General features: G+C 41.1%; 3 protein-coding genes across 7 annotated transcripts in view; 1 reads left to right on the forward strand and 2 right to left on the reverse strand.

Moving 5' to 3' along the window:
• Positions 1–6,518: 6,518 nt before the first annotated feature.
• On the forward strand, positions 6,519–25,956 carry acanb (aggrecan b). The gene is made up of 19 exons (XM_037768668.1): positions 6,519–6,607; positions 12,931–13,015; positions 14,147–14,530; positions 14,995–15,169; positions 15,725–15,852; positions 15,973–16,266; positions 16,446–16,646; positions 17,375–17,549; positions 18,148–18,275; positions 18,374–18,667; positions 18,803–18,931; positions 19,016–19,123; positions 19,217–20,329; positions 20,508–20,621; positions 20,767–20,925; positions 22,213–22,295; positions 22,377–22,521; positions 22,697–22,879; positions 23,742–25,956. Exons 2-19 carry the CDS (start codon positions 12,937–12,939, stop codon positions 23,831–23,833), a joined length of 3,984 nt encoding a protein of 1,327 aa, XP_037624596.1. The 5' UTR covers positions 6,519–6,607; positions 12,931–12,936; the 3' UTR covers positions 23,834–25,956.
• Positions 25,957–30,658: 4,702 nt separating this feature from the next.
• On the reverse strand, positions 30,659–38,009 carry hapln3 (hyaluronan and proteoglycan link protein 3). Of its 2 annotated transcripts, XM_037768658.1 has the most exons (6): positions 37,545–38,009; positions 36,586–36,802; positions 34,603–35,001; positions 33,472–33,774; positions 33,173–33,390; positions 30,659–31,277 (listed from the first exon to the last, which is right to left on the reverse strand). In XM_037768658.1, exons 2-6 carry the CDS (start codon positions 36,725–36,727, stop codon positions 31,236–31,238), a joined length of 1,104 nt encoding a protein of 367 aa, XP_037624586.1. In that variant the 5' UTR covers positions 36,728–36,802; positions 37,545–38,009; the 3' UTR covers positions 30,659–31,235. The 2 variants fall into 2 exon arrangements, with proteins under 2 accessions (XP_037624586.1, XP_037624585.1); XM_037768657.1 differs by lacking the exon at positions 30,659–31,277 and having other exon boundaries at positions 32,688–33,390; positions 37,545–37,998.
• Positions 38,010–49,254: 11,245 nt separating this feature from the next.
• mfge8b (milk fat globule EGF and factor V/VIII domain containing b) overlaps positions 49,255–72,089 on the reverse strand; it is a 30,959-nt gene continuing 8,124 nt past the window's right edge. Inside the window, exons 2-11 of one of the 4 annotated variants that reach the window (XM_037766744.1) lie at positions 67,569–67,691; positions 66,432–66,563; positions 65,299–65,331; positions 55,583–55,696; positions 54,660–54,841; positions 53,896–54,051; positions 53,285–53,429; positions 51,679–51,881; positions 51,431–51,586; positions 49,255–50,000 (exon numbers count right to left, since the gene is read on the reverse strand). In XM_037766744.1, the coding sequence (XP_037622672.1) occupies positions 49,857–50,000; positions 51,431–51,586; positions 51,679–51,881; positions 53,285–53,429; positions 53,896–54,051; positions 54,660–54,841; positions 55,583–55,696; positions 65,299–65,331; positions 66,432–66,563; positions 67,569–67,691 (1,388 nt within the window). In that variant the 3' untranslated portion in view covers positions 49,255–49,856. The remainder of the gene's footprint in view (positions 50,001–51,430; positions 51,587–51,678; positions 51,882–53,284; positions 53,430–53,895; positions 54,052–54,659; positions 54,842–55,582; positions 55,697–65,298; positions 65,332–66,431; positions 66,564–67,568; positions 67,692–72,089) is intronic. The other 3 variants (XM_037766745.1, XM_037766747.1, XM_037766746.1) reach the window with 3 other exon arrangements.

The raw sequence follows: 72,089 nt of genomic DNA on the forward strand, positions 1-72,089 counted from the left end.
TTGTATAAACGGGTGAGCAACAGGATATCACGGTCATTTGCTATTAAATATTATTGATTTTGTGAGTCAGCTCAACAACGCAGTCATGCACACAATTTCTTTACGACCCAGACTGTGAAAACAGATTACATGTCTGTTTATAGAGACTCGTTGTGTGCCTTAATATATCGTTAGCCCAACACATAAAGCCCAAACACTCAACACTTTTAACAACCTCGGTGCAATTTCAGGCCGATGACACTATAACTATACTGAATGGGTTTTTCCTGCTGCCACAGACAGAGTGGTTCAGTTCTCCTCTCTATCGTTCTGACTTTGAGTGACAGTATCAAACCACCAAACTGGAGGAAAACTTGATACTCTTAATAATATATTTCTAAATAAATCAACAGTTCAGCATTAAGATATCCATCTAAAACCAGAATTTAGGTTTTATAGCATTTGTTCACAAATAGTTCAGTCCGTAGGGGCCATAGACTGTATATAAGAAGTGGACGTAGTCACCGTGACGTCATCCATTGCTTTGTGGACTGACGTGTTTAAGCCTCAAGTTCTTGTTTTTTTGAGAACCAGAAGTGACACGAGAGGGTGGAGCTGAGTACAACCGAACGCTGAATAAGACATTTTTAGGCGACCAAAATGTTACAATTAACTTTCACGAACTGAAAACACACTGTGAAAGGCTTAAAGTCTGAGGATGAAAACACGGACAACTCCCAGACCGAACATCGCCGTGATAGCGACCTGTCAATCACATGGTAGCCCCGCCCTAAAGCATCCCCTGCTTTATGGTCTATTTGACTCTAAATGGGACCATAATTTACTAAATGAACATCATGCTGTATTAAAGAAGACTTGAAACTAGCGACTAGGGATGCACTGATACCTGATACCAGCACCGTGGCACGACGCGGTTTGGGCGCACTGAGGATAGTCCGCCCCAGTTGACAGTCGCACCGGGAGCAGGGAGCCTCGTCACAGTGCGGCGAGGTCCGGACGGGGAGCACTGTAAAGCTGCGGCCGCGAGCCTCCTTCGCCCCGAGCCTTTCCAAGCCGACCTAGAGCTGGTCGTGGCTCTAGGCTCGTATGCGGTACTCCCCAGCCTGCCGTGTGTCGCTCACACCCTCCAGCTGGCTGTTAACGAGGGTCTTTTGGCACAGAGAAGTACTTGTATCGGTACTCGGTATCGGCGAGTACCCAAATGTAAGTACTTGTACTTGTACTCGCCCTGAAAAAAGTGGTATCGGTGCATCCCTACTAGCGACTGAGACCAAAAAACTCATGTTTACAATGTTTACTGAGGTAATAAATCAAGTGAGAAGTAGGCTCATTTTCTCATAGACTTCTATACAATCAGACTTCTTTTTGCAACCAGAGGAGTCGCCTCCTGCTGGCTGTTAGAAAGAATGCAAGTTTAAGACACTTCAGCATTGGTTGAATTGGCTTTTCAGAACCGGAGGTTGCCGCCTGGCCACAAATAATTCAACGTGTAAACTGTCAACACCTCAGGTCTAAATTTCTTCTGCCAGTTGCTGCCAAATTTGACAGCAAGTTGATCCACTATTAAAAAGTCAAGCGTTCTGTTGGATTGAGCACATTTAGTGACGTGATTTTTGTTTTTGTCACTTCATGTGCAGTGAGATGATTTCCCACTGGGGGCAGGAAAAGTTAATAGTTAAGCCGAGGCTCGAGAGTAAGGGTTGATATGTCATTGTTGGCATTCATGGTTTATCTGTGTCACATTATTAGTCACAACCTACTGTAATTGCTGTGATTTAAAAAAATGATTCAATACGTGAGAGGATGAATAACTCTCCCTATTTCAGAGAAATGTGACACAGTAGTTCTTATACTGTGCGTAGTATACAGTGGAAAAAGTGGCTATGGTCTTGTAGTAGACTCAGCCTAGATACTGTTCCTTTGTCTGACATTTAATTTTTCTTTCATTGCTACGGAGCGACTGTACTGTAAGGGTTTGGCTCATCAACAGTCTTGGCTGTCTTCACCTTGAGCGAAACAAACACACACTCAATATCAAGACAGTCACAGCAGTAGCATTTCCGTGAGTCACTTCTGTGGTTATTAGGGTGATTTTCCATATAATAAAACTATGAATGTCAGAGAGCGGTTTGCTAAGTACTTGGAGTTTTAACCCTTGACAATCTTTTGTATCATCTACAGCAAAATTTTGGGGCTTTTAGCCAAAAGATTATGGACGCTGTCTCCATGGAATCCCCTGTTGGCTTGGACAGTGGGAAACACTTCTTCCTCTTCAGCATCTCCTGTCAAAGGTTTGCTCAACAGCTTTCCAGTGAAGCTTGTCAGCTGCCAACATTAGTAATCTGTGGTTATACAGGCCATAGAACCATGAATGTGCATGCAAATATCAAGCATGTGTCAAAACGTTCGCAAACGTCCCCTGTATTTAAAAAAAACAGCCTTAAACTAGATGTCTGGAGGTGGCGAGGTAAAAACGTTCTGGTGCCTGACTTTCTGTGCTGCTCTTTCAGATATGTTACCATTCAACAGCTGATTGACATGAATGATGGTGAGTAAACCTGATGTTTCTATTTCATCTGCTGCTGAATAAACACAGAGTCTGCAAACAAGCACGAAATTAGAGCAAATCGGCTGCTAATACTTTTCCCTTTGAAGATGCAGACGGTAAAAGTGCGTCAGTGAGTGCAGGGAGCACACAGCCAGTATTTACACCTCTGAATAGAGTTTGGTGGGAGACGAACGGGAGACACGCCTTTCCTCAACCTCAGGCCAACATTAGCATGTTTAACTTTCAACTGAATGCACACAGACACCAGCGGCAGACACATGCGGCAGTATACGTATATGGATACTGAAACGGGCGCACACATGCACGCAAACACAAGCATAACTCATGCTCATTTTCACCTTTCTAATCAGCTACTTAATATTTCACATTCTCTAACAATATTAGACAGTTTTGTAATTTGCTACTACAGCAAGTAGGCTACTTTACTTAAAGGTACAGTGTTTAGGATCTGGCGACATCTAGCGATGAGGTTGCAGATTTCAACCAACTGAAACTTCTACCGTGTGCAAAGAGTGTAGGAGAACTACAGTGGCCGACGTGAAAACGCAAATGACCCTCTCTAGAGCCAGTGTTTGGTTTGTCCATTCTGGGCTACTGTAGAAACATGGCAGCCGGCTCCTCGAAGAGGACCTGCTCCGTATGTAGATATAAACGGCTCATTGTAAGGTAACAAAAACACAACGATTGTTATTTTCAGGTGATCATACGCTAGAGAAAACATACTTATTAATATTATATTACATTTCTGCCAATAGATCCCCCTAAATGTTACACACTCTTCTAGGGATGCACCGATACCGATACCAGTATCGGGTCCGATACTGTGCTCATGTACTCATACTCGTACTCGCAAAACGGCTCCGATACCACTTTTCGTCAGCGTGACGTTAACCTCCTGTCAGCATACCTCGCAGACCCCTAGCGCCTTTTACGTGGGCCGAGCCCCGCCCTGGGGGCACGACGCGGTTGAGGCGCACTGAGGACAGTCCGCCCCGGTCGACAGTCCCACCGGGAGCAGGGGGCCCCATCTCTCCCCGGCGGGGAGAGAGGGCGCAACGAGCACTTTGTCCACAGCCCCAGGAAGCACCTTCGCCCCGAGCCTTTCCAAGCCGAACTATAGCCGGTTGCGGCGCAATGCCTTGTATGCGTTACTCCCCAGCCTGCCGTGTGTCGCTCACACCCTCCAGCTGGCTGTTAACGAGGGTCTTTTGGCACAGAGAAGTACTCGTATTGGTACTCGGTATCGGCGAGTACCCAAATGTAGGTACTTGTACTTGTACTCAGTCTGAAAAATAGTGGTATCAGTGCATCCCTACACTGTTCCTTTAAGGATGGGGTCAGCAACATTGGAAAAACTATCAAGAGTACTCTAGATATTTAAAGTATCCACCCGACAAACCCATCCCAGTGCTGCCAACTCTTTTCCAATTAAAGTAGCTAGCAGCACGAGCCAACACTGACAGTCTGTCCCTACAGGCCGCCCTCCAAAGCCACTCCCCCAAAATGATCATTACAAACATAAACATATGACATGAACGGCGAACATGACTATTGTTAGTATTCACAGCTGTCAAGCTGGCAGCTTTTGGAAGACTTAGCAATCAATGCGTGCACAGATAGAGTGCACGCAGGTAGACAGGCAGGTAGACCATCCCATCATTTCATTCGGGCTGGGAAATTCAAGAAATTAAAAACATGTAAATTGATACACTACACGCATCTCAATCAATAAAGCATATCAGGATGTGTAGATCTACCACCACTGCCACAGGCTGTAAGTGCTGCTGTACTGTAGCAACAGACGAGCCATGGATAGATTTGAAAGCTGTCTGAAAGACTAGAGAGCGAGCCAATCTGCAAATTCACTTATATTTAAGATCAAAAGACAGCAAGTTGAGATGTATTGGTTTAGATTATGCATGTACTGTAAGTGCAACAGGTTAGATCTAAGAAAAAAACTACACCATATGTGTGGATGTGTGTTTAGGAGAAATTTGGGGTCACAAGCATCTCTAACATGTAGTTTTTCCCCTAACTGTATACTTTATTTAATGGTTTTACTGATACTAATTCATAAATAGATTATATTTGACAAGATGCATATCTACCTACGAAAGTCTTGGAACATTTGTCCATTGCCTTTATAGTTTATATTCTGTATTTTGTGTGTACAGCTACAGAAGAGTATTAGGGCCATGGCCATAAGAGAAGAACAAATAATTATTTTCCATTTCCAAAATAAAGTAAAAATGTCAAGAATAAAAGTTGAAATGCAGAGAACGAGGTACATTTTTTTTTTTTTAAGATTATTTTGGGTTTTTTTTTTGCCTTTAATTGACAGTGACAGAGTTCTGAAAGGGGGAGAGAGGGGATGACATACAGCAAAGGACCACAGGCCGGATTCGAACCGCAGGATGCTGCGGTAAGGACTGAGCCTTGGTACATGGAACACCCACTTTACAGGTGAGCTACCTGGGCACTCCTAAGGTCAAATTTTCAGTATTAGTGCCAGGCATAAGAAAACAAAATATCAGAGGAGGTTTTTTTTGCAAATTGAATATAAAGTCAAATTGTTGAGAACTTGGACTGTATAAAATATAAAGACATTGTCTCCGTGACGTCACCCAGAGGTTTCTGAAGAGCCGTTGTGAAGCTCAAAGTGGGTGGCTCCGGTTGTCGCCATCTCGGCAGTGAAAACTCCGCTTGACTCCCGGCTAATCCAAAAATGGGCAAAGAGGCTTTAAAAAGTCTAGCCCGTGACGGGAGACTTTGACCAATCACAGGTCATTTTATTGAAAGAGCGTTCCTATTGGCTGTGCTCCGGTCATGTGACCAGAACATGGCGTTCCTTCACCAGATTTTACAATGGCGGCGGCGTCACAAACTTTCTCATTTTACAGCTGAACCGTGCACTACAAGATGATTCTGAAAACATCTGAGGAGAGAAATAGGCATTAACGTAACAGAATATTGATTCATATTCGCCTAGTTTGACCGTTTAGTCGGAGTTCACGAGTGATTGACAGCCGGCTCTCATAGACGGCAGCTGGACAACAGATCTCAGATCAGCTCTGATTGCTTGTTTTCCTCCGGTCTGTGAAATCTTGCAGATGCCGTTAGGAGGAACACGATTTTTTCCGGGTCACCTGTTTCATGTACTACTGTCACAATATAGCGACCATTCAATAAAAATAACTTTTTTTAATCATATTTGCTCCAATCTCGCCTACTTCAGCTTTAATGTTATTTAAATGGTTGAGTTTTATAAAAATCCCTCCCCCCACCTCCCGTACAGTTGTCATGAACAGAGATATTAGCTATAAGAGACCAAAAACGTTTTTTGTACCAGGACATTAACATGTTTCTGCTGTAAAGTCGGGCGTTTTTAACATGGAGGTCTGTGGGGATTGACTCGCTTTTGGAGCCTCAAGTGGCCATTTGAGGAACTGCAGTTTTTGGTACGTTTGCCTTGGCTTCATTTTTCCGCACCGAAGGTTACCACTTGGTTGAGAATAAAGTTGAAATGTTTAGAATAAAGTTGAAATACCATTTAGGGAATAAAGATGAAATGTTGTGAATAAACGTTGAACTTCTGAGAATAAATCAATCTATTAGCGTTAGCGCCTATACTGAAATTTTGACTTCCTCATTTTTTCCTTATGCCGAATACTCTTCCATAGTATAGCAGCATCAATCTCCATTCAAACCAATTTGACAAATAACTGCAGAAAGACTGATATAATCTGACATTGTCCAGGAGCAGCAGGAATCCTTTTCTTCTGCTATTTTTAAAGATTTTGTCTGATTCTGTGCTTCAGCTTTGATATTCAAGCCTGTTTGTATGACCTCACCAACTGGCAGGAGAGGATCACATCTCTCTCTCTCTCTCTCTCTCTCTCTCTCCTCTCCCTCCCTCTCTCTCTGTCCAACATCTAAATGTGTGGAGGAGTTTGAATAAAGCTTCTTTCTGCTCTCCTACTCAGGCAGGAGTGAGAGGCCCCTGGAGTCGCTGCCACTAGGAGCTTTGGAGCATCAACGGTACGTTTACAACTCACCACTGGAGTCCCTAACAAGGAATATTGTGAAAGGGGTTTTAGGGGATATACTTTGACACTTCATCCTCTGACTGGGGAGACAGGTATTGGTTGAGGTGTTGTACTCACATGTCAAAGCAAAGGTTTGAAGTTTCTTTTTCCATATCAAGCAGTTGTGATCTCTGGGAATTTAATCATAGCTAATGCAAAGTACGTTTGACATAACACAAAACTTCAAGTCAGTTTTTGTGCTTGTGGGAGTTGTGATTTGTTTGCTGGAAGTCTGGTTTGGTTTCTGCATTTTGCTGAGTTGACTTTAGTGAGGTGTTAATGGAGTCGGCTTCTCTTTACAACTAACTGATTGTTGATGTTTGATTTGTTGGTTTAATTTCACTGCACATCATTTTGTGCTGTGTGTGATTCCACAGAGTATAATGTGGCTGAAAGAAGAGTTTTAAGAGAAGGAAAAATGATATGTGGAATATAGACATTAATCATATTTATATGTTAGTCTATTTGTATTCTGGTTGGCTTCCCTGGATGGAGAGTGACATGTATGAAATTGCATCACACAGCTTAATTACTCAGTGTCTAAATTGATTACATCTTAGTATGCCGGTACTCAGTGATTTGTGGTCTAAACCGTCATGGCTTGTAATTCCTTAAAACGAAGCGACGTCTACTTGTGACCGCTCGTCCAATTTTAACCACTTTAATCAAAGAGCAATTTCTTTTTTTTATTTTTGAAATAATCTTTAGAGGCCTGAAAAGGTAAAATTATGTAGTAATTCACAAGCAAATATTAGAGGAAATCATTGTATGTAGCAGAAATATGTTTTTCTGCTTTCCTATCGTGTTATCATCTTTGCAAACTCTCAGATTTATTTATTTATTTATTTATTTATTTATTTTAACGCAAACCCTAGTGGGGGTCTGACGTCCAGGTTGGGAACCGCTGATGGCATGTATGTGAAATAAGATACCAAAAAGTGCAATGACGCACACAAATCTTGATATATATCAGACACTGCAGCCTCCCTGCTGATTGGTAAGAATGAAAACGTATACAATCAGTTTCCAAGCTGGTGCCAGACCTCAAGTCTTAAATGAAAATGTTTCTTTTTTAATTCAAATTCAAGCATCTGAGCAGTGGAAAACTGTGTTTTATTATTGGGAAAACTATCTTGCAATATAGGAAACTACTGTCAAGAGTGACATCCCGTTACCATGGTAACATCAGGGCGGTTTGAGCGCACAGCATGAATTGTAATTTTCAGATGTTGGATGTGAAGAAAACAATAGACAAAGGGGTCAGTTGAAGCAAATATCTTCAAACTTTTTATATGTATGATAAGTTAGTCTCAGACCGTGTGTGTGTACTTGTGTGTATAATGTTTAAACTAATGTGTGCATGCTGCTCAAGCATGTCTTTGTATGCAGGCATGTACGCATGCACCCATAAGCACCTGTGAATATGATTTTTTCCCCCTCCACCCGTTTAACTGTACAAGAGTCTGTGTGTGTTCTCAAACACAGCCCTTACAGTACCTGTCTATAGCGACGTATGTACACACACACACACACACACACTCCCGTGCGTTTTCTTTACCAGGGGCATCGGACGTGCGCTCCCACACATCCCCGTGGTAATCTATGAGTGTTGGTCTGTTTCTACTCGTATCAATGTCAACTCTGTTCTTCTGCTGAGGGACTCTGGAGGGTTGGAGGGAGAGTGGGAGGTGGTGAGCCTCCCCTGGATGCCCGCCTTGTGTTTACCTTGGCAGGGTCGCACCCCCCACGGCCCTGCCCCTGTCCGTTGCTGGAACAGACCGAGGCCTTATTGGCCTCCACCCCAACTGGGAGCGGAACATACCACAGCGGCCGAACAGGGGAGCAAGCAGCCACCCCACCGACTCAATGGGCACACTGTGGCCGGCCGGTTGGCTCGACCTGGCCTTCTGTGGCTTTGCTCACGAATGCTGGGGCACGTTATGAAGTGGCCACAGTTTAAATGATGCATTTAAAGAGAGCCGAGGGTCCGCTCAATGATCGGATAGTGAGCCATGAAGGGGTCGAGGTTTTGGTTGGCTCGCTAAGAGAAATGGGGCGAGGTTTTTTTGCTGGCGTTTTCTGTGTTCATTCATAGTGAGAGTGCAGGTTTGCTTGCTGTTTGGGAGGCTCACCTTGACTGTGACATATGGTATTGTAACTGCAAAAAAAGCAAAACTCTTATCAAGTATATTTGTCTAAATACTAGTCAAATAACACTTAATTTAAGACACAATCACCTAGCAGGTAACATTTCAGTGAGATAAAGGGACTTGTTTTTAGACAACGCAGCTTGAGATGAATATCTCGTTAAGTGAAAAAATACTACTTTTGAGCATTACAGTCTTATTATAACACACAACACTTAATAATGCCAGTCAAATATAGCTCAAAATGAGTTTTCCCAGCTAATTTCAAGATCTCTTTTTATCTTGAAAGGTATAAATATTACATCTTATTTCAAGAAATCTTACCAAGCGAATTTTCACTTGTTACATTGGCAGATGTAGAAGTGGCCTTTTTAGGCAAAAGCACAACCAGAAAGAACACTAATGAATTAACTTTTATATGTAGATATGCTATATATCTACCTATTAACACTAACTCGCAAGAAAATAGGCAACAAAACGTTTTGACATTTTTTTAACAAGTAGTTGAAGAATAACATATCATTCCAATTCACATCAGACAACTAAACACTTATAGATCTGTCAGTAACCAATTAAAAAAATGAATGATTAATACCTACACGTCAGCACTACACTCTCGTTTTGCTGCTGCTATCTATATGTCCTGCTTGTTTGCAATGTCGTTCTATATGTATTGTTTATAGGTCACTACATCTACTGCTTTTAACAACTGTGTGTCCTTTTCCAACCGTTAAACTGCTTGCCCCTGTTTTGTTTTTGCTCTGATGTGTTTTAGGAAAACTTTACCAAGTTGAAACAGATGAAAAATAGTCTTTTAAATAATTCTGGCATTATTTATACCATGTATATTTATTAATTTATACTCTCCTTTCTCTCAAATAAACTAAACTTAATACCAGACTGAATAGCTGTGTGTTTAAATGCACTCCCTGGTTGAGTTTCACCAATGAAGTTCAGTTTTACCATCACTGATGGGTGTGATTGGATGTGGCCATGAAGTGTGCGTGGTTGACTGTAACCACACCACCCAACAGTGAAGTCACGTTGTACTGACACACCCTGGAGTACTTTTCTACATCGCTGCAGCAGGGTGAGAAGTTAAACCACTGGGGGTCAGCAAAAACAAGATTTTCAGCTGCTATTATTTGGAAATATATTTTATGCATTGCTTTTGATCTTTTGATCTTATGGCAAGCCGCAATACAATTTAATTTTTCCATGAAAAAAATGAAAAAAAAAGTCAATGATAAGCAGGTTTGGGTGTATAACCCTTAAAGTCATAGAGCTGAGACTTAAACAATCAAGAAGAAATGCACCGTTGAAGATGGAGAGTTACCAAGAACCAGCAATAGTCTCAAAAGGCCACTTAAAGGTGCTAAATCCCAGGCTGGGAGCATATCTATTGCCTCCGCATGGCTCTCAACATGGCGACGGCTGACATTCTTCCTCTATATCTTTACATAGCATACAGTTGTTTTCTGCTACATTAATGCTCTGAATATCGTATAGAGCACCTTTAAAATGCATGGTATACTAACTCACTTTTATTCTTGCAGCACATGCATAAGCAACATTTTAAAAGGAGATATTCAGGGAAGGTTGTTGTTGGAAAGTAATTTCGGAAAAATAGAAACGTCATAATAATCCAAAAAGTTGATTATGAGTACAACAATGTCATATAATTGCAGAAAAAGCCCAAAACAACAAGTCAATGAGCTACAATACGTCACCGCAAAGAGGTTGTGGGGGTGGACTGAACATCACATCCTGATAATAAAACAGAGTGTGATTATTCCAGGGTGGATTAGTCCATCTGTCTACATACGCTGTGTGGTATTTTGTGTTTCCTCCCAAACTAAGCAAACATTGACTCTCAGACAGATCTTAGACAGCACGGCAAATATTAGTCCTACTGTAGGCTACTCTACGTCCTGGATCTGTGGAACTCGGAGAATGCTAGCAGCGCCCACAAACACACACTCATTCATGCAGTTTGTAGTACACACACAGACTATATACAGTCTTTACAGTGTGATACAGTGAATATACATGATTGTGTGTGTTTTCTATGCTGAGTCACTTGATCTTAAAAGGTCATAGTGGGCTGCCAGCCTCAGGTCAGCCACTGCCAACGCTTTGTGAGAGTGAGCTCCTGCCGGTTTATTGGTTGTAAAAGTCTCTGTGTGGCTGTTTGGAATGAACTGCAGCCCGACCCGGGGTGTGTGAACGCAGCACAATGAGGGTTCAGTTAAGACTCTCAATGGTTTCGTACGTCTGGACTGCGCTGCACGTCACAGCAGTGGAAAGCTGAGAGAAAATAAGCAATGTGGTAATCAGTGTTTGACAGATGTGGGTTTGTGATAGCGGAGCTGATGTTTTTTAGACTGAAGTTGCCAGTTGGTGATATTTAATGATATTTATGGTCAAATTTGACTTTTTTGACTCTCAAAAGTAACATTTAGATTGTAGAAGATTTACCTTTTGTGAGTATTAGCAACTCTTTATGGATCATTGGCCTTTAAATGAAAATTTACTGAAAACAGAAAAAAGCAGAACTTAAAGGAGCAGTGTTTAGGATCTGGTGGTATCTAGCAGTGAGGTTGCAGATTGCAACCAAGTGAAGCCTCTCCCGTGTGCCAAGCGTGTAGAACAATGGTGGCCGACGCGAAAACGCAAATGGCCCTATCTAGATCCAATTGTTGTAATGGCAGCGTATAGGTCATTTGTAGCAGAGCCCGTGCTTGTGTGTACTTGGGAAGTGAGAGGTGAAGCAAGAGAGAGAGAGTGGCGGCGACAGGAGCCAGTAACATAATAGACTCCGGCCTAAGCAGGAAAAGTGAAAAGTAGAAACATGGCAGCCGGTCTCGTGAAGAGGAAGAATTTTGCTATTTTTCAGTAAATACTACGTACAGCTAAGGCTAATAGTAATGTTATTAGTTTTGCGGGAATTTGGTCTTAATCTAAAGTATTGGACACATCAAAATTTTGACCCGATGGTAGAACTAGAGGAAAAGTCTGAGGATCAACAAAATCATTAGGCTTCGTCCCCTGGGCACCGTGGATATTTGTACAAGATTTCATGGAAATCGATCAAATATATTTTCGCTAAAAGCCAAAATGTCAACCTCATGGTGGCACTAGAGGAAAAGTCAGGGGATCACCAAAATCAGTAGGCTCCCATACATTTTGGTACAAAATGGAAATTCAAATAGTTTTGAAAGAAGACCAAAGTGGTGGGCCACCCAACTTTGCCCTTCCTAGAGCCATGCCGCTAACGTAGTCAATTAAGAACTCAATTAAATAAAAGCACAAATAAATTTAAACTTCATAGCAATTTTCACTTGGGGAAATTTGTCTTATAGCATGGCAAACACACCCACACACATATAGATGTACTCTTCCTCTAGTTGTAAACAAAAACACTTGAGATACTGAGAACAATTTGACAGCAGCAGATTGTATTTTCATACAAGCACAGACTCTATAAATATACTGTGAGCACACAAACAAAGAGACAAAGAAAGAACCGTTAGTAAGATGGAAAAAAAGCCTCATCTCAACCATCATTTCTTCATTAGTTTTTTAACAAACGGAAAAGCATTTGTAATGAATGAATCATACTTCTCCCTCTCAGCCCTGAACTTAATTTTAGCACTAAAGACATTTCCTGTTCCCAGAGACAGAGCGGCTTTCATTCCTCAGCGAACATGTAAGGTATTTCCAAAGTGATACTAGAGACTCTTTGACGTCTGCTTTCCATTTTAGCCAACGAGGATGACGTAATAACCGAATGCTATCCTGGATAACATGGAATATGAACGTAAGCGTACAGGAGTTAGGAAAGAAAACACAGTGGCATTCAGAGGCAGAGGAAATGACAATAAACCCACTTATTCATTCTAACAGTTACTTCACTGTTCATTCAGTGCAGTATTTCTGGTAAAGAGAAGTTACCTTCCCTCTCTATATACATATATATACACACTTCTGATCAGTAAGTGATGAACAAAAGGCCCCATATCACGTTAAACATTAAAATGACTTTCAGTAACCTGCCCCTCCGTCCTGTCATTAATTATCTCGTCCACACAACTTTGATTCCAGTGTCGTCAATTTGTGTATTTTTCAGGTAACGATGACCCCCCTGCTTCTGCTGTGTGTGTCCTTGCCCTTCATCTCGGCAACAGTATTATTTGAACTTGAAAACCATGAAGGTAAGTGTGGTTTTATCAGATGGATTCTTATCTTCATCGTCATTATGTAAAAATCAAATACCTGTCTCCAGAACCTTTGGAGACCTGACTATTTGAAAACGATAAGAAATTTATATTAAGCTTTTATTATAAAGGTATTTGTCAGTTCTTTTGTGTAATCTACTGATTAGAGCTTAATTAAATATGCTGCTGAGATTTCTTTTTGTATATTTTAGTCTGTTTTTAACCAATTTCTTCTCAAACTATTATCAGAGTCATTTCCAGAGAGCAGTATAAGAACAAAGTAGTCCAAACTCCAAAGTAGTCTTTGGACAATTGATTATATTTTTTGGTAGAGCAAGTTAATTTTATGTAGGGTTGGTGGATCGATCCCTGGCTCCTCTTGTCCACATTTCAAAGTGTCCTTGAGCAAGAACCCAAAATTGCTACTGCCTTGTATGGTAGTTCTTAGGGTTGGGGTAAAAAAAATCAATACAGCATAGTATCACGATATCTTGCGTGGCAATATTGTATCGATACACGGATGTCAAGTATTGATCTTTTATTATATAAACTATTAACCGTTGCTGCTATTCTGTCTTTCAGAGGTTGTAGCGAGCTCAGTCTTAACACTAGAGTGAAGATAATGGTAACGTAGAATCTAGCAAACCTGAGGAATCCATTGGTACCAACCATGTCATGATAGCTTGTCGGGAAGAATGCTAAATAATGCTACGAAGTTACGCTAAATTTTGGTGAGAAAAGGGGGTCAAAGGGGTCCCTTGACCTCTGACCTCAAGATATGTGAATGAAATCACAGATGAACGGAGTGAAAACTGTATCTTATTAGATAAAACAGATGTTGACAAACTGCATAATTTGCAGTTTAAAAAAAGTAATAAACTGCAATATATCACAATATATCTTATCGCAATACTCAGCATATCGCAAAATGTTTAAAATCGCAATAAGATCGTATCGTGACTAAAGTATCATGATAATATTGTATCGTGGGGCCTATGGGGATTCCTACCCCTAGTACTTTGTCTGCCATCGGTGTGTGAAAATATGTGTATCTGCACTATATTAGTTTGTATCCTCATTAACAAATAAAAAGACTAATGACTTAACCTTGTCCCATCTTTACCGTAGACATGGATGGCACATTGCGTGTCAGCATCCCCATGGAGATGCCTCTCCGTCCTCTGCTGGGCAGCAAGGTAGTGGTACCCTGTTACTTCCAGGACAACACCGTTAACGACCCCGGAGCCCCGACCGTCGCCCCGCTCTCCCACCGCATCAAATGGACCTACGTCACCAAGGAGAAAATCACCACGATTCTGGTGGCGACTGAGGGAAAAGTTCACGTGGAGACAGAGTATTTGGACAGAGTGACGATGATCAACTACCCGCTGGTGCCCACTGACGCCACCATGGAGATAACAGAGCTGAGGTCCAAAGATTCTGGCACCTACCGCTGCGAGGTGATGCACGGCATTGAGGACAACTATGACTCTGTGGACATCCAGGTTCAGGGTACGCCACAGCAACATTAAGCTTCATTCAAGCCAGTTAACTACGATATTCAAGTCACCACATGGTAGTCAAACTTCCACTAGTACAAAGAACAACTTGTCCCCTGCAATTCTATCTTCTTGCAAACATGTTTTGCAGCAAAATACAAGTGTTCCAAAACTTTATTCTATACTTTTCTCACCAACAATGCTCTTACACTGGGAGAAAAATGTAAGTAAGTTTATCAAGACCTTTTGAAATTCTGCGCCAGTCAGTTGGCTGAAGGTTTAAACCCAATGTCTCTAGACACATCATTTCTGTTTTGATGGGTACAAACCAGTATCCATTGCATAAATGAATTAGTATGAGTTACTGTCTCATCAAGCTCATAGAGATCTGGCGAAGTTCAAGCACAAATGTTGTCACAAGAGTTTATTGAAATTGGCATAATCGTCTGTCTTCCGCTCACTTTCCGTATCTCACAGGTATTGTGTTCCACTACCGAGCCATCTCCACCCGCTACACCCTGACGTTTGAGAAGGCGAAGGCCGCCTGCATCCAGAACAGTGCCAGCATCGCCACTCCAGCCCAGCTGCAGGCTGCTTACGATGACGGATACCACCAGTGTGATGCTGGATGGCTCTCTGATCAGACTGTCAGGTAGAGTTCATCCACCCATCCTTCATTTCTTAACTGTCTCACTATGGACAGGTCGCCATCAAACTAATTTACAGTCACATCTACGGAGTCATTTAAAGTCTCTAATTCATCAAACTAGCATGTCTTTAGAAGTCAGAGCACTGAGCACACAGAGAAAAGCCACACAGACACAAGAAGAAAATGCAAATTCCTTCTAGATTCAAACCCAATGGCTTGAGAGAGAAGGTCAAATCCATCCAATACTGCACACCTGGCCAATTGCTGCATTAAGTGGGCATGGTTGATGGATTGTTGGTCATAGAAAATTTATGAGAGCCAACTCCCCAATGATTACATCAATTGGACTGTTCCATCAGGCGACCTGATGGGACAGTCCAATTGATGTGTTTTGGGTCTTGGTGTCTTTTCTAACTTTGACAGCAATAATATAAAACAAACAAATGTCTTTAACATACTAACAGACTTGCAATAAATAACACAGTAAAAGAACTGATATTGTTGCTGACTTTTCATATAAGTCTATCTGATGACCGACGTCTCTCTTGACCTCTCAAGGTACCCCATCCGTGAGCCGCGGGAGCGTTGCTTTGGAGACAAGGAGGACTTCCCCGGTGTAAGGACCTATGGCGTGAGAGATGTCAACGAGACCTACGACGTGTACTGTTTTGCCGAGAAGCTGTCAGGTACACTCATCTAACAAGGGTAGCAACAAAAGCTACCTGACCCACATGAGAACTCTATAGTGGACCAGACTGTAGACTGTCATATCAATGTCTCCCTTCCTCTCTCCTCTCTCCTCCCAGGCAGGGTCTTCTACTCCATGTCTGTAGAGAAGTTTAGCTTCTATGAAGCAGGAGATCAGTGTGCCAAACTCGGTGCTCGGCTCGCCACCACCGGCGAGCTTTACCTCGCCTGGAAGGCTGGCATGGATGTGTGTAACGCTGGCTGGCTGGCAGACAGGAGTGTACGCTACCCCATCAACATCGCCAGGCCTCAGTGTGGAGGGGGGCTCCTGGGAGTAAGAACTGTCTACCTGAACCCCAACCAGACAGGATACCCCTACCCAGACTCTCGCTACGATGCTGTCTGCTTCCAAGGTAAATCCTTCCTGGAGATTTGAGGAAAAATCTACCTGGCGATAAATGTTCAGTGCATTCTGGGAGCTTCTCTGTTGACATAACTCATAACGCAGTTTTGTAATAATTCTATTTTAGGGTGGATTTCTTTCCTAAAACTGTCAGCTCTATCAAGCAATTATGCAATCTTGTCTTCTCAGCTGGTGAGGATGCCGGTGCCGTGCCCATGAGGACCACCCCTTTCCCAGACATCATCCGCATGACACCCGCCCCTGGGATGTACCCGAGCCTCACCCCCTCACCTGGGGGAGAGGAGATCAAACGTGGAGAAGTCGACATCTTCGCCCCACTGCCCATCCCGCCCAGTGTGACAGACGTATACGCTGCCATGGCTCCCACCGGCAAGTTGTTTTATGTACTTGATCAATAACAAAATCCATTTGAATATTTCTTTAAACTGTGACAATACATTTCTACAAAAGGTGTAGCCCTCTGAGGACTGAAATCTAGAGGGCTGAACCTTCAACTCTTCCCCAAATGAGACAGAGTATTCCCCTTAGCATCTGTGCAAGTTCCTATCTTTGATGATATTAAAGATAAAAGTCGTCTGCATTTTGACCACATTTAAAAGAGTCTTTTAACAACAGCTATGTTGACACATCACCTATTTGGAGATGCTTAAGTCAAAAATTACATTTCTGTTAGCTATTCGGGTGGCAATAGCAGGAAATATCCGTAAAAAAACACAAGTATTCGAGCAGCAGAATCCAAGTATCAGCACTGTTATGTTCAGTACGCACGACACCTACTGTCGTGTCCAGCCAGTGGCTTCTTCTCCAAATCAGCAGCTGGTTACTGTTGTCCAAGACCAACCGCAAATAACCAACACAACATTTAGCCGGCGCAAAATTGACGCAACACAACAGATAAACATTGGCCACTGCCATCGGCAAATGTCATCGTATTTACCGATAAGACGATGGCAGTTAACAAGGCGAATATTGGCTGATACCGATGGACTGAACAAAGAAGGCTAAGCTTGAAGAAAAATAAATAACAGAAAATGAGACTCTTTAACTTGCCTCTGTCTTATTGTGTTTCTTTTCTTGCCTCCCTCTCCATTTCCCAGGTGTGGTGTTCCACTACCGACCCATCACCGGTCGGTACACTCTGACCTTTGTGGAAGCTCAGCAGGCCTGCCAGAGCGTTGGGGCGGTCATCGCCAGCTCCCAGCAGCTGCAAGCAGCCTTTGAGAAAGGCCTGCACCAATGTGACGCTGGCTGGCTCCGCGACCAGACTGTCAGGTAAGCTTGAGGCATGTGTAGGATAGAGATATACCAATATATCATGATTCCTGGAGGGATAGTACAGCCAAGTTGTCAGGAAAAATGCTGGCATTGAACGTTTCTGCAAAACCATGGATACGTTGAATGTGGACGTTTTTGCAATAAGTCAGAGCAAGTGACGTGTTATGTGGTATGAAAGTTGTGTTGTATAATAGCGTAAGAAAGTCCACAAAGGGCCGGTGGAAAGGGTTATAGATGGGTCAAACAAACACAGGACTTTCACCCGGGAGACTGCTGTTTGTGCCCCGTGTGAAACCAAAAGTAAAACATTGAGTTCCTGTTTTTTAAGTAACGTTTTATGCAACGTGATTATTTTATCACAAACCATGATGTTTTTTCTAACCTTAGCACTTTTGTTGCCTAAACCTAACGATTTTGCAAGCGTGAGGACTGCTATGTAACGTATTTATGAACCTTTTTTGTTCAGATACGTTGACATTGTATCTCATGGTTTGCAGAAACATACAATACCAACATTTTTTCTGACAACTGGGGCGAATAATTATGGCAAAGCAAAGCTTTAAAATATTGTACCATTATTCTCTTCCATGCTCAGGTATCCCATCGTGTCACCCAGAGATAACTGTGCTGGTAATCTGCCACACATCCCAGGAGTCAGATCCTACGGCCTGAGACCAGCTAGCGAGCATTACGATGTATTTTGTTATGTGGAACGTCTGCGAGGTGAGGAGTCCACTCACTTTAATATCTATCTACCAAGCTATATCTACTGTATCTGCCATGTTTGAGCTCTTCTGAGTGTTTGTGAATGCTTCTTCCAGGTGAGGTCTTCTTCACCAGTGACTACGACAGCTTCTCCTATGAGGAGGCCGTGCAGCACTGTCAGAAACTCAACACCACCTTGGCCACCACTGGGGAGCTGTTTGCTGCATGGAACCAAGGGCTTGACAAGTGCCGTCCAGGCTGGTTGATGGACCGCAGCGTCCGCTACCCCATCACAACCCCCAGGTCTCACTGTGGAGGCGGTCAGGTTGGGGTCCACATGATCTACGCCTACCCCAACCAGACAGGATTTCCTGATGAGCACTCACGCTACGACGCCTATTGTTTTAAAGGTAGGAAAGGGTTAGGTGTGGGGGTTTAGCTCACCTAAATAAATAAAGTCTCCTAAACAGCACTTCTTCCAGCCACACATTCACAATCCATTTGATTTATTGCTATTTCTTAACTAATCTGTGATCTCATTTTAGCTTTTTCAGCTGAAATTCCTGAAATTCCTGTTGTTCACGTTGAAAATGAAACCAGTGTGGATCTGACATTGGAGACGGTGGTTGTTATCAACAAGACAACAGTCGCAGTTGATCACTTTGCTCCCCCTGGTGAGTAAGGTTCATGTAATCTCTTCTCCAATCATCAGTGATATTTCTATGCATCTTCATCATTTCTTGTTTGTTTGTTTTTAGTTGAAACTACTGTACACTACAATGAAACTGAAACCAGTGTAACTATTACTGAAATAGAGGAGTTTATCAACCAGACAACCATCACAACTCACCAAGTTGCTCCCCCTGGTAATACAACTATGAATGAAAAATGTATTTTTTCAATAAAGCTAAACACAATGTTTCTGATGTATTCTTGATTCTTAATATTTCCCCCCCCAGTGAAACCCATTTTACCTCCAGTCCACCCTGTTGATGTGTCCGGTTCTGGTTCAGCTGATCATTCAGCCAGCGGAGAGATCTCAGGGGAGTCCGGCGTCTCTGGTACCAGTGGCGACGCCTCAGGTTCAGGACAGAACGTCATCTTCAGCGGACGCACTGACGTCTTCTCCGGAGAGGAGTCTGGTTCTGGAGGTCCGCAGGAGGCAGAAGGGGGAAGTGCTGTCATCGTCACATCTGGAGAACTGGGTAGTGCATCTGGATCTGGGGAGGGTTTAGACAGACAACACTCTGGCTTCAGTGTATCGGGATCAGGTTTTACCAGTGGAAGTGGGGACATCAGTGGTAGCGGCGGAGACTCGATGATCATCATGGTGGATGAGAAGATGGAGGAGGTGTCACAAACTCACCAAAAGCCCACTGAGCAAGAGTTAGGCCAGGGGGGCGTTGATACCAGTGGAGGTTTCTTTGAATCAAGTATGTCCGGATCTGGAAGTATGTCCGGGTCAGGCTCCGGTGGATTTTCTGGCATCTCATTTGTCGACCACAGTGGCGTTGACCTGACAGTCCAGACGTCTGGTGAGCAGGAGGTGTCTGGATATCGCCCCTTTGAATCCGGGTTCAACAGCGGCTTTCCAAGTGGTTTTCCATCTGGCGTCTCAAGCAGCGGTTCAGCCTCTGGGGACTTTATCGTGCATCGTGGTGATGTCATCTACCTAACAGACAATGACATGTTGGAAGTGACCGTGCCGCCACAGGTACGCCACCCTGAACAGGGCCGTGGGGTGGTGGAGGTAAGCGGGGAAGGAAGTGGCTCGGGGATCCATCATGAATTCAGTGGCACTTTGGACCAAAGCTTGCATTTCTCAGGAGGCGGAGCCCCTAAAGAAGCACCGCACATTGGGGAGCTTTCTGTCGCCTTACCGCCTGGAATGACTTACACTGAGTATGTTGCCAATCTCGGCCAATCAGGACTTGGGGAGGAGAGTCAGGAAAGCCGTGCAGGACCTACAGATTATGTAGTGACTCCAGACGCAGCCTACACCAGCCCAACCACAGCACCGTCAGTGTCATTCGTGACCCCTGCTGTAGTGGAGCAGCCTGAAGTAGTGGAAGGTATGTGGTTTAGGTGTTTACTTTACTGATATACACTGTTTCATAAGGCCAAAAATATGGGAAATACACTTATTTATCCGCCAAAGTATTGTAGTAATTTTTCTTGTGATGCAACACCACTGATAAACTGTAATCAGTCATAATGCTCAAAGTAAAGTCTCTTTCTCTCTGCTGTCAGCCTCTGAAGACCCCTGTGATCCAAACCCCTGCGGTTCAGGATCCTGCTCTGTGCAGGAAGAGCTCGCTGTGTGTCAGTGTCCTACTGGTTTCACTGGTGTAGACTGCTCGACACGTGAGTCACCAAACTACCATAACAAACACCACATTATTGTTTTTAAATGCCTTTTGGCTTAAAAATACTGGAAGAACTTTGATACCAATACAGATGCTTTATACTTTTTTCCAAATGTGTTGATGTGTGATGTTTGTGTGTGTAGCTGTGCAGGGCTGTGCAGAGGGCTGGTTGGAGTTCATGGGCAGCTGTTACCTCCACTTTGCGGAGAGAGACACCTGGTCTGAGGCTGAGCAACGCTGTCAGGAGCTCAACGCCCACCTGGTCAGCATCGGCTCCCAGGAGGAGCAGCAGTTTGTCAATTGTGAGTAGCTGTGTGTGTGTGTGTGTGTGTGTGTGTGTGTGTGTGTGTGTGTGTGTGTGTTTGTGTGTGTGTGTCTAGCTGGTCATTTGAGTGTGTGCAAATAGAGCGCTACAGGAATGAGTCCTGAAACACGGAAATGAGTTAGCATTTAAGCACTTTCGGTTCCCTTGTCTGGAAGTCAATGTTTTTTTTTAATGGGTCTTTAGTTTGATGCTTGAAACAAGCTTAAGAGATTTTAAAGTTTTGTTCTACGACATAAAATACATCAATTAATACCCCACTTGTGAATTTTGAAGCCTTTTTGTGTCTTCAAAAAGACAATTTCTAACGAGTGGTTAAATGAAACTACTAAACGTCATCACGCCGACCGTAGTGTAGTTCATCAATAGCCTAACGTTAGCTTTTTACTTTCTGCCGATTGCTTTTACTTTTCAAATATTATGAAAGTGGTGTTCATTTGTGAAGACTATCTTAGTAAACAAAACGTATAAGTATCATAAACGTTTGTTTGCCACAGAGTTTATTTTCTGCAATAATACAAATTCCAATGGAACAATCCCATCGGCTTTTTGTCGAGGGAACCAGGGCGATGCTAACTTCCTGGTTGGCCTACAAAAATACATCATCCCTGGAGCTCTCTATTCACAAGCATGCAAGCGTATGTATCTGTAAACACATCGCAGTAGTCATTATATAAAATATATCTAAAAGTATCTAACAAAATATGTTAGTAACAGGTGGGACAGTATAAATAAAGGGGATAATGTATAACTTTTGAAGGCTGTAAATTCTACATTACTGGTCAGGTATTGATGAATTAACAGTTGAAAGTGCTCACGAGTGGGAAGCCGGTGAGGGATCATGTCCCTTTCACTGCACAGACTGGAATCTCGGGGGGTACGACGATAATCTCTATGTAGCGAGGACTGCAGTTCAGAAGAACTAGGCTTTCAAATTTGGGGAGAAAAGGGTAAAAAAAAAGACTCTTCACACTACTTCAAAAAGGAAATTAAAAGGATATTTTCTAGTTGAACGTCAAAACTCATCAATGCCTTCATCTGTTTCTACACATTCTAACCCTATTTGGGTCTATCTCCACCTCACATGTTGGGTGAGAGGCAGGGTGCGCCCTGGATAGCCAACCCAGGACCTTATATCACTGAGCTCCGGTGCCTCAGGGAGGGATGATACATCTTGTTACTACTGTGGCCCTTTGACATTTGCAAACATACTATGAGGAAGAGCATGTAAAAGTAAAAGCAAAAATCTATTTTCTTTGCAATACAGCAAATGGCCAGGACTACCAGTGGATTGGACTTAATGACAAAGATGTGCAGAATGAGTTCCGCTGGACAGACAGCAGTCCTCTGGTGAGTTTGGTTGCTATAACAACCATCTACATGATTTCTCTTTTATATATATTCATTGATCGTCTTTGTAACTTCCTTTAGACCTTTGAGAACTGGAGGCCCAACCAGCCTGATAACTACTTTAACTCAGAGGAGGATTGTGTGGTGATGATCTGGCACGAGGGCGGACAGTGGAATGACGTCCCCTGCAACTACCACCTTCCCTTCACCTGCAAGACTGGACCTGGTAGGTCTACTGGGTGGGGATATGTATCTGGCCAAGAAGTGATTCTGGGAATTCTTTCTAGATGGAAAATTTGCTTGGGATGTGGAAAAGTTGGATTACTAAAAAGTTAACCTCGACCAAGACGAGCTTCGTAACTACCAACTGCCACTTAATGTTGCTGTTTGTTCTTTTTCAGCCATGTGCGGAGCTCCCCCTGAGGTGGAACACGGCCGGCCGATGGGCAGCGGCAGACAGCGCTACCCCGTCGACTCTATAGTCCGTTACCAGTGTGACGCAGGCTACACACAGCGCCACCTGCCGGTCATACGCTGCATGCCGGACGGACAGTGGGAGGAGCCACAAGTGGAATGTACAGAAGGTGAGTTAACATATGGATCTGCCATCCATACTGTAAAAATGTTTGTCTTAAAATTAAGAAAGACTCAGGAGTCTTCTCCTTTAAAGTAACAAAGTAAGCCATTTCCACTGCAAACCTGCTCACCAATCTCCATGCCCATCTCCTACTAAGTACTGAGCCCACTCTCACTCTACTGTATATCACTAAGTATGTGATACACATGCAACAAAGGTCCCTGGTCGAACTCAAATCGGGGACGTTGCAGTTCATTGTTGATGCCTTAGGCCCCGATCAGACAGAGCGTGTTCTGCAGGTTGAAAATGCGAGGCGCACCGCACTGCCTTTTGTTTGTTTGTTGAAGACGCCCAATCTGATTTTTTAGGACTGTTTTTTGCAGTTTGCTGCGACGAAAACAACTCACCTGAAATCTCAAGCACCGCACTAATTTGCCTCCAGGTCTGCTGTTTTCTGTTCAGATCATGTAAAGTCTTAAAGGTAAAGTCATATAGCTCCGGATATCCAGCAACAGTCACCAATTTCAAAAAGCCGCCCCAGACTGCTAAAACATCTGATTGGGGCCTTAAACCCCCAGGCTACCTGGGCGCCCCAAGTGCATGTTTTTAATCCACTTCATTCATAAAGAAGAAATGTAGACGAGATGGACGACCCAGACTAATTGAGGGAGATTTAAACCTCGCAAACAAACGGGGCATAAATTATAAAGCGTGTGAAACACACCTCCTGCAGAGCTAACATTTCAGCATCACGCCGATGAAGAAATGGATCCTTTTAGCCACGCCACTCGCTTCAGGGTAATTTATACGTCTATCGGCAGCTCATGTTTACATGATGTCATCAGTATGCGTACCTTTTCTCCCCTCAGCCGGCGCCAACAGTAACAGGCTACACAAAAGATCCCTCAGGAGGAGAAGTAAAGGGGTCAGCAGCCAACGGCAACAGAGGAAGCTGCTCTGAGCAGGAATGAAAGGACATACAACAGAGAGCCACAAAGGACCCCCCTCTTGTAAAGAAGCATGGACACCAATGCAAATGCCCGACCAAAAAGATAACAATCCCCAACATGTATATACACACACACGCACACACATACACACACATACTAAAGCACATCTAGACAGTGATAGCGTAATTGACTGATGTTTTGGATCTTTGAGTGTCACCCTGCAGCTTCTGAAGGCAGTTCTCTCTATGTATTTATACTGTCTAATTCATAGCTGTGATCTAGTATTTGGAAGCATTATCTCAATGCACAAGATGAAATTTTCTGCAATCGGTTGCCAGCACTGCACACAAAGTAAGGTAGATAAAATGGTGATATAAGAGTGACACACAAAGTCCAAAACGGCCCAATAAAATAAAAGTGTTTTCGATTGCAGCTGGATTCTCTGAAGTCAAACACATAGACTTTTGCTATATGTTTAGGGTACTTTTCTAGATCTGTGTTTCTTAGTAGTTTTTTATTTCTTTTATTTGGTCTCTAAGGACTACAATTGTGTGCTTCAGACTGGTGAAACAATACAGTTTCTTACATTATAGGCAAAGAGAGTGATTCTCAAACCTTTTTGGTTGTAACCCCTTAAAATACAGCAGTGAGCACATGTTACCCCTCTTAACCTACAATATGGAGAACGGGGAAGATTGCATAAAATCCCAAATATGAGTAAAAGCAAGGGGGAAAGGACAGGCCGATAGACCCCGAACGATCTTGTCACAACCTCAAGCTCGAGAGCCACTGTGCAACACCACCACAGTATCAGATATACTGAAATGATTGTGCTGTTCCAATTGATGATGAATATAGAAATCCAAGTTCAAGACGTGATTAAAGTCGCTGCAACGGACCTGGATTGAAATAATCAGCACTCATGCACTTTTGGCAGTCACTTCTGTGCTAATCATTTGAATCCAGCGCACCTTAAATATGCAAAAATAAACAATACTCATCCGTAGCTGACACATAGCAAAGAAAACTATAACTGAATAATAAGAGAGATCTACAGTGTGACACTGAATTGGCTGGCTTCTCTGCCAGGACGCGGTTGCAAAAGATGCACACACACAGTTTTGCAGGTCGGGGTTTATGTTTGTGACTTCTGTTCTGTCGGCACTGTCTGATGAAGAATCATGCTTTTTATGAGATTTTGCTGAATGAATGAAGTTTCTCACTGTAAATATTCTCTCTACATCACTCTGAACAGCAGGATCTGTCGATAACTTACACAGAGCAGACAATTTAATTGTTTGATTAATTCATCATCAAACCCGTTTGTTGATTTGTTAGTTTAATTAGCTGGTAAGTTGCAGTTACTTATCAAGTGGGCACGACTTTTGATTTTGACAGTCAGCTGAACATAAAGTCTTTGTGGACGTTTTCTGGCTGTGTTTTATGTGACAGGGTCTTTAAAACAGAAATGTACTTCTTAAAACTTGAGAAATTACACAATTTTAGGGAAATAAGCTGTGAAAGCAGTAGAAATTATTATAAAGAATGACGAGAAAGAAGATAGAAGGTGGAGGTGGAAGTTATAAAATGTTGACCATGACCTTTTAAAAAGGTCAAGATTTGCTTTTCAACTTTGAGAGCAGATACTTGTGTCTGTATCTGACTTCTCACACAACAACTCAAACACTAAAAACAGCAACACACAGTCAAACTGGTACTCTCATGGACACGCACACAGTTCAGCAAATACAGAATATGAAAGTGGATGAGTGAGCGTGGTGACGCCACAAAGTGAAACAGCTAGCTCGCTCAAAGTGTTGTACTATTTGTACAAGTAAATAAACGAATGAAGTCGATCTGGATGCTCCTGGTGTGTTTTACTATTACATTACAGAGTGTGCTCAACGTGAAGCCAACATTTGAGTGATTATGTGGAGGACGGTTTAAGAAAATCAGTGAATCTGTGTCAGTGTTTTGAGTCTTCAACAAACCGATTTAGCTTTTGACAAGTAAACCAAAACATGTGTAGCGTTGCACACGGACACGTCTGTTGTGACTTCGTTCAGATCCTGAATCCTGATGTGAACATGCAGTATGCTGTACTGTGCTGTACCAAATAAAACTTGGAATCATCTGTCTCTGTGAAATGATTGTCCTATAGTGTGCAAAACTATCACGCCAATAATCAAGCCGAAGCAGAAGTGCCTTAAAGGTCCCATATCGTGCTCATTTTCAGGTTCATACTTGTATTTTGTGTTTCTACTAGAACATGTTTACATGCTGTACAGTTAAAAAAAAACTTTATTTTCCTCGTACTGTCTGCCTAAATATACCTGTATTTACCCTCTGTCTGAAACGCTCCGTTTTAGTGCATTTCAACAGAATTGCAATGGAATTACGTTGCTAGGCAACAATTTGGGTCCATGTTTACTTCCTGTCAGCTGATGTTATTATAGGAAATAAACTGGGACACATTTTAGAATATTTACGTTTAAAACCGTGCAATGATCTAAATATTGTATATTTGTGACATCACAAATGGACAGATATCCTGACGGCTTGTTTCAAAAGCACAATTTCTGAATACGGGCTGTGTGTATTTCTCCGTATATTGAGCGTTTCGATAGTTTAACAGTATTTATATAGCACTTAAACCTGCTTTATAATATAAAAGACATGAAAATCTTACTTTTTACAATAAGGGACCTTTAAACATGCATTCTTTCTAACAGCCAGCAGGGGGCGACTCCTCTGGTTGCAAAAAGAAGTCTGATTATATAGAAGTCTATGAGAAAATGAGCCTACTTCTCATTTGATTTATTACCTCAGTGAACATTGTAAACATGAGTTTATGGTCTCAATCGCTAGTTTCAAGTCTTCTTCAACACAGCATGATGTTCATTTAGTAAATTATGGTCCCATTTAGAGTCAAATAGACCATAAAGCAGGGGATGCTTTAGGGCGTAGCTATCTTGTGATTGACAGGTCGCTACCACGGCGTTCTGGGAGTTGTCCATGTTTTCGTATTTTCAACTTTAACCCTTTCAAAGTGTGTTTACGGTTCATGAAACATTTTGGTTCTGGTTGCAAAAAAACAACACGGCGACGGCCAAACTGTCAAACTCGAGGCTTCAAAACGGCAGTCCACAAACCAGTGGTTGCCGTCACAGTGACTACGTCCACTTCTTATATATACATTATATATGATTTTTACCCAGGAGACACTTTATATTAAGGAACCGTGCTACATCTAACTCTATGAATAAATCACACACTGGAGATTTTCTGGAAGCATCATCTTTTCCCCTGGAGCTGTTAAATTTGAGGTGAACTCTCCGAGCCAGAGGAACAAACCTGGCATTTAGTTTGTTTTTACCTTCCTGTGGAACCCAACCATGAGTAAATAGCTCCTTCATCGGCCTCGACAGTGACTACCTTCATCACTACAGTCACCGCAAAACAGATCTGCTCTGTGTGTGTATAGCCTTGTATGTATATAACGTGCAACCTCACGTGTATATGCATCTATGTGGTGTGTTTGCGCAATCACACTGTACATATGTGTACATGAATCTAATGTGGGTGTGTAGGCATGTAATCCTAACGTGTGTGTTTGCACTCATGTTTGGCCAACAGGTGTAAATAGGACGTGTTTATAAAAACTTGCTGGCTGTATAATCACTGGGACTTCTGTGCACACCCGGATGCAGGAGGGCGTAGCAAACGTGTTCGACCCCACTCATCTAAAAGTGCATCGTGCACCCAGACAGAGTGACGCTGTTTACATACAGTGGCTGTTTTGTACGGGTCAGTAACCCATTTCACCTCTCTACCCTGGCATTCCTGTTTGGACTGCAAGTGAAACTGCGTCGCACCTCGAGAGCAACACCAACCAGTGGTGGTTTATGAAAGTCACTGAAAACATATGAGTGTTTCATAGATATAAACCCAGCATTAAAGGCAACATGTTATTCATTTGATAACTATCAATCAATTTTTAGCCACATGTCTGTCAGTCAACATATATTTCCATAGACAAATATCTCAAGATTTGGTACAGACACTTATGGATCCCAGAAGATAAATCGTAATTACTAGGGCTGTCCTCAGCCAAATCAATTCTTAGTAAAAGCTGAGTTTCTCCACAAAGAATCACACAAAAGTATCACTTTAAATTCAGCATGAAAAAAGCAGAAAAAAACCGACTAATCAGCTAAAGAAATCTTAGTCAAAACGACTGATTAGTCGACTAAGAGGGGTCAGTCCTACTAATTACTTTAGTGAGATCCTGACTTACCTTGTAGGATGAATTAGCCTAATGTGGGAAATTTTTTGCATTTCAGATTTCTGGATTATATTGTGATATGAAGCCAATACATGAAATCCAAACCCAGTACCACTCCAAAATCCCCAAGGATGTGTCCTAATCAAACCAAAAAAAGAAAATTCTGATATCACACTCAGTGATATCAGTACTCTAATGCCAAGTTTTCTCAGGCAAATCTTGATTTTCTAATGTGGGACATTGAAAAGTCTGATACAAGGCCTAAAATCACCTTAATTAATGAAGCACTTAAGGCTAAATGTGCAATCCCAATGTTCAGTCATTTTACCACTTACAATGTTATTGCTGTGACAAAACCCATAGGCTTACAGGTGTGGATGTTACATGGAGAATCGAAGAACATCAAACAAACAATAAAACTATAAATAATAAATAAATAAAGACTAAAATAGTTTAGTTTTACATTAAATATCAATAGTGTTATTGTCTTTTATTTGTTTGAGGAAGACCTACACCCACTGGAGCTTATAGATGCCCCACTTTATGGCAACTCACCGTACAGCACCACCGACAGGTCAACATTTATACTTTCTTACACTTCACTTTCTACACCTCCAAATCACCACTCACATCTCAAATTTGTACATCAAAACAAATGTCAATTCAGTCATCAGGGTATTTCAATTCATGACAGGACGCCTCAAAAACCTATATAGATGCTGAATTCCTGCCAGCCTCATGTGTATTTATTTATTTAACATAGATCATAATATCCTCATGTTTGCATGTCAACATGTTAAATATTATGTTAAATGTTAGCATCTTACCATGCCAACTACTGTATGTGCTGACATGCACACTAACATTAGCATACAGCTCAAAGCAGAGCTGTTTAGAGGGATGAAACTTGAGCTAAGATTGGTTTAAAATGTCTCAAAATGGCCCCTGCTCAAAGTAATTTGAACTTTGAAGCTCATGTTTCTGCTGTGTTACATGCTAGCAGTCTCACTGGAGCACTATAGCATGGCTGTGGAGTTGAAATAGTTAAGTGTTGCCTGCTCTCAGTTAAAAGGCCAGCTGGTTAGACTCACCTGAAGCAGCAGGACTAGACTCTGTTTCACCATGCAAAGCACCGTTCCCGAGGCTGGTGGTGATTGTAGTTAGTTGTTTGCAGAACTTGCTCTTCTCTTTCCAAAGTTACATAGTCCAAAACAACAATAATAATAAAAAATCATCTGCATATTGCACAGTCTGACATCTCCAGCTGGTATTATGGTGTCGCCAGGTGTGTAGCATTAGTGGCTAATAATGTGTGAGACCAGAGAGCTTCAAGTATGGCATTTTGTCTGTTGCCATATTGGTTTTGGCTGTCACCATATTGTATGGGTTTTTTTTAACCAGAAGTGACAAGAGAGGGTGGAACTAAGTACAACCGAACACCGAATAAGACATTTTTAGTCGAATAAAATGTTACAATTAAAGCTGAAGTAGGCGAGATTGGAGCAAATATGATTAAAAAAAAGTTATTTTTATAAATCGGTCGCTATATCGTGACAGTAGTACATGAAACAGGTAACCTGAAAAAAATCGTGTTCCTCTGTGTCCTCCAGTGCTCCTAACGGCATCTGCAAGATTTGACAGACCGGAGGAAAACAAGCAGTCAGAGCTGATCTGAGGTCTGCTGTCCAGCTGCTGTCTATGAGAGCCGGCTGTCAATCACAAGCGAACTCCGACCAAACGGTCAAACTAGGCAGCGCTGATCAAATATGAATCAATATTATGTTACGTTGATGCCTATTTCTCGCCTAAAATGTTTTTCAGAATCATCTTGTAGTGCACACTTTAGCTGTAAAATTAGAAAGTTTGTGACGCCGCCGCCATTGTGAAATATGGTGAAGTGAACCGGAGCACAGCCAATAGGAACTCTCTCTCAATGAAATGACCTGTGATTGGTCAAAGTCTCCCGTCACGGACTAGATTTTTTAAAGCCTGAAAACAGAGCCATGAGGAGGAGCAGAAGTCTAGTTATCTCTCAGAACACTTGAATTACAATATGCTGAAAGGTTATTATGGAATTTTTGCACAATGATGCCAAAAATATTCTGCCTACTGCCACTTTAAAGTTGTTAGACAAAAACACGGTCAACTCCCAGACCGGACAACGCCGTGGTAGCAACCTGTCAATCACAAGGTAGCCCCGCCCTAAAGCATTCCCTGCTTTATGGTCTATTTGACTCTAAATAGGACCATAATTTACTAAATGAACATCATGCTGTTTTGAAGAAGACTTGAAACTAGCGATTGAGACCATAAACTCACGTTTACAATATTTACTGAGGTAATAAATCAAGTGAGAAGTAGGCTCATTTTCTCACAGACTTCTATACAATCAGACTTCTTTTTGCAACCAGAGGAGTCGCCCCCTGCTGGCTGTTAGAAAGAATGGCATACAGTTGGTTTTCTAACTGCCTGATTACAGGAACTTTGAAGTTTAAATCATAGTTTTCTTAAATCATCTAATTTCCTTCTAACAAATTTACCTCATCAAAAATTCTTTACAGTAATGTTTTATTAATTTGTAGAAAATAGTACAAATGTGTAGACATATATATAATGAAAAAACAAATACATGTATGTAATGAAAACACAGTTTCTTCTTCCACAACGGATGTAAACAAAGGTAGTTTAAATATCACAACAATACACTCATAATAACTTCTGCTTTCTCCATCACAGAGCACTACTCTTAATCAACCAGAAAAATGAAAAAGAGATGCATAATATTTGATAAAACAGGATGCACAGACATTTCAGGAGACAAAAAAAAAAAATATTTCACAGTGTTAGAGAGACAGAAAGAGTAACCTACAGATAGTGAGAGTACAATCGTGGACCAGCTGGAAAGATCTGACAGGAAAATAATGAGAAACACTCTCCACTCCCTCAACCATCAAGGTGCCCTTTAGCAAGGCACTTAACTCAATAGTTTGCGGTTATAGTGAAGATTGAATGTCTAAATGTTTGTTTAAATGTCCTGGAGGGCACTGCTGACAACAGATAATGGAAATATTGTGTTGAATAAATACAGGGTAGATGAAGGACTGAGGTATGGTTGGAGAGCAGTGATATCATTTGAATATGAAGATTTTTCTGAGTCTGAAATGAATCATCTGTGAATTCAAAAAGTTGCAAAGAATTTGAAGCACAATTAGCTTGATTTGATCTGTGAGGAAAACTTGCAGCAAAAATAACTGAATCAACAAACAAACTATGGGAAGATGTTCTCTTTTTCTGCAGGATGACGTTGTCGTTGGGACGTTATACACTATATGGCCAATAATATGTGGACATATTCCATATCATTTTGATCTTGGGTTGTTTTTCATGGTCAGGGTTACAGCTAAAGCAAAATATATATATTTTAAACAACGGTGTGCTTCCAACAGTTTGGGTATAAAAGGTATTTTCCTATTTCAACATGACAATGCCCCCGTGTACAAATTCACAGTTTGGAGTGGAGAACTTGACTGGCCTGCACAGAGCCCTGACCTCAACAGATTTATGACAAACTAAAACTATTACGCAGCCAGGCCTAATCACCCAACATGTGGCGGCCGTCCTCACTAACGCTGTTGTGACTGAATGAGAGCAGACGGGTTCAAAATCTTGTAACAAGCCTCCATAGAAGAGTGGAGGCTGTTATAGCAGCATTTTAAAGGGATAGTTTGGATGTTTTGAAGTGGGGTTGTATGAGGTACTTATCCATAGTCAGTGCATTACCTACAGTAGACGACGGTCGGCACGGCCCCCAGCTTGGCAAAAAAGACAGGAGTACCGACACCCACAATACAGTGCTGTGGACGGGGGCGGTTAAACAAAGACTGCACTGGAAAAAAATAAATATCCGTTTAAGTGTACGTTATATTTAGAATATTTTCACCGCTCTACCTTGCTGTCAGACAGCCCTTTCTTTCTCCTTTCCGACGGGGAACTGAACTGAAAGTGAAACTTATTTATGCTCTCTCCAAAACCAACAGATGACAAAAACAGTATAAACAAGTTTCACTTTCAGTTCAGTTCACTATAGCATACACTTAAACGGATATCATTTCTTTAGGTGAGCCTTTCTTTTAGCCGTTATCTCTGCTTTCTTCAAAGCCACCAGACTCCTTTGACAAAAACAGTAATTTTACCTCGCAGAACACCAGGGAGTTGCTAGTCCACCGCTGACTCGATCTCTTAGTTTGTTTGTGTTATTGTGTGACTGTGGTGAATTTTAAATAACCATTTAAAACACCAAAGTCACACAATAACACAAACAAACTATCCAATCGAGGCAGCAGTAGACCAGCGATTCCTGTGTTTGGCGAGGTAAAATTACTGTTTTTGTCAATGGAGTCTGGTGGCTTTAAAGACAGCATAGATGGATATAACGGCTTCAGTTCCCCGTTGGAAAGGGCTGTCTGACGGCAAGGTAAAGCAGTGAAAATATTCTAAATATAGCGTACACTTAAACTGATATTGATTTCTTTTAGGTGGCTAAAATACATAGTACGTTGCTTTGCTCCTGTGTCGGTACTTCTGTCTGTTTCTTGATACTGGGGGCGTGCTGACCGTCATCTACTGTACTGTAGGTAATACACTGACTCTGGATATGTACATCATACAACCCCACTTCAAAACACCAAAACTATCCCTTTAATGTCGGTGGTTTTGAGACGTGGGTGTAATGTTCATGTGTCCACATACTTCTGGCCATATAATGTAGTCTGAGTACATGTGGCAGCACATGATGGATGTACATAGTTAGCATGTTGACTGGTAGTTAAGTTCAATCCTGATCAGTTACAGTCTGATGGAGATGGAGAGCGATTAACCCAAAAGGCCTCAAAATAGCTCAGAAATGAACAAACTGCTAATTTGCTCCCAGGCTACAGCTAACGCTAACCTCTCGAGCAGAGCCAGTGCGCTGTTAGAACGGTTTGTTTGTGTTGAGCCGAAGCGTCTACCGATAACAGTAGACGCCAAACTTCAGGTATGGAGGGGGGAACCCAAAACTACGCACCCCGGGTTCTGGCGGGCCGCAGTTAGCGCGGGCCTTCGTGATAGCATAACGGACACTCCCATCAGCCAACCATCCGGCGTCACAGCGGTCCAATCCCATCAGCCTCCAGGCGGCGTACATCTGGCCCACTTTGGCGATTTGACTCCCATCGCTGGCACAAGCCTGCACCCCTTCTGTGAAGTTGAGCTTGGTCTGGTGCTTCAGGAAGTACACGGTCCCTAAACGCAGGAGAGGATCATAAGTGAAGAGACTGTCATGTAGCGATGTATTTATTTTATAAAACATTCACTCATACTGACCCTTGACAGAGGCGGAGAAGCAGAAAGCATCATAGCGGTAGAGGAGGCGATGGCGTTGTCCGTAGCTGCGCAGACCAGGAGCTAAGTCCACGCCTCCGCAGCCGTCACGTGAGACTGTGATTGGGTACTGCACCGTGCCGTCAGCCAACCAGCCGGCGTTACACCAGTCCAGCCCCTCCTCCCACGCCGTGAAGAGCTGCTCGAACGTAGCCAGAGTGGCCTCCTGATCCAGGCACGCTTGTTGGGCCCCGAAGAAGTTGAAATGGTAGCGTCCTTTCTGAGAGTAGTAGGGGAACACCACGCCTACATAGAGAGGAGAGTCTGGTTTTTATGGTCATACATAGCAATATATAGGCAGGCGACGTGGTGGTTAGAGAGACTGCCCTGTTGGCTAATTTAAACTTTATTTTGATCGTCACATACAGGTGCATACATGAAATTTGACCTCTGCATTTATAACCCATCCTAAGCATTTAGGAGCAGTGAGCTGCTGTGAAGCGCCCGGGGAGCAACCTGTGGTTCAGTGTCTCGCTCAAGGACACTTCGACATGCAGGTAGGACAAGCCGCCAACCATGTGATTAAAGGACGACCCGCTATAGCCCCTGAGCCACAGCCGCCCACAAAGGGTCTCGTCCAGATGCATATGCGTCTTGCATCTGAATGCATCTGTAATGAGCACTACTAAAGCAGAACTGATATTTTTGGGGCTTTATGTTTTTTGAGGAGACTTTAGGAAGAGTTCAAAGCTCTGATAAAAAATGTTGTAACTGGAGAGTGAGATTGGTATTCTTTAAAGTGGCAGGAGGCAGAAGCTTTAATCCAGGCATATATTGATCTACTTCACGAGTCAATACCTGCCACATTTTCTGTAAACATGAAAGTTCAAGATGCAAGTCAAAAAAAAAAATTGCAGCACCATCATGAGAGTTTTCAGTTGACATCTCTCTCATCTTCAAAAGGATTTGAAATGACAGGACAGTAATTACCAATTTCACTGCCCAGAAACTGACTCATGAGTTGAGTGTCCTAGATTCCTCACATAACATCTCACCCTCGTCAATACACTTGACACCTGACACACACACACACACACACACACACACACACACACACACACACACACTCCTCACCCCGCATCTCCAGGTCCACCGTCACACTCTCGTCCTCCAGGCCATCGATCACCTCACATCGGTATCTGCCGGTGTCGTTGAGCTGCAGCTCATTGATCACCAGGGACATGTCCCCCGGTGCCGAGCGTCGCAGACGCACGCGGCCCTGGAAGCTGCCGTAGCTGCGGTGACGGTTGCCCATGGCGACCATGACCTCGGTCTCCCTGGCGACGGCTTCTGGGGAAACAGGTGCACCGATGGTGTTGGCGGGCAGCCAGGACCACTTGACCCGGGTCCTGCGTGGCGTGGTGGGTTCAGGCTCGTAGTGGTAGAGACACGGGAGGGTGACGCTGCTCCCCCTGGAGGCCGACACTGACTCCTGTGGGGACTCCACGAGGAGACGAACCCCGTTGAAATAGACTAGAAACAAAGACACCAGAATGTTTTAAACACATGTTAAGCAGTTAGGAAATAAACTGGGACACATTTAGAATGTTTATGTTTAAAACCATGTAATGGTCTAAATATTGTATATTTGTGACATCACAAATGGACAGAAATCCTGACGGCTTTTTTCAAATGCACAATTTCTGAATAGGGGCTGTGTGTGTTTCTCCATGGGTTGTTTTGATAATTTAACAGTATTTATAAAGCACTTAAACCTGCTTTATAATATAAAAGACAAAATCTCACTTTTTACAATATGGGACCTTTAAGCAGAATCCTAACTTTGTTTTCTGTATTCGATATTGATGAGATTATTAAAGCTCAATCTCTCTGGTCTGTGCCTTTAATCCCTGCTGCTGTGTGGAAAGGTATAGTACCGAACTGGTCAGGAAATGGAGAACTTGCATGGGATGTGGATGGTGTATTGGGTCATAAATCTTCCATCCCACAATGCACCTTTTTAACAGCAGCCATTTTAAATTATAATAGCAGGGGAAGCATATCTGTAACTAATAACATTAATGATGTTTCCATTTAGGTTTCCCAGTACACTATGCCAGTGATGCAGGACCCTGAAACTAATGCATATATGGATGTATATGGATACTAATGCATCCTGTATGGATGGATGGATGGATGGACTCACAGTGGTTCCAAATGTCCAATATTTTTCCTATTATTTCCTATACAGTACATTACGCTGCAGCTAATTTCAACTACTTTATTTATTGCTGGTAGCGTAATCTATAACAACACTTCATGATTTATTTGTTGATTATATTTTGTTGGCCTATTATCAATAAGAATCTGCAAAGTTATGGAGGACAGAACCTGCCAAAATAAAAAAATAAATGAATAAATAAAAAATTCAATGCAAACATAAATACATAAATAAAAAATAAATACAAAAATAAATAAAGAAATAAAGAAATAAATTCATAAAAAATAAATAGATTAATTAATTAATTAATACAAGTGGAAATTAAACAGAAGAGTAAATAAATAAGGGATTTGATATAAAGCTAAATAAATAAAAAAAGCAAATTAAAACAGAAATATCAATGTATGTGACATTTTATCAATTAATGACTACACATATTTTTTATATTATTTTTGCTTCTTTTAATCGCACATTTATATATTTATCTATTAATTTATTCATTTATTTATTTATTCATTTATGTTTTTATTTTTTTTATTTTGGCAGGTTCTGTCCTCCATACAGGTAGCCCAACTAGTAATCAAATCAAGTAGTAATGAAAAAGATATAGTGGAGTAAAAGGTTGGCAGATAATATTTTCCTCTGAATTGTTGCAGTAGAGTAAAAGTTGAAGTAGTATAAAGTGGAAATATCTAAGGAAAATACAAGTACCTGAAAATTGAGTAAATGTACTTGGTTACATTCCATCACTGCTCACATGCAGCAAACACACTTCCAGATCTCTCTTTCAGACAACCAGAGCACAAACAGCGCACCAACAGGGGACCAACAGAGCACCAACAGAGGACCAACAGAGGACCAACAGAGCACCAACAGAGCACCAACAGAGGACCTACTCTCTCCGTTTCCGTCTCCGTTGCTGATGTCCTGGTAGTGGAAGCCGTTGTTGTACTTGTTGTATCCGGAGATCCTGCTCTGTCCGCCGGGCAGCAGCAGGTAGAGGCAGGCGGCCAGTAGGGGGCGCTGCAGACTGAGCATGATGCTGTCCTCTGATGAACCAGGATCGGCTATAAATACTCAGCTATATTTAATCTATTCAGCTGGAGCAGGACGCTGAGAAATCACAGAATATAAAGTAAATTAAACAATTAAATTAAAGCTCTAAATTATTTGCTATTATACCAATTGGAAAAAGAAATAAATTAAATTAGCCTCTTCCTAAAATAACTACAATAACTCCAAATTGCTCACATGGGGAAGTGATGATAATCCAATTTCAGAATTTTACTTTTTATTATTATTTTTATCCTCAAACAAAAAAAAAACATTTTTAAGGCATTTGTTGTTATTTTTTTGTGATTTTATTTCTACACATTATTTCATGTTAAATACAAATTATTTTTTTTTTTTTCACAGCCAAAATCTATGAAAATCTTAAAAAAAAATTCAATGCACTGTGATGACTTATGCTGATACATGACAGACTTACAGATCATATATAGAACTGTGTCTTGTAGAAACAGAAGAAACTTCATTGACACAAGTCAGAAATGTACATTTATACATTTTCTTCAGTTATTTTCTTCTCTGTTTCCTCTCCCATTCTGAGACATATTCAGCCCATTAAATGTTTCAATGAAGCTGTGATTATAATTAACCTGTTTATTTAGGCGTTATTTGCATTTTTTAACGCGGTTTGAGTCGTTTTTAAGTCACCATACCTTCCCTCTAAAACTCAACCTTCTCATCCATCTTAAACACATGCAATAATCGACCTGTCTCTGGTGAAAGTCCACCGTGTGAACGTCTCTTTAGTATGAAACAAACATAGTAAAGTGTTTATAAAGTGACTCACAGATGAAGCGGTGGTGCAGCAGCAGCGTGTGTTCAGCTCATCTCCTCCTCATCCTCTGATGCCTTTCTGCTGCTCAACACACCGCTCAGAGGAGCGCACCGTGACGTCACCAGACCACTCCAGAGGAGCGACACCGTGACGTCACGGGACGAGGCATCCCCTGTGAAGTGAACAGTGACCTCATCATCATACACCAGCCCATACAGCAGAGATATATTAGTACTAAATAGCAGTAATAATGTCAGTATATAGGCAGAGGTGGAATGTAACTAAGTACATTTACTCAAGTAGCCTACTGTACTTAAATACACTTGAGGTACTTGTACTTGTACTTCTTTTCTTCATGCCATTTTCTGATGCTTTGTTATAGATCACATTATTTTTATTATTATACAAGTACAGCTGAATTGATTAGTTGATTAAACGATTAGTCAATGAAAATTAATTGGCAACTATTTTGATTGTCGAAGTATTTGTTCATGCAAAAATGCAAAAAGATTTCATGGTTCCAGCTTCACAAATATAATAATAATAATAATAATACAAATGATAATAATAATAATAATAATAATAATAATAATAATAATAATAATAATACATAAATAAATAAATAATAATTATTGGACTATTGGTTGGACAAAACAAACATTATGAAGGTGTCACTTTGTGGTAACTGTGATGGCATTTATCACTATTTTCAGTAGTTTTACAAAAAAAAACGATCAATCAATTAATGGAGAAAATAATCAGACAGATGAATCCATGATAAAAATAATAAATAGTTGCAGTCCGATAAAAAATATCTAAAAATTAGCTCCACCTCAACTAACTACAAATCATATAATCTAATGATATAATATATAATAGTATAACAGTCACAGGAGACATTTTTCTGCATTGAATACATTTACTTTTAAAGGTGCTAAAAGTGAGATTGGGACCATTTCTATTGCCTCCGCACGGCTCTCAACATGGCGACGGCTGAGCTGGCGGCTTGCAGCTAACGGTGCTTATAGTGAAAACAACAGCGATAGTGCTGACAGAGCGGCAGCTGTGAGCTAGCCTAATGAAAATACCTGTACAGATACTAATACCACCGCACCACATCTTGCACACAGATGGATTCTATTAGCATCACTGTTTAAAAATAATGGGGGTCAGGTCAAACCAGTTGACCCTTTCCTTGACCTCGTCTCATACCACCAAAAATGTGGTCAAACCCAACTGCTGTTCTCCTTCTCAACCTTTTTTTCAACCAATTTTGGGTGTGATAATAACAAGACATAAGCAGCCACATTTTGTTTATCCAAAGTGTAAATGTAAAGAAGCCAACAATAATACCTGCTAACTTTACCAGTTTTAAATCCATTTAACAACAGAGGAAAATCGCCATTAACGGTTAACAATGCAGGTGTATTTTACTGCATTTTCTCTGGATGATGCAACCCGGAATGGCCCGACTCTGAACCCTGGAGTTGTAAAATATAAATGAGGGATATCAAGTGTTTTTCCACTGGATAGAAACTTAATCTAAATCCTTAAAATGTCATGCATGCAATGGAGAAACAAAAAAAATACAAATAACTGGGATTTATGGCAGGTTATTTGCAAGTGTAAAAGTTGCCTTTGTTAAGCATCAAAGGCTGCCAACGTCTGTATTCCTGGTATGTCGAGGCTGACACACGCAGCCTGGTATGCCATGCCCCGGACTGTTTGGCCATGGCCTCAAGTAACACAGTAAATATTGTCACGTGAACTCATATTTCACTCATTAGTTGAAATAATAGCCACCGTGGTGGAAACAAGCAATTCCAGTTGTCCGCTGGGGCCGGAGAGAATGTGCTGCTGCCGCTGAAGGCTTCTTATCACGCTGCAGATGGACGCTGCCCTCCTGACACGAGCACACGGTGAATCCTGAAGCTCGACCACATTATTATTGTCTGCCGTCCCCCAGAAGAGCCACAACACTCAGAGTCCCCCAAACTGAAAGTCTTGAACCTCTCAGAGTCCTGCACGCAATGCTTTCCTCTGTGGTCAGCCCTCCTCATGTTTTTTTCTCGTGACTTGACTGACACCCAGCTGACATAACAAAAACCCTCGACCGCCACTATGTCAGCACATCACTGCTGTGGTCACTAATCAAGGATACAATTTGTTTAGTTACCACATTCCCATATTCTTCCTTTTTGAAACATGACGTTGCATCAAACACTAAAGTACACAATTCTCTGACTGCTACACTCAAAAGACACTTCAGTTTGAGTTTATGCTTAAAGGTGCTGAACAAGCCTCCAGGAAGAGCGCCGGGATTTGAAGCAAATTTTATATAGTGGGTCAAACTGTGGTACCACAACTTCCGTGTCCTTCACGTGTTGCCATTGGGCCCAAAAAGATTTTTCCCATAGACTTACATTGGGAAAGAGACGTCTGAAAATCAGCAGATCTTTTTATTTTTTGAGGTAAGTCAACATCCCAGCATGAACACTTAATAGCCCTCATTTAAATCATTAAGTCCTAAAAGGTTTGAAAATGCACTAATGGCATTGATCTTGAATAGTTAAAGTTAGGCATTGACTTCGAATGGTTAAGGTTAGTATAGGTCGTCAGGCAGCGAGTCTCATGAGAGTTTTTGCAGATCTCAGATCAGATTTTGTTGTTTGCGGGCTCCCTTCTTGACACGACGACAACAGTGCTGACAGAGCTAACAGTGTTAACTGGGCGGGACCAGAGGGTAGATGCTACGCCGGCGCTATCGGTCGGGACGGTGTTATCAGCTGTAACCGCCGTCTGAGAGCAGTGCAGAGCGGCGGCCGTGAGCTAGCCAGGGGGGCACGCTCGCATGCACGGACATGCACTAAAAGGCACGCACGGCGGGCCGGCTATGTCAACAAAGCACAGAGAAGCTCCGATTACAACACACACAGAGGGAGATAGACTTCATTCTCTGCTTAGGTAGACATTACTCTATATCTTTACATAGACAATAGTTGTTTGCTGCTATATTAATGCTCTGGATATCGTATAGAGAACCTCTAATGTTTCAGTAACGGCTAAAAAACGATAATCACCTATTGGCCCAGAATCCCAAATCCAGATCACCACCAACCATCTCATCAGTTGTGGTTTGCCTTAAGCAGTATCCATGTTGTTCTCCTCCTCCTGAATTCAGTCTTGCTTTCTTTTCTTTCCATCCACAAACCCACAACTACTGTCTGTCTGCTACTCCTCCTCCTCCTCCTCGTACAACCAACAGCAAATTTTACTGTGTTCTTCCCAACAAACTTAGACATGGTGTGCAAATTCAGACGATAATGTGATGATTCGTGTTACGTTCACATAATCAGACGCAGACATGTACTAAATTAAACCATCTCTGGTTAAGGTTTGGGTAAAGGTTCTGAATATTTGCTCCTTCACTCATCATCACTGATGCAGAACAGCCTGAATTACAGCTTTGTTTCAGTAAACCGCTCACGCTCACTCCTTCTTCTCCACTTTCCTGAACTGCTTTTATTACAATCTGTTTTACCAATATTACATTACCAAATATGTGCTTTGAAAGAAAATAGCTATGGGTTCATAAAAGAGCTTACTTCCTTGCCTGGGATTTCCTGTTTAGCCACAATGCATCGGACGGCAAATTTTTGGTCAGACGGCCCACCACTTTCAGTCCAGACTGAAATATTTCAACAACTATGGACCGCCAAGAAACTGTGTACAGTAATTTATGGTTCCAAGAGGATCAATCCTACTGACTTTGATAATCCCCCGACTATTCCTCCGGCGCACGAGGTTGACATGTGTTGTTTTTAGTGAAATATCTCCACAGCTATTACATGGATTGCCATTAAATTTGATAAAAAAAAACATTCATGGTGCAGAAGGGATGAATCCTTCTGAGACTTCTAGCACAGCTCAGTCTCATTCCGAGCGTGTCAAATATTGATGCTTTGTCACGCGCCCTTTAGCGTCTGTAAGAGACGCACCGGGCTTTCGAGTAACTATAATATTAACCCATCCGCCTCATTATTAGACGGCCAGAGAAAGTGGGTGGGGAGGGTGGTGACGTAGTTTAAAGAGCATAAAAAACACAACGTTAATCACATGTTTACTGCAACCGCAGCGTCATATTTTGACGCGCTGGGTTTTCCATCCAATGATTTTATCTGAATGTTTTAAAAGGGAAATCTTTCAAATGACATTTGAACTATACTGAAAAATGTCACCAAATGTGATAGAAAGCTTCTGAAACAACAAGAAAGATTGACCTTGTATTGATTTTTTTCTTTTTGGCTCATGCTGGTGTTTCCACGGTCAGGAATAACCCTTCAAGCTCTCATTTTAGGAACTGAAAGAGAGTGTTTCTCAACAAAGTGATCACTAATTATAACAAAATGTGGCTACATACTGGAAGCATCCAGAATTTATAAAAGCAATAACGTCATATCGGTGAAGTACAATTAGACCAGTATAAAATAAATAATAATAATTTTGTACATTTATGGTTCCCAGAGGATGAATCCCACTGACTTTGGTGACCCTGTGACCTTTAATCTAGCGATCAACGTTTTTTTTTTTTAGTGAAATGTCTCCACAATTATTGAATAGACTGCCATGAAAATACCTCAGGATGAGTTGTAATAACTTTGTTGATCCCCCAACTTTTCATCTATAGCGTCACCGTCAGGTAAAAAATATACTTTTTTTATAGACTTTTTTTTAACATAATTTTATTCACTTATTTTATTGTATTTAAGTTGGATAATTTTATTATATTTTATTGTTATTTTAATGTATTTAAGTTGGATAATTTTATTATATTTTATTATTATTTATTAATCTAGTTTTTATTTCACACTGTTTTATTACGGTTACTGTTATTATAACTTTTAATTCTATTTTATTACATTTCTAGAATTTTATTGTCTCACATGCATTGGTCTCAAATCGTCAAATTGTTTTTGTCTTTTTTGTTGTTTTCACTTGTTCCGTCTTATTCTCGGCTTGTCAATCATCTGTGAAGCACATTGAACTGCACTAAGCTGTATGAAAGGTGCTATACAAATAAAGTTTGTTGATTGCTTTTCTCAGTGTTTTCAAACTGTATTTAAAAACTGCTCACAAGACAAAATGCTACCATGCAGACGAAAAGGAAATAAATCTTGATTTATGGATTTTGGTGAAGAAGAAAAGTTGCTTTATCCCAAATAAAATAAAAATGTTAAGCGGCAGCAAGATAAGTCATCAACAGCTCCTAAAAGCCTGAACCCTCCTCTCAGTGTGTGTTATCGTCTGCAGCACCCCCCACTCTCAGCCAGTGTGACAGCCGTTTCCCCTCCCTGTGTGTCTCTAAAGTCATTATCTCCCGGTGTGTTTGAAGAGACCAGACCGCTGCTCTTCCCAAAGCCCCAGATGAAAGGTTTTTCGCCTGGGGCCCCAAATACCAGCAGCACCTCTGAACTGCTGCGGGATGATGGCGTTGGAAGGGGTATAATTTCTGCAAAGCAGCAACATTGAGGTCCAGAGAGGCCGACAGAGCTCTGGACCCAGAGCCCAGAGAGACCACATGAAAGAGGAGATGACTGTGCGTGTTTATGTTTGTGTGCTTTGACTGAAGAGTCAAGCAGGTGATCGTGTCAGTGTGTGAAGTCACAGGCTGTCATTAGTGAGACTCAGGTCAGTCACAAAAGTAGAGTGTGTGTGTGTGTGTGTGTGTGTGTGTGTGAGAGAGAGAGTGTGTGTCACTGAACTGATTAGAGAGGAAAACTTCAGTAAAAGACCAACAAGAGAGTGAACTGCAGGGCTCAGGGTGACACGTCCCAGCTTGATTAAAAGATAGAGGACAAAATGAGCTGTAATAACAAATAAACACTACAATTTCACATCTTTTTGTTACTCACGGATGTAAGTTTAGCACCCACCAAACATACAAAATGTCAAATAAGGGGTGTATTTATGATAAAAGCCCCTCATCACCTGTCAAAGCAACAGTTTCCAACATTTATTTGGGCAGAAATAACATAGGATTTCCCCTCTTTTAGAGGTCGTCCCTTGAGATGTTGTACATACCTGATCTAAAATAGCAGTTGTTTTCCAGGAGTGGATCTTTCCTGTTTGAACCCGCTGCTGGTGCCTCGAGTTTCCTGCCTCCGTTGGCCCGGCGCCTCGGTGCGTCCCTGGCCAGCCAGCTGTCATTCCAGGAAACCAAACAGAGAGAGAAGCCCGACACGGAGCTGATGGAGAAGCAGTCAGACGGATCAAATTCCTCGTATTTTCCAAGACAACTCTGGGAAATATTATGCAATTCATATTGAATGTATTAGTCAGTATTCACTTTAGCAGTTTTGTGTGTAATGACCCTGGTAATGGCTTGATCAGGGGGTCCGTGGGAAATAAAGACGCTTCTGGCGATGCTTTATAAGAAGTGCAAATGTTTTATTAACTGAATGCTATAGAGGAAATTATACATTATGGGCATTTTCATAGCTATCATTTCCCTTTCTTTACATATTTAAACATGTTGTAGCTTTTAAAAAGTGCTAGAAAAGAGCATTAATATAGCAGCAAACAACTATTTTAAGATATAGAGGAGTAGTGTCTAACTGAGCAGAGAATGAAGTCGCTCTCCCTCTGTGTGTGTTGTAATCCGAGCTTCTCCTCACTTTGTTGACATAACCGGGCCGGCTGCACGTGCTTTTAGTGCATGTGAACGTTCCCCACTGGCTAGCTCACAGCCACCGCAACGCAGTGTGCTCATAACGGTGGTTCCAGCTGGTAATGCTGTCCCAACTGACGGTGCCTTTTGCGAAAGCGTAGCACCCACCTGCCAGTTCCGATTAACACTGTTAGCTCTGTTGCTGTTGTTTCCACTGTGAGCGCTTTTAGCCATCAGTCTGCCATGTTGAGAGCCTTAAGGAAGCAATAGAAACACTCCCGGTCTCACATTTAGCACCTTTAAGCCCTCTGATACTGGAACAGAACGATTTTTAAATTGCATTTAGGGATGTATCTGTTTCTTATCAGGTGTAGTCAAAAGCAGCACATTATCTCAAAATGCTACACAGCCTATCATTTCAGGATACAAATACAAAAATTATCCAAAACAAAAACCCAGACCAGTGTTGCCGACTCTTTTCCAATGAAAGTAGCTAGCAGTACTAGCTCCAAAAATCCCTAAATTTAAAGAGAAAGTCGGCAACACTGACCGTCCATCCCTTCAGGCTTCCCTCCAAAGGCACTCCCAAATAATTTTCACTACGGCGAACATGGCAATTTGTTAGTACTCACTGTCAAGCTGGCGGGCTTATTACAGTCCTGCGACTGTCACAGATACCGGATTTCTTTTCTTTTTTTTTTGTCAGAGCATTTGATTTATTGATTGCTGTCGGGTTGTAATGAGAATTTCAACTAATATTACAAAAAAACAATTCTAAAGTCTTGACCAACCCTACCTTTAAATCCCCCACAACCTTTGTGTTTTTGTCAGCAAAAAAAAATACTTATTGACTTCCATAATGTCCAATGATTTTATCTGAATGTTTTAAAAGTGACATCTTTAAAAATGACAACCAAACTCCACTGAAAAATGTCACCAAATGAGATAGAAAGCCTCCAAAACAACAAGTAAGACTGACCTTGTATTGATTTTTTTCGTTTTGGCTCAAGATGCTGTTTCCAGGGTGAACAAGAATAAACTTTCTCATTTTAGGAACTGAAAGAGAGTGTTTCTCAACGAAGTGATCACTAATTATAACAAAATGTGGCTACATATTGGAAGATCCAGAATTTATAAAAGCAATAATGCCATATTGGTGAAGTACAATTAGACCAGTATAAAGAAATAACAGAATACTAGACCAGTAAGGATCTCCCTCCTCAAGCTGTGCAGAGAAAAGGACAATAGAGAGGAGACAAGGTGGAGATGTGGAGAGTTTTAAGAAGGGGACAAGCCGTCATTAGACACTTTAAATGCCAACAACTCCATTAGAGGAAGAACAGCTGTTCTGTTGGGGAGGTCTGGTGGTAACTAGATGAGATCATCATGTAAGGGAACAGTTGCCTTACATCATAATTAGCTGGTTTTTACTATTTGAGCACAAAAAGTGACGTAATCTGGTGGTACAGAAGCCCTTTTCCCCCCAAAAAAACACTGGACAAACATGAGGTTCCTCCATCATTTAACCTTCACAGTGTCACAGTTTGAGTGTATTTTCTCATGACTGTGCGTTTCGAACCCCTACAGAGTGATTTCACCACTTTAGTGTGACCTTCACTGTAATGAGGCGGAGAAGGGGACGTGGCTTACTCGGGTGAAGACACCTTTGGTGGATTGTATAGTGGAATAAAGAGAGAGATTAGGCCCCTGGGGCGTTTAAATGCTAAACAGGCAAAACGACCCTCCGTGCTTTTCGTCTTTTGATCCTCCACCTTTTTAAATGGAAAACAGCTCCAATTAATTCAGCAATATGATATAAATATACATATTCCATCCAGCGATATACATAAAAGTACAGACTATATCTATTGAAGCCATTTAGAGTCGGTAAAACATGTCTGTTGTTTTAATTCTTTATTTATTCTTTCATTTTAAGATACAAAGGCCAAACATAAAGGAATCCTCTTAGAAACACAATACTGGAATTTAAAAAAAAACCTTGAAATCCAGTCTATGAGGTCAACAGTCAGTATAGCAAGAAATAACTCATATAATACCATAAAAACAATTTTTTTTTTTAAATCAATCATAAAAAACCTGAACAGCGGGGGAAACAAGATATCTACAATACTTTTTAATGAAGTGAAAAAAATGAAGCTATGTCACCAATAAATTCAAAAATCGGTTTAACACTATTCAATAAAATGCATGCAGACGTGGATAACGAGGGTGACAGCTTATGGAATCGTCTGCAACAATAACAAATATTGTACATTGTTTGACACCAACATCCATCCTCGACCTCTCAGTGGCACCGCTATCACCTCATCCTCATGCATTTTTTAAGGATCTTGAATTAATATTCATTGTTATCAAAACTAACACAGTATAATATTGCACGAGCCCATAATTCATAATTCATGGGGTGGAAAAGGTTTAGAATACTGTGAGGGGGGGCGGCAGAAGCAGACGATATGGCGGGTCGTGTCACATGTCCGGTGGAACCGTAAAAAATCAGTTTTGATTTGGTTTCTTTCTGACGGTCTTATCAGCGGGTTCTCAGCTTTCAACTGGAGGCATAATGTTGGACCCTAAATAGACGGTCTCTGCAGCAAACATTAACATCTACTAATATGGACAGATCACAGTACAACAGTACTGTGTATATATATATATATATATATATATGTAAATATATATATATGCATGTCACATATCAACACTATACAACCAAAGCAAGGGATTCCCCCAGACTCTCAAAGCTCAGTTTAATCAAACAAAGACTGCGAGTATATTTTCTTTTCTTTTTCTTTTACATGTTTGTTCTTCAACGCTTCAACAATACTGTTTTTTTTTTTTGTTTTGGATATTTTAAATGTCAAAACACAAACATCAAAGTGCCATAAAAAAGTGAAACTGTGTGAACACAACTTGAAGCACAGCCGAGTGTGTGTGTGTGTGTGTGTGTGTGTGTGTGTGTGTGTGTGTGTGTGTGTGAATAAGTAACGTTTCAGTAGCGTTTACTGTACACTAGGAGCAGATCTGCTTTGACCTGAGATGATAACATCCATCATAAATTTTCTAAACTTTCTAATCTCTCCATATTACGATGATAACCAATTAGTAATAAACACAATTCTTGGATTATCTTGGATTTAATACTGTCTTTCTAGTTATTCCAAGAATCCTGTTAGCAAATTAATAAACAAATTGATTTGAAGTGTCCAGATCTGAAGTGGTTCTGGTAATAACTCAACACACGCTTCTTTCTATAATCATTCCACTTCAAACGGCCTGTTAAAGACGAGACTAATTAACTGTAAACTGACCATAAACGTGGCATTTTTTTTTAATATAATTTGATACACGTGCTGCAGCAGCCAATGACATAAATACTGCAATAGCCGTCACGTCTTAAAAAAATATTTTCTGAATGAGTAATGTCTTCACAACATGAGTTCTTGTGTAAGATGTCACGTCAGCTCATGACAGCCACATGTGTAAATCTCAGTCAACGGCTATTATTCATTTCCTCAAGAGCAATAAAGTGTCTCTTCTCTTTTCACTCAACAATGATCTCAAACTCTTTTCGTCCTTTGTTTACAACATCCTGTCTGTCAATGAGGGTGTCTCCTCTGGCTTTCAGATCATGTCTGCTTGGCTGCTAAACTGACTGACTGTGATGGTTCATTGACTTTAAAGGGATAGTTTGGGTGTTTTGAAGTGGGGTTTTATTAAGTACTTATCCATAGTCAGTGCATTACCTACAGTAGAAGTTAGAAGGAGTTACTGCACGGGAGCAGAGCAATGTACTGCTGTGGACGGGGGCAGCAGCAAAATTTATTTAAGTCACCTAAAAAAATTCAAGCCCTTTCCAACGGGGAACTGAAGCTGTTGTATCCATCTAAGCTCTCGTCAAAGCCACCAGATTCTGTTGTAAAAACCTGTAATTTTAGCTCACAGAACACGTGAGTTGCTGATCTACCACTAAAACTAACCGATCGAGGCAGTGGTAGACCAGCAACTCCGTGTTCGGCGAGGTAAAATTACTGTTTTATTTCCAATGGAGTCTGGTGGCTTTGGCGAGAGCATAGATAACAGCTTCAGTTTCCCGTCGGAAACATAGACATGTATAGCTGTTTCAAGGTGAGGTAAACCGCCGAACGTATTCTAAATATAGCGTACACTTAAACTGATATTGACTTTTTTTAGGTGAGCCTTTCTTTTAGGTGTCTGAAATACGTTTTGCTGTCGGCCCTGTCCACAGCAGTACATTGTTCTGGTTCCGTGCTGTAACTCTTGTCTGTTTCTCCAAACTGAGGGAGTGCTGACCGTCATCTACTGTAGGTAATACACTGACTATGGATAAGTACCTCATACAACCCCACTTCAAAACACCAAAACTATCCCTTTAATGACTCATCATGACGTGAGATTTAATATATGTGAATAATCTTTCGTTCTGTGTGTCTGCGTCACTTCACCATAAACTATATTTTTCTAAATAATCCCACAGAAACAAAAATCTGAGGGTGCGTTGGCACAAGATGAGTTGGTGACTTTTCCCTGAAGCCTCCAGATGAGGCCGTGGCCTCAAACAGAAAACGGAAAGAGCTCGGTAACAGTTTGAATGCGCGTTTGTATACATGTTCAGTAAAAATTAGGATTTGTTTAAATAGTTTGCTCTTCTGTTGTTGGCTGCAGAGTGCATTTTTACATCTTGGATGTTAACCCTCTAAAGCAGTTCAAACAAATGTACTTTAGGAAACACGAGCTGAGGATTTTACTGTCCAAACCACTGCAGAGAATTATTAGGAACACTGATACACACACCTTAAGATTTTGTGTCTCTTATTTTTGCTCAACAGAAACCAAAATAAGCAAATTTGCTTGGAAATTGGCTTTAAACTATTTGGTTTTACTTGCTAATTTTTCCCACTAAAGAGCAACAAGCATGTTTCTTACCAGATTTAAAGGTGTTTGACAATATTTACATCATATTTTATGTGCAGATTCATGTTTTGGTAAAGAAAAATAATCAGCCGTAAGCGTCAATGTGTCCTCTGAAGATAATTTATATTCTGTGTGTCTTGAGGGGAAGTGAAGTATTCGGTTAAAGGACGTGAGCAAGCTGTCGAGTGGAGCTTATGTACATCACCAGCCGTGGGTCTTGGAGGTTCAATGTTCCAGGTAGAACTGATCTAGGATCAGAGTCTAGGCAGCACCAACTGATACAGCAGCAGTCCTGTTACCCCTGACCTCAGACGCAGGTATGAGGGAGTCACCACCTTTGATTTAGCCGGTAGGTGGGATAAAAAATCTGACCCCAGCTCTGCTCAGTGACAAAGAAGATATGCGGCCGTTTCTTGAAATGATCACAGATTTGGTTCAGGTGGAAAAGAAGAGCGATCACCTCAAGAAACGACCAAAAGGCCCTGGTAACAGTGGTTAAGGGTAACATCTCCCACCTTCAACCAGCCAGGGTCGGGGTGGTGGTGGTGTGCTACTCTGGTGTTTGCTGCCCCCTAGGGCTGAGAGCAAGGCAGTGCAGGTGTGGCTCAGGAGGGAGGGAGGGAGGGAGGGAGGGAGGGAGGGAAGAGGAGGAGGGAAGGAGGTAGAGAAAGGAGGAGGAGGAGGAGGAGGGTACCAGGACGCCGCTACTCTTCACAGCCCAGGAGCTCCATTCGCAGGGTAATGCGCTCGTGCCACTCCCACGGCAGGATGCGGACGTACCGGCCGTAGAACGCCGGCTCGAAGATGTTCTTTTTGTGAACGTTGTTGTCACTGTTGCCTTGGAGGATCTGGACAGAGAATAACAGCCAATCAGAACGACACAGATCATAGCTGCTGTTAGTCCCAATGATCCAGATAACAAAAGATGTTTTATGCTGCTTGTTTCCTTAACAACTAAAAACTAATAGAAAGTATTGGTGTCTTTTTGGAGTTAAAGACGGTTGTTTACTTTCCCTCATTATTTTGTCATATATATTGTATGTAATTAGATTTTTTGAAACATTATTTTTCCTGATAAAAGCATACAACAAAATGGCTTAAAAAGAACTGCTGTCCCAGCTAAATACAGACAAAGATGTATGACAATAAAATGTATATATTTTTAGGAATTAGGAATTAAATAGGGATAAAAGCCAGTGAACGGCTCAAATTTACTGAGGAAAAGCAGAAATATCACCAAGTTAACTGAACACAGACACCAGAAAAAAACACCAATTAGTACAACCTCCTAAACACGCAAACAGATTTAAATCATAAACTGAACTTCAAATTATAAATGATTCATCGATTAGGTCAGAGGAAACTGTCAGTGTTCCACATCTTTGGTTTAATGACTTCATTTGGCCGTACTTTGGCAGGTACAGTAAATAGTTTTTTTGGATGCATTATGAATGTATGCGTACAGAAAACTAATCAAATCCAGTGTCAACATAATTGGTACCAGGTGTAGACGAGTACAAGCTCAACTATTACTCCTTTCCTTTAAAGGTAGGGTCGATAATGTTGAGAAACTAGAGTAGCAAGCGTACGCTAGATTTTAAAAATTACCCAACTGAAAAACCCAGCCCAGTGTTGCGTTCACTGTAGCTACAGTAGTTACTTTCCAAAGAAAGTAGCTAGCAGCACTAGTCCTAAAAGCCCCTAAATCTAGCAACAAAGTTGCCAAGTCGACAACACTGACAGTCTGTCCCTCCAGGCCTCCCTCCAAAGACACTCCCCCAAAATGATCATAATGGATGTAAACAACAAACATGGCTATTGTCAATACTCACAGCTGTTAAGCTAGCAGTTTAATACTAAACAAATAGACTAAAAAGCCCTCTGCAAAAGCCTGTATTCTTTACTTTTTTCCCCAAAATCCACCAAGATGTTCTATATTCAAAATCTATAATTATTATTATTTTAATTATATACATATTTTATATCTTATGGTGTATTTCCTATCAGATGTATTTTTGTTTAATTGTCTCAATAATGTATTTTACATGCCCTCTTAATGCTCTATAAACTATTTTTACGTGCACTGCCGCCATGCATTTCACATATGTTCTTGAGTCAATGGATTTTTCAGGTGCTATTTTCTTTATTTAAAATTCACATTCTGTTTTATTTCTTATGTTGTATTTTTTTTTTCCCACAGGGATCAATTCATTTTTTTGTCTTGTTTTGTTTTTTTACTCAGTATTTGTGAGTATGTTTCTGGCAACAGCTGACTGACCTTGTCCGTCCCTGTGGTCTTGTCCTTCATGATGGTCCAGGACTGTCTGTCATCACTGTAAGCTACTTTGAAGGCTGTGACAAACTGGATGTTGCCAAAGTCTTTGGCCCCCTGTGTGATGACTCCTGTGACCTTCTTGGTAGAGCCCAGGTCCACCTGAGGACACAGAAACAGCTTTACAAACACAGCAACGGGCAAACTAAAAAACAACAATGTGCAGCTCTGTCTGCTCGGTCCTCCTCTCCTACCTGCAGCCACTCTGATTGGTTGTTGGTGGCGGCGGTCCAGGCGTTGGTCTTGCCCTGTTTGTCCAGCCGGGCATAGTGAGGGTGCCAAGTGAAGGCCTCGATGCCCCAGGTGCGGAAGGTGCTGGAGGACGTGATCTGGCGGTCAGACACCAACCGGGACTTCATGCCCATCGGCTCTGAACAACCTAAAGTGTTTGAATACACTGTGGAGGTCAGACCAGGCAGAGAGAGACAGAGGAAGAGATGGAAAAAAGAGGGATGGAAAGAGAGAGAGAGAGAAAGTATGATAGACAGGGGACGGACATGAAGCGGCCCAGGCCAAGCCAGTGATGTGAAGCAGCAGACAGACACTCAGATGATGATGAAGATGCAGTGGACAGAGAGAACTTGAAGCCACAAATATGAAGCTTCAGGCTGTTTCTGTGAAACACCATCAAGTTGTACAGTGGTCCTCCTCAAGTTTGCAGTATTCTCATACTTTCTGTATCATTTCACATGATCAGTTTGAGCAGAATGTCCATCCTAAAGTAGAAACAAACTTGTGGAGCTCATTGTACAATCTATAAAGGCTCTAACAGACTTTTTAATGAGTGTCGGGTAGTGAAGCAGCAGCGCATGCAGGCCAGATGAACAGAGGGTCAAAGATGCATGAAAAATGTTCAGCTGCACGGTTAATGTCCAGCATCATGTAACCACTTATGCAACTTCCTCTCATTTTCATAACATTTTCATTTCAGACTTGAGTTAATCCACTTGAATGAATAGAGTTTGAAGTACGGACCTATAACCTTCAGGAAACAAACTGTCTTCTACAAAATGTCATAATGAGTATTTTGCACTGAAAACGTGTTTCTCTGTGTTTAAAGGCCCAAGGCTCAAAGCTCATGCACGCTGCCTGTGATCTCATGCCAGACTGACAGTAGACCCCGAAAAGAAAACAAGCCTCGATTATAGCCATTTTGGAATCATGCACAAACTGGGAGGCACGACTGAAGGGAGAAGAACAGACACTGATCTGATAAATGAGACAACCATCAAGAGAGATGGATAATGAGGCGCTGGCTGCACATAAAAGGAACAGCAAGATGAGCAGAAATTTACTGCAATACAAAAGACTAATTAAAGACTAAACAAACAAACAAAAGACTAAATACAAAAGAAGTAATGCATTTGTCTTCTGCTGGGACAATTTTTAGATGATGAATATGACAAACCCGTTCTCTGCAGTGAAAAATTCTCTGAATCATTAGCATCCATGTGCAGCATGCTAGCCAGTATTACTACAGTAATATATGATCATATGGTTTTGATAAATACACATCTGTGTTCAAAATTACTAAGTAGTCCAATCCTCTGAGTAATATCCTTTGAAATATGATCAATCAGTGAGCTCAGGGCTGAAAATAATTAGTGAGGAACATAAGAGCTAAATGCTGGAAAAAAAAGAAGACTGTTGGATGACAAAGTTTCCCACCTGGAGTTTAAATAACTTAAGATGTGAAAAGATTGTTTCAGTCTGTGACAAACATCAGTATACTGAACACCCACAGTGTGTGGATGTTCACGCAGAATGAATAGGTTGTGTGTTTTCTGTGTGTGAGTTTACCGTTGAGTTCGCATCCCACCAGCTCCATGCGCATGGTGCAGGCCTTGCGACACACCACAGGGATAATGCGGATGTACTGGGCAATGATGGGGGGGTCAAACAGGTTGGTCTTGGTGCCGTCGTTGTCCACGTTTCCAACAAATACCTGCAAAGAAAGGAGGAGTTAGCAGTGTGTTGTTAATTTGTTGTTTTTTTAACTAAGTGATACTGATAACTGATTTAGTGGCAGTTTTTAAGTAGATTTATGTATTCTAAACTAATAGTAATTAAACTAAAACATGATGTAAAGCACTCCCTGAAGAATTTATCTTTGCTGCATTTGTTTTTCAAGCAAACTTGAACTCTATCTGTATAAAATACACACTTTCTCTGTTTCACAGCTGGTGTTGTTGGCAAAAGTGTCATGATAAAGTTCCAGGAAAATGTGTTGCATGTACTGTATGGGGTTTGTGTTTGTCACTGCTCCCTCTAGTGGTTAATTGCTATCATGTGTTATGTGTATTGAGGTTGATGTATCTTTCAGTATGGCCAAGGGGACAATAAATCAGTTTAAAACAGACTCATGGTCTATAGTGCACTGTTTTTTGCTGCGTCGTGCTGTGTCTCCTCACATTGTCCTTCCTCTGTCCGTCTGTTCTGTACAAGGTGTACGTCTTGCCGTCCAGGCTGGAGGCCACCTTGAAGGCCTTAATGAACTCGGCTGTTCCAATACGACTGGCACCCTGCATCACGATACCTGTAAAGCGCATCTTTCTTTGCATGTTGATCTGAAATTGAGGAAAGAGAGCAGACATTAGTAAATTCAATTTATTTTTCAGTGAAGTGACATTTGTGAATTAAGGCAATGTGGGGATGGCAAATGGTTAGAAATAACTAAATAATATACAAGTTCTAACTATTTAATGGCTGTATTTCTAACCGGTGGATATAAAAAAAAAATGTCTAGATTTTTTGACAGTCCTCTTGATTTCCTGTTTGGGCTGTTTGACTGTCCCTTTTAGGTGGGAAGCAGGAAGTGCATCATTAATTATCAGCTGTGGCTGCCCCTCCTCAGCTATATAAGCTGGTGGATTCAGTCCCTTTCTCACTCTCTCTCCCTGCGCGTATGGCTTATTGTTTGGGTTAGGATTCTCCTTGTGTTTATTTGCTTTTGTTCATTACACTTCACTGTACACTCATTCAAACATGCAAAACTCTACTGATGTTACTGATTGACATACTTTATATTGCAATCGTTTAACTTATATTTTGTTAAATTAATCTTTAGTTAAAAGTCATCTGTTCTCCATTTCCATCCGTGTATTATATATGTACAGTATCTGTCTAACAATCTAACCAATTAACGATCTACATTTCTACGCGTCCCTGGTCTCACCTCTATCCATGGGTTCCTGTCATGTGCAGCGGCACTCCAGGCGTTAACCAGTCCCTTGTTGTGAAGGCGGGCGAGCTCAGGTCCCCAGCGCTGCAGGCCCAGCATGCTGTAACGGACCGATGAGGCTGAGATCTGGGACTCAGCTATGCCCCCTCCCTCCAGGCCGAGCAGAGAAATACAGCCTGAAGAGGAAAAAAGAGATTCTGACGTCAGTGTTAAGATTTCCCACTGTGGCCCTGATGCAAATTTTGCATACAGTGACCTTTTAGAAACATGTTTACACTGTGGCTGTAGAGAAGAATGGTGAGTGCACAATGAGAAGGACTGATGCTTAAAAGAAAGAAAAGTGTCTCTGGTCACGTAATCAAAGTCTAACACACATTCAGCCATATCTCTTGCATATGCTTTACGGTTCACTCAGCTGTGTAAATCATGAAGTCATTAAAGGGATAGTTCAGGTGTTTTGAAGTGGGGTTGTGTGAGGTATTTATCCATAGTTAATGTATTACCTACAGTACATAGTGGTCGGCACGCCTCCAGTTTGGAGAAACAGACAAAACCAAAGCAATGATAAAGTATTGATTCCTCATTTGGCAGGCTCTCTATATGCTGCCTATTGATCATCCTAAAAGGCCACAGCTTGGCTACATTCCCAACCCAATCATCATTAATGTCTTCCTTCAATTAATATATTTCTATAACGCTGGCAATAGTACCACCATTAAATATGGATTGAGTGTGCCTGTATGTGTATGTGTGCGGTTTGCTTAATAAAATAAATGTGACATTATTGAATATGTGAAAAACAAACAATTAAGTTGTCTTATATTTTAGATGAAAGTAATGAGAGTGATTAAGATGACAGTAATTGGTCACAGGATAATCCATCCATCCATCTAAGAGTGTTGACTGGTCACACTTACGCAGTTGGCAGCGTTTGCCCACATACGGGGACGGGCAGTGGCATTTGAAATCTCCCTCCAGGTCCCTGCAGGCGCCGCCGTTCTCACATGGCTGGGCGGCACAGTCATTCACGTCTACAGAGAGATAAATTACACCGTCACTTACTGAAGTCACAAACATGAACAGCTTACTGGTCAACTGTTATCAGCCAGTCTGAAAGCAGATCACAGTTAGTTAGAAGTGTGAGTGAAGATCACATGTCATGCTTAAGAGAGACAGGGTTCGATATTTCTTCATCTGCTCCACACTGAGGTTAGTTGAAGCCATGCCAGCAGGACTGGAGCTGTAGTAGAGAGAAGGCTAAAGAGAGAGGAGCTTGTTTGTTGTTATTAAACAGTAAATGTAGCCTTGATCAAGATATTTGATATCAAAGAACCAGCTGTACCAGGAGATAATGGGGTCAGGATGTGGAGTGGATTTTACTATACCTGGCAGCCCCTCTTATCTTATTTTGACCGACTGACTGCGTTTCCGTATGATTAAGACCACTTGTATTTTGTACATTATTTTAGTACTTTTTCATTTTATTTGGACGTGAGTATTTTGGCAGACTAATGGACTTATGGCATATGAAATGTATTTCTCTCCATCAGCTAAATTGTATGACATCATAAAGTTTAATTTATGTAAACAGATATGACCACTAACAGTTAAATTGTCCATTTGTACATGGTAAAGTTTATCAGCCTATTTTATCTGTAGTTTGGGATTTATCCTATCACTATCATTACTGTCAATGTGTACTTTGTTTTTTAATCATTTATTTTATTTGAATTTTTTTGTATTTCCTTTAATTTAATTTAACTTTGTTTTTTGTTCTTTATCCTTTTTGCATCGGCAATGAGTGAGGGTTGGGTGGGAGGGGGCTTTAAAATACCAAAATATGGAGGGACAATCATTGTGATCTATTTGTATGTTTCTGTACACCTGATATTACTCCCAATAAATTATTACGGGAAAAAAAGGATGTGGAGTATTTTATGAAAAGGTCTGAGGAGTTACTGTGTTTAGCGGAGATGAGTTTTACAAAAACCTTCATGATACATGCTGCTTTAAAAGAAGAGTCGAGTATCATCAAGGGCCATTTCAGTGCAATGTGTTTAATTTCCTTGTAACTCTTTGTATTGCCTCTTGATGGCGCCCTCACCAACACTATCTGTCTGTGTCAGATGAGTCAGAAAAGAGGAAAACGAATCAGCAGAATGAAACGGGAATAAACTCAAACTCCTTTTCATCTCTCCCCCACATGAACTGTCAGTGTGACTAAACCAGCTTTGAACACGCTCTATATTGACCGCATACGCACGGCACAAATTTAGCTGTTTGTAAAGATGACTGCACACCAAACCAGTCTCTGAAGCTTTAATCCTCAGCGGTTGTTATTATGGAAGAAAATGCACGCAAACAAACCCAGGCGCACCGATGTTATGTTTCTATCCAACAAACGCACACATGGCAGCATCTCCCTACCCACATGCTCCCTCTCCATAAATAGCTCTGTGTCCAAACATTCATTTTCACACAGTCACAGGAGGAATACAGTCATTTTGAAATGTGCATCCACAAACTCTGGATAACGAGGTCCACAGTCATGACCCCTTTGGCTCTGGGAGCTCATACTAAATCACATTAAACTGAATATTTCTAGCAGCAGCAGCGGAATATCTTAAACGTCAAGCTCTTTACACTTTGTAAAGAGTACCAAACAAAGATGTTTTCTTAAGTCTGTAGAATATGATTTGTAGGCTGGTACATTTCTGCAGCACCACAATATTCAATTTAAAATGGTATTTTGACACACATTCCACCTTTAACAGATATTGTGCATCCTGTGATTTGAAAATTGCAGGTTACTTGATTACTTGTGCAGCCCAACCGATTGTCTGCATCCAAATATGCAGATATATTCATAATATCAGGGTATCTTCTGCTTTTTTTAAGGCAACAGGAAATTTAATCTAAGCTTTTAAATATTTTAAATTTGGAAATAAATAAAACTACAAACTATAGCAAAGGCAGAATGTGTAGTACTCATTTGGTTAAGTCAGTTTTGGATTAAGACTTGTGGTTAATAACCAAATACAGTTATGTTAGTTAGCATCATAAACTAGAAAAGATCAAAGGTTAAAAGTTAAGCTTGGTTTATGGTCACCGTAGTGAAGCCGGTGCAAGGTGTGCGAACCAAAAGATTATGTCATCGCGGCTTTAAGGCTTCACAAGTTGATAATAATTTTGACTTGGAGGTAAGCAACAGTATTAATTACAGTACACAAATGCAATGTTTTGCGGTTTGTCTGTGTTTACTACTGTTGCCAGGCAGCCTGCTTTCCTTTCCGGTAATACTCGTAGACTTCTTGCTTAGCCTCCTGGCATTTCGGAGCATGTTGCAGCGAACAATGCGTTGAGCATACTCGCCTCTGTGCATGCTCGCAGCATGCGCCATCTACGGAGACCCGCGCCATAGTGTCTTGTGCGAGTATAAACAAAGCTTTACTCCTGTACACATAATTTCTTTAAGTTTAATTAAAATCAAACAGATGTTTCATGAGGCTGGATGAAAAGATTCATCATTCTTTTGTTGCATTTCTAGGTTTTTAAAGCATTCCTAACTTCAGACTTTAAGAGGCTGACTGGACAAAATGTTGACATGCTCCATGATGTCCTCACCTTGTGGCATACAGACAAATATTTCTCTCCCATGTCAGAGAATAAACTCCCCTACTACCCAGAGACCTATATCAGTAATTGATGACAGACTGACGAAAGGAAACTCCTGACGTGCGTCAGCTGGTGGCTCCTTCTCCAGTAAGAGGATTGGGCACCAGGAGGACCATACAGTCGGGTCAGCTCCAGGGTCTAATCCATTTATCTGACAGCCAGAGGGGGTCAACTGAGGGAGGAACCGGAGGAGCATCAGTCCTGAGAAGGGTTGCATTCAAGGTGAAAACTTTCCATGGGAATTAACAGGAATGAAATGGAACTACAGGGGTTGTTTGCACAGGTTGTTTATACCATGTCATATGCAGATATAAATACAACTTTTACCATATCATAAACTGACATAATCCATTAATTAATCTGTCAAATACATACAATGTGAAATGAGCCATGTGGCCAAGTTATCTAATGAAAAAAGAGCCAACAATGTGGGCTCTGTACAAACTTTTTTACTTTAAAGTGAACAACTAATTTATAAAAGAAATTATTTATATAAATAATGGAAATATGTTAATTAAAACTCCTCAATTATCATTAACATGCTCAATCAAGCTACATCCCACATGGTAACAGCTAGCTATCACAAACTAGTAATAACCTGAGTACTTTGGTTTAGGCTACTATCTGCTGGTTAACTAAAATGTCATAAAAATGTAAAATATATTTACTCCAGTAATATAATCAAAACTTACATGAAAGCATGTAGTCCTTTGGTTTACACAGTGCAGTAATGTTGGCTGCACGCGTGATGGAAAATGCACTGTGCATGCAGAGGGTTGTAATTCTACTGAATTCCTATTTAATGGGATGCTGGCTAATGATCTGTACATGTGATGGAAGACGAGCTGCTGAATGCGGTGCCTGGTTACAATGAAATGGGCACACTTTTAACCAAAACATGCCACAAGACCTAGTACTGCTTTTTTATGTGTATTTTCCCCCAAAATAAGTTGACTATTAAAAAGGTATGATTTTTATATTCAAATTGTGCAAAATTTCCTTTACCGACCCTTTGCAACCCTAGTCCTGAGACAGGTAGAGGGACATGTAGATGCACTATGATTGCAAAGGCTTGCAGGTTTGTTGATTAATGGGGCTACACATGCCTGAAATGTATACACTCATGGTGCTCTGATTCACTGTGACCATGAAATGACATGGGTGGAAGGTGATAAACTTGTAACTCTAAAATGCCAACCAAGACAAACAATACCGACATCTAATCAGCTCAGCTGTTACATATTTAGCAGTATCCAGTATCAGCACACTGTTGGCATATCGATTTCATTGGGCAGAGCACGTGCTAGACAGACCACCACACCATGGCCTGTATCCAACAAACCCTATAGCTCATAATGGAAACGGCACACTTGCACAACATTCAGATCGTCAATATCTGTCTCAGCATTAAGCGAAAACCAATACAAATCTCATGCGGCTTGTTTGAAACCCGATCCTGATCGATGCAAAGCCAAGGTCAGCTTGCAGTGCATGTGGTGATCAGCAAAGCTATATATGTCCAGGATCTGTGCTGCAGCCAGCAGGATTTGGGCCTAAAAAGAGGCCTCAGCACACAAGGTACTAAAACTGAGTTTTGAAAGTAAACCTATGAAAATCTATGATGTTTATGGTTTAACAACAACACAGTAACAGCGGCAGCAACTGTGTGAGGAGAGAAACTAAGAAAAGTTAGTTAAAGGCCAAGTGTGTAAGATCTGGCAGTATCTAGCAGTGAGGTGAGGAGATTGCAACCAACTGAAGACTCTCCTGTGTGCCAAGCGTGTTGGAGAGCTATGGTGGCCGACCCAAAAAACACAAATGGCCCTATCTAGAGCCATTTGGAGCAGAGCCAGTGGGTAGAGTGTGTGTGTACATAGGAAGTGGGTGGTGAAGCAAGAGAGAGAGAGAGCGGCGGCGACGGGAGCGAGTAACGTTACCGACTCCGGCCCAAGCAGGAAAAGTTAACCGTTGTCTGTTCTGTGCTACTGTTGAAACATAGCGGTACAACATGGCAGACTTCGTGAAGAGGACGCGCTCCCTATGTAGATATAAACGGCTCATTCTAACGTAACGAAAAACACGACTCTCATTATCAGGTGATTATACAATAAAGAAAACATACTTATTAATATTATATTCCATTTCTGCCCATAGATCCCCCTAATTGTTACACACTGGTCCTTTAAGAAACTTTTGTTCCCACAAATGTTTTGTCTAATTATACCATACATTTAGCCCTTAAATACAGTTATTTAAGGGCTAAATGTATGGTATAATAGTTATGAACATTAACCTTCCACCTTTTGGTCACAACATTTACTGTGGGTCTGTTGCAGAGAAGAAAAGTTTGTCTTTTCTTCCAACCAATGACAACATGAAAAAGAGGAAATTACATCTTTTTAATCACTACTCTCACTGTTGCCATGGTGCAGCAACCAACGGGGGGTGCTCTAAAGGCATTATGGTGACCGAATAAAACCACAATGGCATTATCGAATAAAAAAAGGCACAAAGGTTTCCAGATGTGTAATTTGCTGTGCACTGTGTGGACTGGCTGCAGTACACCGGGGAGCGCCAGTAGCACCCAGAATAGCTTTGAATCGGACCTCTGCCAGAGTGTCACTCTCTACTGGAGGGATGCTGAGGCTCTGAGATGAAACTCCTGATGTCATAAAGTATATTTACAGAGCATATTATTTAAAGCTGTGTTTCTGAGTGCTCACTTTGAATAGATCAAGCATGGTGACATCAGATCCTGTGCACTGCTAAATGATAGTTGTGGTTTTTGGAGCTGCAATGTCTGCAGCATTTATTGCATTTCAATAGTTTGAACTGTACATTTATTATTATAGTAAGATCAGCTCACCTTAACCCAGAATGTATATTTGCTACAGTAAGTATAGATTTCATACATGTTTTTAGATTGTATGTATTAACTTCTCTTTTTTGTTACAACACTGATACAGAGGGAACTTTAAGAACATCTTAGTCAGAGAAATAATGTGTCATCAAACTGACAAAGTTATGACTTTATGTCCTTGTGATTTAAATGAAAAAGTCTTTGGACGTTTTAAATGTTGGATTTCCCCCTGCTGAACGTCTAGAGTTATTCAACACCACATTATGGTTACATATTTACACAAATGTGGTCGTTGTAGTTTCTGAAGGATCTCAAGCAAGGCGCTCAACCTCCCCAACTGCTTCGTGGTCAACGGAAGAGGAGTTACAGATGTGAATATGAAGTACTAAACTCTAGTAGTGAGTATCAGAATGCTGATGAAAACACTCAGAAAATCTATTTTGAATAAAAAAGGGATTTTAGAAATGATAATAGAGTGAAGATAATGGTATCTTATGAAACTAGAAAACCTAAAGAAGGTACCAATCATGTCATACTAGCTTGTCGCAAAGGAGGCTAAATAACACTCAAAAACTTGCGATACATTTTGGAGAGGAAAAACTGACATGGCGATTTTCAAAGAAGGCCCTTGACCTCTGACCTCAAGATATGTGAATGAAAATGGGTTCTATGGGTACCCACGAGTCTCCCGTTTACAGACATGCCCACTTTATGATAATCACATGCAGTTTGGGGCAAGTCATAGTCAAGTCAGCACACTGACAGCTGTTGTTGCGTGTTGGGCTTGAGTTTGCCATGTTATGATTTGAACATATTTTTTATGCTAAATGTAGTACCTGTGATTTCCAATAAGAAATATATACATTCATTTGCACAAAACAAGTATATTTGTCCACTCCCATGTTGATAAGAGGATTAAATACTTGACAAATCTCCCTTTAAGGTACATTTGAACAGATAAAAAATGTGTGATTAATTTGCGATATATTAATTTTTTAAATCGATTGACAGCCCTAATATAAATAGATTGATTGATTGATAATAATGAATGATATTTCTATATTAAATGAAGCCATAACATTGATTTTATAACATATGACAGGGTTAGGGACTGTTAATAATGGACTGTTTTTCAACACATATCATTCCAGTTTCCATGTTTAAAAGGTGCCATATCAGCCGTATTTAATTGTTATTACAGCCCTTATAAGCCTTTTGCTGTTTACCTGTGAAGGTTCAGCCTCACCAGTCAAAACAACTAACAGCTGCTTCTGTCACTTAAGATCATGTTGTGATTCCAGGTAAGCAGCTTTGGGGATCTACTTGGACGATCTAGTTTGTTTAATGCAGACAGTAGTAACCCAGGAAATGCACGCCAGACAGTACTGACACACACACGCACCACCCACACACATACTATATACTATACACACACGCCCTGTACTCCATAGGGGGCATGGAGCCCAGTCTGCCCACGCTACCACATCCTGGGAGGAGCACGAAACTCTCCCAAAACAAGTGAAAGAGCAGCACATGCACACACACCCCCTCTGGCGACTTCCAAGAAGCAAATAACTGCCTTAATCTGCAACGAAAATCTGGGATTTAGAGACCGTAACTAGAGAAAGACTCCTTCTTCCCTCTCTGTTTGCATCCATCTGCTTTGGCCCAAAGTGAAGCGATCTCTCTCTATCTTTCTCTGCATACTTGAGCCCCCCCACACACACACACATACACACTCCTCCTCAGCAACCCATAAAGGCTTTTAGGCCAATTTGACAGGGCAGTCAGAAGTGCTGCAGTCAGACCTGAGTAGTGAGTGTGACATTGTCAGGAGGGCAGACTTAATTCACCGTTCCGCCTCCACGTTCACTTTTCCGCCCGGCAACAGTAGCAGCGCTGACGTTGCGAGCGCTCAGCGTGGACCGCCACTTTCTGTTGGCTAGACTGGCGCGAGGGATGAACCGTGTGTGTATGTGTATGCTAAACAGCCTGTATATGAGATCATGAGCTGTGTGTGGTTGTTCGTGTGGGATGTGCAGCGCTACACATGATTAATCTTTTTCCAGTAGAGATTTTCTTGCTCCCTTGATCTGTTTCTCAGAAGGATTTTAGTCCTTTCTGGAGAAATCTATTCAGCAAAGAAATACATTTGAACTACACTGTTTAACTTCTTTCTCATAACTGACAGGAGGCCTTGAGGGAGAGGATGGTTCTATTTTCTACCCTCTGTTCTATTCCCAAAAAGTCCACTTCTTTACTGCTCTGTTTTTCTATTTATAGTTTTCTAGATGCAGTGGTTTGTGTGTGAGAACAACATATTCTTCTACATCTGGCTCCAGTTTGTCAACACCTACTTGTCAAATTCTGTGTTTGGCTGTTTTCCGGTCAAAGTGAGAAGACTGTAGTGACATTTCTGAACTTTTCAATTAACTTCTTCCTCAAAATGTCCACCTCAATATGCATTTTCACGTGTGAAGTGAGTGCAAGGATGCTAGTTAAATGTTTAACGACTTTACGCCTTCCCAGGTTCACCACAGTCATTGGTTTTCTACAGTTCGCCTCCTTCTCTGTTTCACACAAACCATAGGAGCTGGCTGCCATGAGCTTCATTCCTTGCCCACACACATACACACACACACAAATTAGAGAGCACTTAAACTGTCACAACACAGTCATCAGTAGCTGTGAATGGAGGGGCACCTCCCTGACCCAGCAATCCTCAGGGGGGGTTCTTATAAACCAACACGGGGAAATAAACTCCCCTCATCATTATCCTTGAGGCATTATCTAATTAGTGTAAATGCCTGCTCTGCAGAGGGCTCTTATTCTGGCAGCTAAGCTAACTGTACCTGCCAAAGGACTTGTGAATGTATGGATTTTGATGAGCTGTGATTTGTGGTTATCAGGGGTAAAAGAAAACAGATTGTAATGTTTGGAGTGTAAATATGGACTGGAGGATTGAAATAGATGGTAACTTGGAAACAAGTTAACTGGCTCAGAGGGCATATGGATATTTTCACTGATGAGGCACAAGGGAGTTAAAGCAGCAGTGGGTAGAAATGGAGCAAGTATGATTGAAAAAAGTTATTTTTATTATTATTTTTTATGTCACAGTATCCTGACAGTAGAGACTGGTAATCTGAAAAGATTAATGTGCCTCTGTGTCCTCCGGTGCTCCTAATGGCATTGGCAAGACTTCACAGACCGGAGGAAAACAACCAATCAGTGCCGAGCTGAAGTCTGCCGTCTATGAGCAGCTGTCGATCACTCGCGAACTCCGATCAAACTAGGCAGCGCTGATCAAATATGAATCAATACTCTGTTACTGTAATGCCTATTTCTCGCCTCAAATGTTTTCAGAAACATCTTGTAGTGTACTGTTTAGCTGCAAAATGAGAAAAATTGTGACCCGGCAGCCATGTTGAGATCAGTTGAGGAAATACCAGAGCAAACTTTCTCATTTTACAGCTAGACAGTACACTACAAGATGTTTCTGAAAACATTTGAAAAATAGGCATTACAGTAACAGAATATTGATCAGTGCTGCCTAGTTTGACCATTTGATCGGACTTTGCGAGTTATTGACAGCCAGCTCTGTTGAATGGACAGCCAAAGGAACGCTCTTTCTCTGAAATGACCTGTGATTGGCCAAAGTCTCCCGTCATGGGCTAGATTTTTGAAAACCTGAAAACAGAGCCATGAGGAGGTGCAGAAGTCTAGCTTTCTTCTCAGAACACTTGAATTACAATATGCTGAAAGGTTATTATGGAATTTTTGCCCAACGATGCCAGAAAACATTCTGCCTACTGCCACTTTAAACAACATCTTTTGGTTTGAAAGGACGTCTTCCCGTCAGGGTGGGTGAACTAAAAAAAAGGCTGTGTATCTAACGCTGACATGATCTCACTGCCAGCCTTGACTCATAAGGAGAGATAGTGCTGAACTCAGCAGTTTCCCTGTCTGCGTGAGTGTGTGTGTGTGTGTGTGTGTGTGTGTGTGTGCCTCCGCATGCAGCCAAGAGAACAGAGAGCACCTGGATTCAAGAAGAAAAATAGACCACAAACACAAACACATCTTTCCCATTTGCACTGTTACCTTGTAATGAACTTAAATCTGCCCCTTCGACACCTATAGGATAAAAAGGCATATATGATCAACGGAAAATGCACTTTTTTCCTAAAAGTCACACTTCAAATCCTGCTAAGTTGCTTCTTTGCGGCCACTGTTATTCTGCCACCCGCCTTCTCAAGCAAACAGTAGCCATCTGTCTCTGTGTGCAGGGCTGGAGGCAGATGGAGGAGCGCAGCACATGTTCCCACCGTTGCTCCCCTCTCTGGGGCTGACCCTGATTGAACCAACCTGGTCTGAGTGACGTGTGAATGAAACTCCCATAAGGACGACAGCTGTCTGTCTGGTGGTGGCCACTCACAACAGCTGTCTCCATGTTAATGTGTCAGGTTAGACAGATTAGCCGGGACCTCATTAGCTTTGCCAATTAATTGTATAGGAATGTATACCTACAGTTGGTAAAAGAAGAATACCAGCATATCAGCAACAGTGAGACTTGTAATTTGTTGTGCCGCTGTAGCTCAAAGTAGAGAGGATGTACTGCAGCGATTAGAATGATCAAGACTAATGATTATGATTCAAATGAATAATGTTCAATAACTCCACAAACAATCTTAATTACACTTTTAGTAAAAAATAAAATAGCCCAAGAGATGTTTTGTTGGTGTAAAATGGCACCTACGATATGCCCACTGATCTTGACATTTTGCTGTTAACCAATTTGTGCCCAAAGACTATATTTAGAATGATAAGGTAAAATGCTGCAACATTACAAATTTGAAATTTTTAGATCACCTTAAAAAGTCCCCCTTTTATCAATAGTCATAGTCAAAATTTAGAAATATTAGGAAAAACGCTGATATGGGGTTTATTAAATGTTTTCCATATTATTTTTATTTTATTTACACTGCATGTGTGTGCATATCTTTGATATTTAACTTGTTCAACTAGTTCATAGGTACCAAATACTTGATTTTGCTCCTTGTAGTTTCTGAGATACAGACATTTTCTTATCATATTATATCTAGTATTTGGGCACATGGGACTACCATTTTTTCCTAAAATATAATGGATTCTAACATTTATAACACAACTCTACAGGAAACACTGATAGTTATCGAATAGCTGTTGATATAACCCTGATGAAACTATTGACTCACTGTTCTGGCAGTGGACTCCGTCAAAGCCCGGCTGGCACTTGCAGACGTATTCGCTGAAGACATCACCTCGGCGGGATTGGCCTGTCACCTCGCAGATGGCATCATTCTTGCACGGGTTTGGGTTGCAGGGCCCTTTTGGACGAGCAGAAAGACACAGAAGAGGAAGGAGAGGAGAGACAAGTTTAACAGAGGTTGTATGGAAGATTTGGGTTTGGGTGAAGGATAGGGTTGAGCTATGTACATTTCAGAAAATGTATCTTTTAGGTCAACACTTGTTTAAAGTAATAATATCAAGGTTTTCATTTAAATAAATGTCTGGTAGGTCACTATCTATCACCGAATGAGGTAACACAATTGCGATTGAGCCTATGCCCCACTAGTATTGCAATATTTAGATATTTGCAGTATTAGAACTGAGTGTCTATGGCAACATTCCCGGAAAAAAATGCTGTATTAAGTAACTGCTAATGCAAACCGAACATTTTCTACTGCTGCAGCTTCACGTTAAAAGCTTTTAACTGGCTAAATAAAAGTTGACTCTTCTTATGAAGTAGTCACAGGAAATGCAACGTGCTTGAGCTTGTCAATTGTTCATCAAAAATGCATCTTCAATACAAGACAACAGTAATTTTTGTAATTTTTTGCAAGGAGTAGCAACCACCGAGAGCGGTTAGATGAATAGCTGCAGGCGACAGGCGGCACACCTCAGACTTGTCAGTGAGGTAACCAACTCATTTTACTTTTGCTGTTTGCAGAAATCAGATTGCAGTTGATCACAGAATGATGGAAAAAGGCCAATTATTTCCTGAATTCTTTATTATAATGACGATAGTTTGTTTTGCTGCCCACAGCATTCTGGGAACTATTAAACCGCATTTGTTGTTACCACCATTAAACAGGGTGTTGCCAAATCAATCAGAACTGAAATCTTACGGATTGACGTTTTGTCAATCTGCTCTCATTTAAAATGACTGACTATTTAGCTTTAGAGCTGCTACAAGTCACTAATTTTTTAACCAGATCATACAAAGCACCAATATGCGATTTATTTGTCTGTATTGTCATTGTCTATCCAACAAACTGGAAAACAAAACCCACAGATGTGAGACCTGTTTTGACCTCAGAGGATTGGCTTACCAGTCTCCGTCTCATTGCAGGTTTCTCCAGAGAAGCCATCAGGGCAGATACAGATGAATGGAGCTCCTGCTCCGGTCACACAGGTGCCACCATTACTGCACACATTCACCTCACAGTAATCACCTGTAGAGCGAGAGAGAGAGAGTGGAGGTTAACTTTGCAAACACAAAGTAAACTCGTAAGAATTTAAATTATTGTGTCCCCACCCATTTTCATATTGTCCCTACTGCAATCATAGACAGATGTTGGGTGTGACTTTGGCTTAAGACTCATGATGACTGATAAGATGTTTGTTAGCTTTCAAGAGTGAGTAACGGTTACGGCTACTCGTAAAAAAAATTGAACAACAGAAGAAAAAAAAATCAAGTAAATTCAGCCCCTTATTTTAGGACAGGAAGCAGCAGTTGGGACTTGTGTGCAGTTTTGGCATTATGCACGTTTATACTGCAAGTTTTGTTCCTTGTGCAGTTTCTCCCATTAAAAACAGTTTATTATATACCAGTCTAAGTTTTCAAGAAGAAAGAGCAAAACATGTTCTGAGAGAGTATCAGCTAAAATCATGTTTTCTGACATTATTAAATCTTTCACTCCATTCTTTTGTTGTGCTGCTGAATAAAGAGTAAACAGCTACTGCAGGTTGGATGTGATGGTCTGAACAGCTGAGTAAGCCATCACGACACTGTAAACACAACACAAACACTGGATGCTTCCACCAGCATCACTGCCGCCTGGCCTGAACCTGACAATCTGGCAGCTCTCTGGGCACGAGGGAAATCGTGTCAGCTCGCAGTGGGTGTGCAGAAAAAAAGGAATCATGAGGCATGTAGTGGTTTCCAAAAGCATGAAGGCTAAATGAGCTCTGATTTACAAATACTTTTATTCCAAAAGGAGATTTCTGCCCTTTGGAATCTATGACAACATTGATATAATGAACCGCAAATATTGGAAATTAAGTATGATACATGAGTGAGGTAGCCTAGCGTTTTTTAGGTTGCAGCAGGCTCTGTTTTAAAACTAGAGTGAAGTGATGATACTGATGATACTGATATAAAACCTAAGGAATCCATTGGTACCAACCATGTCATACTAGCTTGTGGCGAAGGAGGTTAAATAATGCTCCAAATTTATGCGAGGAAAAACTGGCATGGCCATTTTCAAAGGTGTCCCTTGACCTATGACCTCAAGATATGTGAATGAAAATGGGTTCTACGGGTACCCACAAGTCTCCCCTTTACAGACATGCCCACTTTATGATAATCACATGCCGTTTGGGGAAAGTCATATAAGTCAACAGTAGCCCAACAGTCCCAACAGGCAAGTCATAGTCAAGTCAGCACACTGACACACTGACAGCTGTTGTTGCCTGTTGGGCTTGAATTTGCCATGTTATGATTTGAGCATATTTTTTATGCTGAATGCAGTACCTGTGAGGGTTTCTGGACAATATTTGTCATTATTTAGTGTTGTGAATTGATTTCCAGTAATAAATATTTACATTCATTTGCATAAAGCAAGCATATTTGTCCACTCCCATGTTGATAAGAGTATTAAATACTTGACAAATCTCCCTTTAAGGAACATTTTAAACAGATAAAAAAGTGTGCAATTAATTTGCAATTAATCGTGATTAACTATGGCCAATACAATACAACACACATTGAACATTAAACAAGTAATAAAATGTTTTCTCAATATAGATACAGCACAAGTCATTTTGGAAGTGATAGTTTCAATTATACTCTGTTTAGACACTTACAGAATATGGAGGAAGTGAATAATTGGGAGCCTTTTAACACCCGTGAAGACAGTTAACACGTATCATTTAGATAATTGTTAAGGAAATTGAGGTTGGACCCCAAGTGTGAAATTGGTGGTTGAAGCACCACAGTGCCTGCCATAGAGGCTAAAAAAGAGCTCTGACCCCGTTTTTCTTTCAGAGTTTCAGCAGGGTACCTCTTCCCACCTCAAACTAAGTAGACTCGTGGGAGTAGATAAATATTTTTTTAGACTTCTATAGGAAAGAAAAGTGGTGTTTTAGTCCCACTGAGGGTGTAATTCACAGAGGCCACGGACTGAAAATGGCATTTTGAATAGATTTCTAACTTCCTGTGTATCGCTGTGTCCTATCCATCTTTCTAAACCCAAACTACACACACATCTTTTCCTGTTCTTGAAAACACTCGAGGATGAGAGTACCCTGATGGTACATGTCCACAGCCTCCTTCCTTTCCACGCTTCCCATTCATTGTCTATGTAAGCAGCCGAGCAATGCATTCTGGTAGCAAGGCGGCACTATTCGAGAGACGGGGCGTCACGTTGGCCGTTCCTCATTTGCATAAAGTTGAGGTCTAGGGTACTTTGTGGAAATCAGGGGCATACGGCGCGACTCTCCGCCTCTGGAACCTCCGAGAAACTTCAATTATCGATCCAAAAATAAAGACAGAGAACGGCATGGCTTATTTCTCACAGAAAATGTTTTCAGAAACACACTTCGCTGAACTATTTTCGTGATATAGGAGAAGAAAGTTTCCAAACGAGTTGGTTCCAGTGTGAAAGCTGGGAGTTGGAAAATACTGTAGTTTGTAAATTGCAGTTCTATCTTAACCTCTTATGTACAAAATCTGGACTCTCTGGATTTATTATCCATCAGCAATCAAGGATATGTAGGCTGGAATTTGCGTCATGTTCACTGAGAGAGAAGGGAGAATGAGAAATGAAAGAGATCCACTGCCAACATCCTGTCTGGCCGTTTATCTACGGGACTGCGCTTCCCATGGATGTCCAGTGTTATCAGTGCTGTATCCAGTGTCATGGCCTTCAAGTGCGTTCACATCTCGTGGGACTGTTTGGCAACAGCCTTGGTTGGCACTGCCAACACATCCTTATCCAAAAGTTGCTGCCTGTTTATCTTTGGGAAGGAAGGAACACAGCCTCCCTTCCTACACTGGCAGGCAGCTCCCTTCAGGAAACACTCTTAAGGATAAGAAATAACAATGCTAAATAGATGACCTTCCAAGAACACTTTAATGGAACAGTCTGACTGATGAACTTAAAAAAATCAAGAAATAGGAAATAAGAGAGTCACCCTACGTCATTTAACTGTCTCTGTAATTGTTGCTTGTGGTCTGAAGGGTAATTTAGCCGGGGGTTTTATTGAGGAAATTAAATTAGTAACGTATTAGTCAAGGTGGTTAGCAAAGAGACAGTGGTTAAACCACCAGAGCCTCCTTGAAAATCTCCAGAGATGCCACTGTCTGTAAAACCCCCATCCATAAAACCACATGTGATGAAGAAAAGGGTGTTTATTTCTTTCCCCTATTCAGTATATTTGGAATACGATGGGATTTCAACAGGTTTTGCTTTGCAGAAGGGTCAGGACACACACTAAAACTAAAACTAAAAAAATTACTTTGAATTCAACCACTTAGAGAAAATATGCAGTTATGTGGTTTCCACCCCACATCAAGTGTTGATTCAGAGAAAACAGAGACTTGTTCATCCTCATTATCTTCAGCTGACAGAGGAATACAGTTTCAGAGTAGCAGGATATAATAATATAATATTACAAGAGAAATCTGTGACTGCAGTTTAAGTTTAGTTTATTGAGAAATCACTGCAGAAAAATAGGTTTTGATTTAAATTATTCAAACTGACACACCACAATTTAAAGGGTCGGAGACCTCACTAACCTCTAGTGATAACTAGCCTTGTAGAGAATTTTGCTTTTAGGCTATGTGCTCAGGTTATGGGATGTTCATCTCTGACATTTCAGGGCTCAACATTAAGGATTGCCCTTTTGCCCGGGGCAAATGCAATACCATTTTGGGCTAGTAAATCTAGCAACTCACTTGCCCGATCGGGGAAGTGGTAAAAAAATAACTTTGTTTTTTCCAGATCTGGTGATGGAAGTAACTACGGAGTGAGTCATCTCGCTTCCTTCTCATCTCTGTTGAGAGTTGCACATGCACAGTACCAATTGGGCAAATTGGTGGCCAGTAAAGACAAAGTTTTTAAAAACATTTCAATTATCCTGGAAACAGGAGTTTAGTTGGCGTTAGAGGACGTGGGCAAAATTCCAGATTCATTTACATGACAAGACTAAACATGACAATTAACTTAGGTCTTTTTTGTTATTTGACAACCGCTTATAAATAAAACAATTTGTATAGGGGCAAGTCAAAATTGACTTCAGGCAAGTGAAAACATTAACGTTAAACCCTGCATTTCTACCTCCACCCCAATACAGTGCAAACGAATGAAATTTCATTTGTGGTGCTCACTTCATTAGAAAATAACATTTTCAAAATTCAATAGTAACATATCAGTTTCAACAGTTTTCATTGGAAGTACTTTCTACTCAAGATATTGTGCCCATGAAAACTGTGGACAGAAACAGAAATGTTGCCGTTGAATTTTTCCAATCGCCATTTTTAAATGCTGTAATCACCTCCATTGTGTTTTGGAGGCAACAAAAAAATCTCAGGGATGTACATATAATAACCTGGACAAAGAAACCATCTG

This window comes from Sebastes umbrosus, chromosome 4 (genome assembly GCF_015220745.1).
Source record: "Sebastes umbrosus isolate fSebUmb1 chromosome 4, fSebUmb1.pri, whole genome shotgun sequence".
NCBI lineage: Eukaryota > Metazoa > Chordata > Actinopteri > Perciformes > Sebastidae > Sebastes > Sebastes umbrosus.

Excerpts from the sequence above, each read along its gene's own strand:
- hapln3 (XM_037768657.1), bottom strand. The coding sequence starts at position 36,727 with ATGCTCAGTCTGCAGCGCCCCCTACTGGCCGCCTGCCTCTACCTGCTG. Across the intron at positions 35,002-36,585 it reads CGGAGACGGAAACGGAGAGA|TCTATTTCAACGGGGTTCGT; the intron begins GTAGGTCCTCTG and ends CTTTGTTTCTAG. Across the intron at positions 33,775-34,602 it reads GGTGGACCTGGAGATGCGGG|GCGTGGTGTTCCCCTACTAC; the intron begins GTGAGGAGTGTG and ends CTCTCTATGTAG.
- acanb (XM_037768668.1), top strand. The coding sequence starts at position 12,937 with ATGACCCCCCTGCTTCTGCTGTGTGTGTCCTTGCCCTTCATCTCGGCA. Across the intron at positions 13,016-14,146 it reads TGAACTTGAAAACCATGAAG|ACATGGATGGCACATTGCGT; the intron begins GTAAGTGTGGTT and ends TCTTTACCGTAG. Across the intron at positions 20,330-20,507 it reads GCAGCCTGAAGTAGTGGAAG|CCTCTGAAGACCCCTGTGAT; the intron begins GTATGTGGTTTA and ends CTCTGCTGTCAG.